Source organism: Plecotus auritus, assembly GCF_963455305.1.
Source record: "Plecotus auritus genome assembly, chromosome: 3".
NCBI lineage: Eukaryota > Metazoa > Chordata > Mammalia > Chiroptera > Vespertilionidae > Plecotus > Plecotus auritus.
In genome coordinates this window covers 133,507,244-133,578,780 of record NC_137772.1, presented here as the reverse complement: position 1 = coordinate 133,578,780, position 71,537 = coordinate 133,507,244, and the positions used below count along the sequence as shown (strand labels likewise).

At 47.0% G+C, this 71,537-nt stretch overlaps 1 protein-coding gene across 1 annotated transcript; it reads right to left on the bottom strand.

The window, feature by feature from the left end:
- Positions 1-15,768: 15,768 nt before the first annotated feature.
- Positions 15,769-43,229, bottom strand: CCND2 (cyclin D2). Its single transcript, XM_080660654.1, has 5 exons — positions 42,763-43,229; positions 40,745-40,960; positions 37,890-38,049; positions 29,892-30,040; positions 15,769-21,093 (listed from the first exon to the last, which is right to left on the bottom strand). Exons 1-5 carry the CDS (start codon positions 42,955-42,957, stop codon positions 20,944-20,946), a joined length of 870 nt encoding a protein of 289 aa, XP_080516780.1. The 5' UTR covers positions 42,958-43,229; the 3' UTR covers positions 15,769-20,943.
- Positions 43,230-71,537: the final 28,308 nt, after the last annotated feature.

Here is a 71,537-nt window from a genome sequence, read left to right as displayed (position 1 = left end):
ACTGCTAAGGTGATAGGCAATGTGGGAGAACACATGAATGTTCAGTGAGTGCACAACACTGCTCATGTTGGAATATCCCAAGATTCTGCTCTTGGCCCTCTTCTCTCCTTGATCACTCAGGCTCCTAAAGTGATTTTACCCAGTGTATAGATTTTATTTATATCTGCAGCCTGCAACTTCCCCCCAACCTCCTCATTCATTTATTTAGTTACCTACTCAGTTTCTTCACTTGGATCTCTCGTAGGCATCTCAACTAACTTTGTCCCCACAGAAACTTTGATTTTTTACCTCCAAAGATTGCTTACTCCTCTTCATGTCTTTCTTATTTCAGTGAATGGCAAAACCATCTACCTATTTGCTCATGTAATCCTTGATTCTTCACCTTAACCTAACTCTTCCCATCAAATTCATCACAGATTCTGTAGGCTCCATAATACAGTGAGTGCTGTATTAAGTAAATATTTAATTATAGTCTTCACTGAAAATGAGCCAAGTGTGAAAATACTTGATCTATTTGGAATGTGGGATTAGGGAGGAGAGCATGGGTTGGCATCAGTTCACCAGGCCTTTAAATACTTTCAACAATAGCATTAAGGGTGAAATTAATTACATTGTGACCAAATGCTGGCCTGTTGGTTAATCAATCAGTGAAATTTCTATTCTTCTTGTTTATGATTTTTTTAACTGAAAGTCTTCTTCTTATTCTGAAAGTAAGACTAAATTAGTTAAAGGCTTAAATCTCCAAGACTTCGAGGAGCTTTAAAGATATACAACTCTGAAATTTGTGAAGACTTCTTTATGAACTAGTCCATGGTCATTTTGTATAACTGCTTCATGTGTGCTTGGGAAGAATGTGATTCGTTCATTGGGTACAGAGTCTATATCTGAATTATTTATCGTAGTGTGAAAATCTTCATAAATAAATACATTTAAAGCTAAAAAGAAAGTTTCTGTGGTCTTTATTACCAATGATGTCTTTTTTAAAATATTTTTTAATTGATTTCAGAGAAGGAAGGGAGAGGGAGAGATAGAAACATCAATGATGAGAGAGAATAATTGATCGGCTGCCTCCTGCATGCCCCCTATTGGGGATCGAGCCTGAAACCTGGGGATGTGCTCTTGACGGGAATCTGGAACCCTCCCTTTAGTCCACAGCCCAACGCTCTATCCACTGAGCCAAACTGGCGAGGGCACCAAATGATGTCCTGAGTCCACTCCTCCTCCTGTGACCTTACTATTCCTGCGCTAAGCCTCCATCATCTCTCGTCTGGACAACTGTGACAGCCTGTTAACCAGCTCCACAGGCCGTGAATATTCCTATCTCAGGGCCTTTGAATTCACTGTCCTGTTCCTTTTGTTTACAGAGCTCTTTCCTAAGAAATTTGCATGGTTACCTATTCCTGCTCAGCCTCTAGACCTTAACTCAAAAGTCACCTCCTCAAGAGGTCTGCCGTTAAGCAAAGTAGCCTACACACTCACTATTATCCTATTTTATAGCAATTAGATTTCAAATTACTTTGTTTCTTTCCGCTAAAATGTAAGTTCCTTAAGGGTAGGGACTCTCTTGTTCTTTTTTATGTCTCCAGCGCCTAGAGTAGTGCCAGATACATTGTAAGAGTCCCGTCAATATTTCTCATTATTAGAAATCATGTTCCTAAATAATATTTAATGATATGATAACATTCCCCTGCTATGTGATTAAATGGGAAGAAAAGGTAGGATAGAAAACTATTCACTATGAGCCTGATTTTTTAAAAGATTTTTTAAATTGATTTTTACAGAGAGAGGGAGAGAGAGAGAGAGAGAGAGAGAGAGAGATCAGAATGAAACATTGATCAGCTGCCTCCTGCATGCCCCCTACCGGGGATGGAGCCTGAAACCGGAGCATGTGCCCTACTGGGAATGGAAATGGCAACCTTTAGGTGCACAGGACGATGCCCAACCAACTGAGCCACACTGGCCAGGGCACTCTGAGTCCGATTTTATAAGAAAAAATATATGCATTAAAAAAAAAAAAAAACAAAACAGGAAGAAAGAAACATGTCATTTGTGTGAAGGGTTTCTTTAGATAATATTTATAATGTTAAAAATGTGTGTGCTACAAGAGCATAGATGCCAGAGGGCAGAGGCTCTCAGGAATCATTTTAGATGCTATCTATCACATTTATTTATATATTTATGTACACATAATTGTTCATCATTTTTTAAAAATGTCAGCATCTCTCCCTAAAGCTGCATGCATAACTTCTCAGAATACATATGCTTCATTTTGTTGTTAAAAAAAAATAATTATGTGGGCAAACTGGTCACCTAATAAATGTTAGCTAAAGTTTAAAAAAATGCTTGTGCTAGTTTATTACTAAAGCATTTTTTCCCAGCGATATCCTATATAATAAAGAGCTAATATGCTAATTAGACCAGACAGTGGAACGATCTTCCAGAACGACCAGTGGGCAGGGGGTGGGGGCAGCGGGCCTGCACTGCCAGGCCAGCCATGGCAGTCCCAGTGCACCCCCTTCCACAGAGGCAGTGGGAGAGGGGGTGGCCAGTCTTGGAGCCTCCTCAGAGGCATGACAGGGCACGACTGTGGTACCTCAACCTCCCAGAGCCCCTCCCCCGGCAGGCCCGGCCCCTGATCGCCCCCCAACACATACACCAGTGGGTGGGGGGCGGCCAGCTCTAAGGATCAGCAAGCCCAACTTCTGGTTGAACAGCACTTCCCCCTGCTCAGCCAGAAGCTGGGCTCACAGCTGGCAAGTGCAGCCGCAGTGGTGGGAGCCTCTCCCACCTCCACGGCAGGTGGGTAGTAAGGAGCGAGGGGTCCTGGACTGCGAGAGCCCCAGACTGTGAGAGGGATGTCTGAGTGCCGGCTTACGCCCAATCTCTGGGGGGATCAGGCCTAAGCCCACAGGTGGACATCCCCCAAGGGGTCCCAAATTGTGAGAGGGTGCAGGCCAGGCTGAGGGACCCTCCCCACCCAGTGCATGAATTTCATGCACCAGGCCTCTAGTATGCATATAATTAAGCAAGATGTGTTTCACAAAGAAAATTATCCAGAGGGTGGATAGGTAAGAAGGAATATATTGTTCTATGTACTATGTGGCCACTCATACATACTAAGGCAAGCCAAATTAGTATTATTACCATTTAATAGAATACAACTCTGAATATTCAGAAAATCTTAGTTGATGGGTATATATGTTCTTGGTATTTGTTCTGCTTACTTCTGATTATGTTATTTTATGATTCTGAAATAAAATTCTTTAAGACTCGTAAGAATAGAGACAAAAAGATTTTAAGTTTAAGACTAAAAATCAACTGACATCATATATTAGTTTAGACCGAAAGTCTTTGGAACCAACTGAGAATTGTGGTTTTGCAATTACCCAAGTTATTCCCAACACCACTACTTTGCTTCTTTTCTTCCGCGGCTTTTAAGTTGGAAATTGTAGTGGTTTATGCAAATTTAGTAAAAGAGAAAGTCTTGGACTTATACTGGCAGGGATATTCTTGCACCACCCACTGTCATAATTGATTACATGCTGTACCCTGATGGAAGAACAGCATTTCTCGGCCAACAGAAAATCACAAATATGTGGTAAACCATCTGCTTTGTCCAGCAACTGAAAAATAATAATGTGACAATGATCCAAGAGAGAAGGGGCTGCCAGGCCAACTGTGCCCAGATTTCTATCCACTTGATGTCTGAAGGTGGGAGATTTGTTTTGACAGCTGCCTTGCCAACATCTGGCATCTGTCACCCATAGTTCCCCATTATTGCTGGTTTCAAAAATCAAATCTGCCAGTCAAACAGCTTTTCTGCTGATGGACAGTCGAAAGATGCCTTGTAGGCCTGATATGCTTCTGGGGAATTCCCCTTTATTTTAATACATGCATCCACTAATCCCTTTTCATGCTTTGCCTTTTGGCCTGTAACTTAGTCGGAAAAAGATTTCTCCCCAGGCCCAAGTTCATTGCTCTTTGGAAGAACGGCTGAAGCGCGGAAGGGGATACTAGGAAAATTGCAAGTGCTTGTGGTTTTACTCCTATTGGATCAAGAGTAGTTTCCTCCTTCAGGATCTACAGAAAAACAATATCCCCTCCATCTCTGCCTTTTTGGGAAGTTAACATTTGCCTATATAACTCCTTTAAAAATCATGAACACGGTACTTGGTGTGTTTGCATATATTCTTGTTGAAGCGTACTATGTATTAGGCACTTTACATAGACTACCTCGCTTGATGCTCTAGTAATACAGTGAGGTTTCTTTTCATAAAAGAATAAGCAGCCAGGCCAGTAGTTGAGCATCAACCTATGAACCAGGAGGTCACAGATCAATTCCAGATAAGGCACATGACTGGTTTGAGGGCTCGATCCCCAGTGTGGGGAATGCAGAAGGCAGCCCAGCAATGATTCTCTATCATCATTGATGTTTCTATCTCTCTCTCTTTCTCTCCCTTCCCCTCTGCAATCAGTAAAAATATTTAAAAAATAAAAGAACAAGTAGAGCTCAGAGCTCTTACAGCTAGTACGTGGCAGCTCTGGGATTCAAACCCAGATCTTCTTGCTTAAGTGAAACTCTCTTCCCACACAGCATCCTGACCCTCCCTATCACAATCTGCATGACAATTTGTGTGTAATATATAAATATCCGATGGAGTCAGCAATATTCCAGGCAGGTAGCAAGAACTGGGCGTATTACTTGAGAAGGCCAAAGCACTTGCTTTTGCCACAGCTCTCTGACAGAATGTTAAGGAAAAGAGAAGACTTTTAGGGCCCTAAAATCCTGATCCCCCAGCCCAAGTTCTAGAAAGATTTAAGGTATAAAGCAAGTAAGGTGGTAGGAAGTGCCGTATCAAAGCAAATTTTCCCTAGTCCCTTCATGCTGCTTTCACAGAGACGTGGGGAATATGAATGAGTGCTATTAAAACACCTGCAGCATGGAGACTTCCCAGGAAAGTATTAGCCAGGGTGCCCAGAGCTCACTGCCTGAGCCATGCATGGGAACCTGCAGAAGCTAGGAGTTCTCTCATCACTTTTATACCTCCATGGCTGGGTGATTCTAAATTGAGAAAGGCAAGAACCCTCGCAGGGCCTCAGATGTATCCACTGTAGAATAATATTTTTTGAAATAGTAATCAGTGTTTCTCCTCCAGTATTCCCCCCTGCATTTTTTGGCCCTTATCCTGTGTCCCCTTTTTCAAGCAATGGAAGGTGACAAAGGAGCCAAGGAAAAGAATCTCTCTCCCTGGAAGATAATGGAAAGAATATTGATGTAAGCAAGGGCTTCAGAGAATGTGATGAGAAGAGCAAATCTTTCCTGGCCTAGAAAGATACTGTGGGCTGATTGTGTGTGTGTGGGGAAGGGGCATGGGGGAGGGGGGTAGGGGCATTTGTTGGAGGAGAATAGGTACGAGCAAAAATGTTGATGGGTCCCTGAGCAGTGGGGACACACTAGAAATGTGATTTTTAAAAATATATATTTTATTGATTTCCGAGAGGAAGGAAGAGAGAGAGAGATAGAAACATCAATGATGAGAGAGAATCATTGATGGGCTGCCTCTTGCACGCCCCTACTGGGGATCGAGCCTGCAACCCAGGTATATGTCCTTGACCAGAATCAAACACAGGACCCTTTAGTCTACAGGCCAATGCTCTATCCACTGAGCCAAACCAGCTAGGGTGAAATGTGATTCTTTTTAAATGACACACGTTGTTGTTTGAGAGGAAATCAGAGCCCATGCTCCTTCCCACATGGAGTTCCCCTGAGGTGCAGGATCCCAGAGAAGAAGTGGCTGTGCAACATTTTAGACAGGGTCTTAGACAACCTTTTGGCCCCACCCCCCCAGCATGGTGTGGGAGCAGCACAATCTGTCTTTTACATCCAAGAGCAGGAAAGCCACAGTTACAATGTTTGTGATTTTCTTTTAACTATTTCAGAATATGCAGCTAAGTGGGTGACTTAGATAAGCTATACCCCAGATGCTACAAGTATTGTGGTAGTCAGCTCAGGCCGCTATAATAGAAAACCATAGACTGGCTGTTTTGAACAACAAACATTTGTCACACTTCTGGAGGCTGGAAATCAAGGTTGGGTTGCCAGCATGGTTGAGTTCTGGTGAGAGCCCTCTTCCGGGTTGCAGAAAGAGTAAGCTAGCTCTCTGGCTTCTTCTTCTTCTCCCCCCCCCCACCCCCCACCACTCCCCTCCAGCTTCTTACAAGGGCACTAATCCTATTTGTGAGGGCTTCATCCTCATGACCTAATGACCTCCCAAAGGCCTCACCTCCAAAACCATCTCATTGGGATTCGGTTTCAACACATGAATTTGGCGGGGAGGGGTCACAAAAACTCAGTCCATAACATATTCTAGTCAAGAATGTACAATCTAAGGATATTCCACTATTGTCCTAATCAGGAGAAGCATAGTTCACAAGAACTTCTGTATCTTACTTTTGTTGTTGTTAATCCTCACCCAAGGGTACTTTTTCCATTGATTTTTAGAGAAAGTGGAAGGGAGGGCAGAAGGGAGGAAGAGAGAGAGAGAGAGAGAGAGAGAGAGAGAGAGAGAGAGAGAGAGAGAGAGAGAGAAACATTGATGTATGAGAAAGACACATCAATTGGTTGCCTCCCGCTCATGCCCCAACTGGGGTGGGGATTGAACCTGCAACCCAGGTATGTGCCCTGACGGGAATTGAACCAGTGATGATCTAACCACTGAGCCACTGGCCAGGGCTGTATCTTGCTTGATGATGCATGCTTTACTAATTAGTATCCTAAATTTCACAAGTGGAATTATATTGGTGAAAATAGCAGCCTGTCTACTATCATGATGCAAGCTAGACACAGGCCTCACTGAAAGCAAGGCAGGTGTATTGGCTTCCTTAGACATTGTGGAGACACTCCTCACCCTGAATGAACAAGGTACAGAGCCTAGGCAGACTGGCCTGCAGCCTTGCTGAGCCTATCTCTTTAATAGCCTTTCCTCCAGGATCAGGGGCCTTCTGCTTGCTTGTTGCAGATTCTAAAGGTAAGAGAACCCTACCTGTAAAACATCTGCCTGGAGGAGTGATTCTTTCATGCAAGGTGGTTGTGGAGACAGAGCCCTGGGTGTCACAGCACTAGGGGCCAGAAGACGCGGACTGTTTAGGACCTGCCCCTTGGTCTGCTAACATGTGGATGTTCAGCAAAGTTGTGAGGGAGAGGCCAATGCTCACCCACTTTAACTTTTTTAGTGACTGTCAGCATGCAAAAGTTGTTGATCCTGAAGAGGCTCTGCAGGCTTAAACAGGAGGCGCACCCCAGGCCCTCTGTCCCATCCTGAGTGCTGTGGCTAGGTGACCCCAAACTAGAATGCAAACCTGGGGAGGAGGGAGAACACATGGTGAATGACCTGAGAGTCAGAGTCTTCCTGTCAAAACAAGCTTTAGAGGAAGACAGTTACATTCTGGAACATGTGAGTTCTGAGCTGAGAAGCTTAGTGGCTATGCATTCATAAGCCACATGTCCTGGGAGAAACCGGGACAGAATTACTGTGAATAACCAAGAAGCAAGGCAAAAATGCCTCAAAAGAAAATGCTATTTCCAGACTATAAATCCCCCGACAAACTTCTTCGATTGTAAGGCCCTTTTCTTTCTTCTTGGACTTTGTCAACATTGAAGATGACAGTCCATCTTCCGATGATTTCAACAGTGATATCACCAACCAATTCTCCCCACCTCAACTGAACAGCTCACTCCTTCAGCTCAATCCTCAGTGAGCAAGACAGAAACAAAGCAAGCAGCCCTGTGTGGGGAAGGTGTGTAATATTTAAGTCAGCTACATCCAGTCCCAGCCTGACTCCTTACTGCGAGCTGTGTGACCCTCCGTTTACTCAGCTACACAATGAGGTATCCACTTCTCAGGGGGCTGAGAGGCTTACTGAAATGCTTATGTAAAGTTTCCCTCATCTCAGTGCCTAAGTTGGCAGTACTGAGTAGGCAAAAAATTGGTCCCTGTCTGTAAAATGAACTTTTAAAAAGACTGAATTGGATCCTAGCCGGTTTGGCTCAGTGGATAGAGCATAGGCCTGTGGACCGAAGGGTTCCAGGTTGGATTCCGGTCAAGGGCATGTACCTTGGTTTCAGACTCTTCCCCAGCCTGGGCCCTGGTTGGGACATGTGCAGGAGGACATGTTTCTCTCACATTGCTGTTTCTCTCTGTCTTTCCCTCTCCCACTCTCCCTAAAAATCAGTGGAAAAATATCCTCGAGAGAGGATTAACAACAACAAAAAGACTGACTGGGGCCTCTCTGGCAGTTTGCTTTAGCCTTGAAGACATAACATTTACCAAGCTCCCACTACGTGCCAGGTACCATGGAAGTGCTAAGATGAAGGAGCCCAGGAGGTACTGTTAAGTCATCTATTTCACAAATGAAGAAAACCAGTTATAGAGGGGCTAAGTGATGTGCTTAGGATTCCAGGGCAGGCAGTCGAGGGAGGCCCTTGTGTTCTTTTTTGTTTTTTGTTTTTATTAATCCTCACCCAAGGATATTTTTCCATTGATCTTTAGAGAGTGGAAGGAAGGGGGGAGAGAGAGAGAGAGAGAGAGAGAGAGAGAAAGAGAGAGAGAGAGAGAGAGAGAGAGAGAGAGAGAGAGAGAGAGAGAGAGAGAGAAACACATCGATGTGAAAAAGACACATCTATTGGTTGCCTCCCACATGCGCTCTAACCATGTGCTCCGACCAGGGCCAGGGATCGTGCCTGCAACCAACATACGTGCCCTTGACGAGAATCAAACCCAGGTCCCTTCAGTCCTAGGACCGATGATCTATCCACTGAGCCAAACTGGCTAGGGCAGTCCTAGCCAGAATTTCAAAAATCTGGCCCATCACTATGTTAAGTAAGTCGTCTGTGACTTCTTGTCTGTTTCTGCCATTAGCCACTGAGATCAAGGAGTGCCTGGAAAAGCAGGAGCCAAAGAACCATTTGTGTTTTTTGTTTTGTTTTGTTTTAAAATCTTTATTGCTCAGATTATTACAGTTGTTCCTCTTTTTTCCCCCCATAGCTCCCCTCCACCCGGTTCCCACCCCACCCCATGCCCTTACCCACCCCCACCCCCGCCACTGTCCTCATCCATAGGTGTATGATTTTTGTCCAGTCTCTTCCCGCACCCCCCACACCCCTTTCTCCTCAAGGATTGTCAGTCCACTCCCTTTCTATACCCCTGATTCTATTATATTCACCAGATTATTCTGTTCATCAGATTTTTTATTCACTTGATTTTTAGATTCACTTGTTGCTAGATATGTATTTGTTGTTCATAATTTTTATCTTTACTTTTTTCTTCTTCTTCCTCTTCTTAAAGAATACCTTTCAGCATTTCATATAATACTGCTTTGGTGGTGATGAACTCCTTTAGCTTTTTCTTATCTGTGAAGCTCTTTATCTGACCTTCAATTCTGAATGATAGCTTTGCTGGGTAGAGTAATCTTCATTGTAGGTTCTTGCTATTCATCACATTGAAAATTTCTTGCTACTTCCGTCTGGCCTGCATAGTTTCTGTTGAGAAATCAGCTGACAGTTGTATGGGTGCTCCCTTGTAGGTAATTAACTGTTTTTCTCTTGCTGCTTTTAATATTCTCTCTGTCTTTTGCTCTTGGCATTTTAATTATGATGTGTCTTGGTGTGGTCCTCTTTGGATTCCTTTTGTTTGGGGTTCTGTGGGCTTCCTGGACTTGTAAGTCTATTTCACCAGGTGGGGGAAGTTTTCTGTCATTATTTCTTCAAATAGGTTTTCAGTATCTTGCTCTCTCTCTTCTTCTGGCACCCCCATAATTCTGATGTTGGTACGCTTGAAGTTGTCCCAGAGTCTTCTTACATTATCTTCAACTTTTTGGATTTTTTTTTTTGCTTTTTGCTTTTTCGGTTGAGTGTTTTTTGCTTCTTTGTATTTCAATTCTTTGACTTGATTCTTGTGTTCCTCTAGTCTGTTTTTGGGTCTCTGTATAATATTTTTTATTTCAGTCAGTGTATGTTTAATTTCTAGTTGGTCCTTTTTCATATCTTCGAGGGTCTCGTTATATTTATCGGCCTTTTCTAGGATATTCTTGAAAAGCCTTATAACCGTGGTTTTGAATTCTATATCCAGTCGTTTGTTTTCCTCCGTTTCTTTCATTTGTGATCTGTTTCTTTGACGCCGCATTTTCATTGCTTCCCTAAGTTGGTAGGGTGGATTTGTGTGCTAGGTTTCCTATATGGCCCAGTGGGTCGGCCCCCCCCCCCCCCCCCCAGTTTACCTGAGGTGGATACTCTTGGTACACCCCTTTGTGGACTGTGTGTACAGCCTTGTTGTAGTTAAGTCTTGATTGTTGTTGGTATCACTGGGAGGAATTGACCTCCAGGCCAGTTGGCTGTAAGGATCAGCTGTGTCTATGCTGGGAGAAGTTCGGTGCTGGAGACAGCCTTATAGGATTAGACTTGCCAAACTGCAATAGCCTCTGTGCTCAGCTTGGATGGGGTGGAGTCTCAGGGCAAAGCAGACAGTCTTGGCTTCCCGTCAGCCTTGCCCTTGCGCGCACATGCGTGCCTTCAGACCTCTGCCTTCCCCGGCTCCCGAGTCTCAACCCGAGAGTCCAGATTCCCCCCCACAAGAGCGTGGGTCCCCAGGGGCTCGCCTGGAACTGGGGTTCAGTGCAGTCAGAACTGGGGTTCAGTGCGGTCGGGGGCTTCCTTCCCCCTTCCTCCAGAGAAAGTCAGCCAGGCTCTCAGCCGCCCTTCCCTCTGCGCGCACAAAGACCCTTTGCTGTACCTCCAATTCTCTGTGAGCTTTTCTCTTTCCTTCTAGTTGTAGAATTTTCACTCAGCCAGCTTTCCTGTGGTTCTGGATGGTGTCCGTTCTGTCTTTTAGTTGTAGTTTTGAAATTGTTGTGCGAGGCAGCAGTTTAGGTGCTTTACCTATGCCGCCATCTTGGTTTCTCTCCTTGTCTCCACATTTTGGCTACTTCCCTGAGTTGATAGAGTGGCTTTGTGTGCTAGGTGTCCTATAGGGCCCAGTGGCTCAGCCTCCCTAGTTACCTGAGGTGGACACTCTTGGTGCACCCCTTTGTGGGTTGTATGCACAGTCTTGTTGTAGTTAAGCCTTGATTGTTGTTGGTATCACTGGGAGGAATTGACCTCCAGGCCAATTGGCTTTGAGGATCAGCTGTGTCTCCGATGGGAGAACTTCTGTGCTGGAGACACCCTTATGGGGCAAGACTTGCTTCAGTGGGGGTTTGGTGCTCACTGAGTCTGCCCCCTGAGTGTGTCCCTTATGGATCTGAGTTGTAATCTGGATGGTCCTACTCTGACCCCTGGGTACACTGGCTCTTGGATCTCCAAGGAGGTGCAAATTTAGTCTCTGCTTGAGGCCACCCAGCAGGAGCTACAGAGAGATCTGCAGATTCCTCTTCTTTGTTTGGGTTTTGGAGGTGCCCAGATGAGGCCCAGCTGTGAAGCAATGCAAGCTGCTGTGGGACCTTTGGCCTTCTTTTGGATGTTCTGGGTCTTTCTGACTCAGCTGCAGTTTGTTAGGTAAGTTTAGATTTCAAAGGACCAGGCCATTCATATGCAAAAGCCTCTGTGCACAGCTTGGATTGGGTGGAGTCTCAGGGCAGAGCAAACAGCAATGGCTTCCCATCAGCCCTGCCCTAAGAGGCCCCCGGGTCTCAGTGTCCCTCAGTAATCGCTGCAAGCATCTCTGAGAGAAAGCCACCCTCGGGTTTCGCCTGTTGCCAGACAGTCCAGTTTCTCCCCGTATGAGTATGGATCCCCAGAGTCTTGCCCGGAACTGGAGTTCAGAGCAGTCAGGAGCTTGTGTCTCCCTGCGGATTGAAAAAGCCAGCTGCATACTCAGTTGCCAGCCCTCTCCGTGTGCGTGCGTGCGCCTCCGTACCTCTGCACTTTACTTCCGCACCTCCTCTGAGTCTCAGTGTGCTTTTCTCTTCCCTTCTAGTTGTAGAATTTCCACTTAGCCAGCCTTCCTGTGGTTCTGGATGATGTCCGTTTTGTCTTTTAGTTGTAGTTTTGAAGTGGTTGTGTGCGGCAGCAAGTTCAGGTGTTTACCTATGCCGCCATCTTGGTTTCTCTCCAAAGAACCATTTGTTGAATGAGGTGTTGGGTGCAGAGTGCCTGGCACACAACCATCCCTCCTCTGCCGAATGAAGAGCAGGGCCCAGGAGCCCCACGTGGGAAAGGGGTGATGAAAAGTCATCCTTACTGATGGATGGGATCATTGAAGCGTAGCTGTGGCATTTGTACTTTTTCAGCAGATGCAAGTATCTCAAAGCTTTGTCTTCTCATGGGCTCATTAAGGTTCCAGAGAAGTAAAAACAAATGACGGCAAAAACAAACAGCAGAGAAAAAACACTGATCTTTAACCCAGCCCACCTGGCGACCTCAGAGAGGGCTGACAACTCACCTGGTCTCAAAGGAATTTCAAAAAGCTGGCCCAGCCCCAACTTAAAACCTATAAAGAGAGAAAGGGGATTAGAAGCCTAATGGGGAGTGCAGGTATTTTTTATTTGGGGTAGGAAAGTGGAGGGAGGGTCTCAGGCCTTTTTGCTCTACCTGAGGCTTACAGGAGTCCTACTTCAAATCAGAAATGTGAGACAGGCACAGTTTAGGCTCCAGAGCTGCAAACTCATTAGGGCACAGGCAGGTGGCATCAATGACCAAAGGTGGGTGTGAAAAGAACAATGGGGGGGCTTTCAACCTAGTTCAGTATCTATTAAAACTGTAGTCTTACTTCCCCACTCTGATTGAACTTGGGCGGAGCTGCAGAGCATAACCCCAAGGCACCACCACAGCTGACTTGGGTGGAGCTGCGGGGACCCTCAGGGGCCCACCACAGGAGAAGATATATAGGTCAGAGTCTCCCCACAAGTTCAGTTCAGGCGTTGGATCTGGAATTCCCCTGGACTGGCAGATCTGTGAGCTGATCATTCTCCCGTGCATTCTGCCACAACAGGTGGGTGCTGGGGGTGGCGGGGAACAGGGTCCTCAGCTGCAGCAACTACTGCCTCTCAGGCCTGTTGTTGCTAGAAGGTAGATTTCCTGGGTAGTTAAAATCCTGACCTGTATGTGAAACTCTCATCCTATATTAGCAAGAAAGTCCAAGGCAATTGAAAACAAGGTGGGAGTCAAACTAAATACATCTGCAAGTAGCAGTTGGTCTGTAGGCTGCCAGTATGCCATCTCAGGAATCATGAATCGCACCAACCACTCCCCGGTGGTCAGACGGTGGTGGTGCTGTGGGAAGCTGGTGAGGGAACTGCTGGTCCTGCTGGGGAGAGGTTTGGTTCTGGGCATCCCACACCTGGCTGCACTGGTTCATTTTGTTCCGTCGTGGCATTGGTGCCACCTAGTGGCTTTTCCAGGGAGCGCCCTATGTTTAGATCTCCAAGTTGAGTCCTACAGAGGTCTGAAGGTGGTGGGGGAACATGCTGACAAGTAAAAACCGGTGCTAAGCAAATCACAAGCGGAATGGAAGTGTGTTTTGGGTAAACATCGACTTAAAGCTGAGTGGGATACCGAGGCAGGGCCAGAGGGAAATCAGTGGGGTTTTGTTTTGCTGTTTCCTTAGGCTGCCCAGTCCTGCTTGACCAAGCCTGTGGTCTGAGCTGATAGATTCTGCCCCTCCATTCCAAGGGAGGCGCCCAGAGCCCAGAGTGGGAAATAGGGAAGTCATGACTGAAGTCATCATGTTAAGGCTGCAGGTTTTATCTCTGTAGCCTCATGGAAATCAGGTAGGTGGGAATCCCCAATCCATGTCTGGGGCTCAGTTTAACCTGTTTCAGGAGGGTAACACCTGTGCTTACAGTGTTAAAATCCCCTATTTCGTGTGTGTTTGTCAAGCTATTTTACTATATTCCCTTCAACTTTAAGATCACTTCTCACCCCTTTATTTTTGGAAAAGGACAACCTTTTGTTTCTACTGTTTACACACCATGCTGCATCTTACCAAGTGTTTTCCTAAAACCCATTTGCTTGAGGACACCTGCCTCAGCTCCTCAGAAAGCACCCCTCCCACGTTGGGGCATCACCTTACCCCACGGGCATTAGCACTTGCGGTTGCACCTCTGTGCAGCCTCCTGGGCCTGGGTTTTGTCTCCTGTGGAACGTTGCTCAATGCATGGGGCTTGGGTTTTGTTGTCGGTTTTTCCTTGAAGGCCCGATGTAGCCCTACACACACGGCTTGACTATGGACGCTCAGCTTTCCTTTCCTTACCACTCTGAACCTTCCTGCCCAGCCACCAGCATTTTTGTACCATTGTTACCACTGTATGAGCAGGGGGCAGTCATCCCTGGGGTGATCGTCAGCTTTGAATACTGGCTTCATGACAGTATGTTGAGGCTATTACGAAGCCAAATGAAACATTGTGTTTTGGTGTTAGCTCTGTGTGCTGAATGAACGTTCCAGATCGCTGGAAAATTGTTAGAAATACAAACACACTCACTAAAGCACAAACAAAAGGTCTTGGGTTTCTAGGTCTTCATTCCATCCCTAATTTCCACTTTCAGAGGGGGCACTTTTGTCTCAAATTTGAGCTTTTCTAATTGTAAGATGAAACAGGCCTGACAGTGCGTAGAGGGACCATTAGCTGTGTCACAAGCCCACTGTGGGGAGTGGAGCACATGCTTTGTCTGCTCTTCCCATCTTCAGACATCCACAGCTCTGAGTGGGAGACACCATGTCTGGATGCATTTGGAAGGAGTGGAGTTTTAGTGTTACTAACAGACACTGCCCCATTATTGCAGGGTAAGCCGATGGGGAAGGGTGGGAGGTCATGCAGAGGGAATTTGGAAGATGGGCAAGAGGGACAACCTGGGAAACACCCAGGGGGCCCAGCAGACTCCGCTAGGCAGAAACCCAAGAAAAACGTTATCACTGCTTGTCTGCAAGAACTGTGATGTCAGTCGAGGATGGAGACAAAGGGGAATTTCTAGAGTCTTTGTAGGATTAAAAATCCTACTAGGTGTGGTTACTTGAGATGAACAGGGACTGTCTTAACCTGGATGTAGCCAATGAGCAGCATTAATCTTACTGCAGACAGCTTCAGCCTCTATTAAACTGGAAAAGGGCCTTCAAAACTGAGAGTGAAGTATAGAGAAAAGCTTTTATAGTAACATCAAAATGGCTATGAAGCCACTCTGCCTTTTGCATTACCCGTCACTCCTGGAAAGGAAGCTGATCTGAGCAGCTGAGGGCCTGGCGCTGCTGGGACCAGGGCCTGGCAATTCACGTGTGTTGACTCTCCCACCCCTTTCCCAGGCTCTGCCTCACCACCTCTCCACCAAGGGCAGTTGTGGCCCAGTCCTCACAGGAGGGATACAGAGGTCAGGAGTCAGATGAGAGCCAGGAATGCTGCAGGGGTAGGGCTCTCAGAGACCCTCTATGTGGAGATGGCACCTTCCATGCCTGGAGAAGCTCACTCACAGCCAAAAGGGAGCAGCTGGCAATAACTGGGGCCAGCATCTGAGGCCTTATCCTGACAGCAATTGCTTTCACACCTTATGAAGGTGGGCTGAAGCTTCTAGTTTATATGGTGGTAGCGTGGGTGACCCAAAGGGGGAAAAATGTCATCAATTACTTGCATTGTGATAGCCTGGATGCACCTGTAGGTTACCTTCTGGGTTAGGATTGGCATTTTACACCACTACCAGATGTTGCCAATAGAGTTCTGACACGAGAAAGAGATATTCCTTTGTGCGAAGTTCTGGTCTATAAATAAGTCAAAGTGGCCAGAGAATTTAGGTCAAGGTGAGTTTATTGTCCACATAGCATTACCTAATCGCGTCCAAAACCATTTCCAAACCCATCTTTAAGCTAGTCAGAATAACAGGTAATTATTTTAAGATCACTTAACACTGAACAGATAGGACCTCCTCAAAGGCAACTGACTATACCATGCCACCATCATAGCCAATAAAACATTTCCCCAAACTTCCTAAAAACCTTTTCATATTGATCATGCTACTTCAGCACTTGCTAGCATCCCGACCAAATAAACACCCACACCTCTTATAGAGTACATTGTGAGAGAATTACATTGACTCGAAATGGCATCACACTCGTTTAAAGCAAAGGAAAAAAAATTATAATAATAATAAAAGAAGTCCAAGACGAGAAACTGTAACTGAGAGAAAGAGATCTGAGGTACATGGTACAAGGGTAATGAACATAATGGAAAAAATCCAATGGCCCGGTGGTTTGCTGGGGATTTAAGAGGTGGCTAGCTATAAGAACTGAAACCCATTAACAACAAAACACCACCTTGCTTTTAAAGGACAGGCACCTGTTAAAATACATTGAATACTATAATGGCTACACTCAGTAAGGCACTTTTTTTCCCCAACCTAGGCTGCAGGCGAAGGAATAAATGATGCGGCTACAGCGTGCATGGATACATTTGCTGATGGCTTCTTGAAACCTGAGCCAAGAATCAGGTCTGATAGCTCAGCCACGTCTAAAGCAGAGGCACACCAATACAGGAGAATAGTTCTGAAAAATGTAGGCTGAATGATGTTCTGGGGTTTAGAGTCTCGAATCATGAAAAACCATGTGGCGTGAGGAAGTCATAAACATCCTCTGAGTCTCCCTCCCCTATTTTGTACAAATGGACAGTGGCATGAGCAGCTCTTGAGAACTGGTCCAAGCCCATAGCAGTGGAAGCCTGCACTTTCCATAGCTGGTTTGTTGGCTTAAGGGGACTTGACTGTCTCAGCATTGATTTCCCTTTTAAAGCTATTCTCAGGGTTGGACTGGCTCAAAGATAAACAAAGAGGAATCCTTTTGGCTTAGAAGCCAACTGGCTTACTCAGACTTCCTCCCATCCCTACCTTCCATTCCCATACTACCAATATCATCTTCTTGAACTAGAAAATCATTATTTACATGATATAAGGTGCAAGTCTATTTCTTCTCCCAGGCCTACCCGCTTTGGCCCATGGAGAGAAAATTCCCCTGCCCTCTTTGAGAAGTCATCCAATCCTGCCTAATGTCCTTATTAACCCCGGCCCCAGAGTCCCCAGGGCCATGTGGAGAGGCCCTGAAGGGGCCAGACTGCAGGAAAGCTGCGGCTCCCTCTGAGAGAAGCCCACCCTGCTAGCGAGGGAATGAGGCTGATGCAGTCAGAGTTGCTTCCTCCCCCAGCCTTGTCACTTAAGGCCCTGCTGGTCTCCGAGCCATGTGTGCCCCTGGCAGGATGACAGAGGCAGAACAGAGCCTCTGGAACAAAGCGTGTAGACCGAGGAGGACCTGGCTGTCAGGCGTGATGAGCCCTCAGCTGTCCTGGGGCAGTCCCAGCCCAGGCTCCTCTAAGAGCAGCCGTTCTGAGGGGCTGTCCTCTCAGCAGCAGGGACTCTCTGCTGGGGGATCTGTCCCCTGCTTCCACCTGCAGGCTTCGTGGCTGATATGAACCAGCATGGAATTAAATTATGCTTAGCATTTATTTTTGGCATACTAGGATTTTCCCCACCTAGGATTTGGCCAAAACAGGGAAAGGAACAAAATTTGGCAAGCTTGGGGAACAACTTAGCCCCCACTGATGGAGAAAAACAAAAACACAGAGAGGAGGAAGTAAAGAAGAGATTTTTTTTGTTTAAAGGTAGAAAAAGATCAGAACAGGTTTGAAAGATCAGAACCCCTTTAAGTAGGAAGTAAAAAAAAAAAAGTAAAACCACGAAACGGAGCTTCTCTGAGACAAAGTCTCCTACCAAGGAAACCAAGATCCAAGGAGAGGGTATCAGCCACTTAAAACAAGGAGCTCCTTCTTTTGTTTAAAGGAGGGGACAGGCAGGAAAACCAGACAACCTAGCACCTTCCCCATCAGCAACCCCACACCTAGCACCTGGGCCCTGAGGACAGGAAGTAGGAAAGGCTACAAGGCCCTGGGGGCATCTGTGCCTGCAGGAAAAGCGGGAAGTTCTAGGCTGCAGGAAGTCTGTTTCCTTCCTCCTCAGGTTCTTTTATTTGCTGCTGCTTCCGTCTGTGCTTCAGGGCTGGTCACTATGGAGTAAGTTTGTACCTCATCTTGTCTTTAGGCTCCCAGATACTCCAGAACTCTAGGACCACGCCTCTCTCAGGGCCCAGCAGTGTCCTGTGCAAAGTGGGCTCTTAATAAAAGACCACCTGCACAGCTTTCCTCTCCAGAACTTCAGAACTCACCACTCACTAGCCCACCAGAAACTCCCTAGAATTTAGGGTTATGCTAACTCACCGAGTCCTGAACCTTCTAAACACCCTGTGAGAACCTCCCGCATCAGGACTTGCATCTCTGTAAGGAAGCAGCCTCACCATCCCCCTTCAACTACCAACCAGTCATCATCTGACCTATTTTCCCAATCAAGCCAATTCAATGTGATTTACACCTAAAAACATGTACTGCTGCTTAGCAGAGGACCTGGCCTTGCGCAGCACTTGCTGCCCCGTTGGAGACCAGTGGGGGAGGAATCCCCACAACACGGCGAGCTATAGATTCAGACCTAGAAAAACCTGTGATCACTGTCAGCTGGGGATGCCTGTGTCAGGGAAGGAGAGGGAGGGAAGGGTCCCTGCAAGATGAGAGGACCCTAGCGATAAAAGCCCTGCTTTCGGAAGGGCTGCAAGATGAGGGTCTCCAAGCAGCCTGCTGAATGCTTCAGCCTGTCTCCTGATACCTAAGTGCAAAGCATGACTTCCTCATCCACTGCCTAAATGTCTGTGCTGAATGTCTGCGTGGGGGGAAGGGAAATCCCTTGGTTCAATTGTATTTTTTCCATCATGATGAGGATACCAGAGTCAAAATGGAAGCCTGATGACCTTCACTACTGAAAATGTCCCTGGGTGTGAGGCCCTGGGCCAAACCCACCCTGCTGCCCACAGCCTCTTCCCGCCTTCTTCTCTCCACACTCATGGGCTCCCAAGCAGAAACTGTACGGTTGTGAGGTATTATGAAAACAAAAATGTGAATTGTTTTCTGTTGTAGCTATTGATTTTTGTCCAGTAAACCTGAGGTAAAGAATACTCTGTCTTTGAAGAATGTGATCAGAGAGGAAAAAAAATCCAAAAGGAAAAAAACAAAAAACACCAACTGTGAATATGCTACCAGAAGAAAAACTATGGAAGGGCTTTTCCAGTACAAAGAACTCATATATCAACCATCTACTTCAGGACTTGGAATTTAAGCAGTAAAATAATATATTATAAAAATGTTTATAAAATAGCAGCACACTCTGTGAAAAACATTACAGCTAGGTACTGTTAATGTGAATAAGGATGAATTAGCTTCTTAGCAGCGCAAAAAAAAAGTAATAAAAAAAACTGAACATAATAAAATGAAAATAAGAGACCCTTAGGTTTTTCTCCATCTTCAACCCTCATACTATGAAACAAGGCAGAATCTGTGTACAAAATAATTCTTCAAAGGAGCCCTGTTCTGATTTTCCTTTTTTGCTTAAAAAAAAAAAGGCAAATATTTTAACAAATAGCTTCATTACCTGTCAATTATAATTGTGCAAAAAAAAAAAAAAAGTTGTTGCTCCAACCTCTTGGCTAACTGAATGTGTTTAAGAAGTGGAGAGGAAAAAATTCAAGTACACTGAACAACTTTGCAACTAATTAACAAAAAGTGTAAAAGGGAACAAAATGCCACACTGCTGTTCAGCTGTCTCTGCACCAGCAATAACTTTTCTTTCCATGTCCAAAGGGGAAGTATATAGGTGGGAATTAAGATCCTTACATGCCATCAAAATGATAACAGATCTTTGTTTTTAGGCTTTTCTGAGGAATGTTGTGATGGGAATGTCAGCGGAGAGGGTTGTCTCTCCAGTCCTAGCAGGGACACCAGAACTATGTACCAGAGAATGTCAGATACCAGAAGCGAATAGTACCAGGTGGGAAGGGGCGGGGCACCGGAGAAGAAGGGAGGAGTCTACTCAGTATAATTTGCATAAACCATCCCATCTATCCCTCTGGAACAATTTTTCAAAGTGCTTTTCGAATGGAATGGTTTATAACAACGCTAAAGTGTGGACCAGACATGCCAATCAGCACCAAAAATTAGTTTTCTTCTAATAAGGAATGCCAGGGTCACATTACTCTCTTTAGACGTTAAAAGATTCCATTCCAGATCCCACCCTTGGTCTCCATTTGCCTCTGTTTCATGTGAGGTTTGGTAATGGCCCAGAGCTACATTGCCCCTTTAGACAAAATATGGTGGTATACGCAATGAACCATGTTTGGAAGAAGAAGCAAGATGTCAAAAAACATGAACCCAGGTCCCAATCACCTGTGTCCAACTGGGAAGTAAAACATCTGTTTTAGGTAGCAGCTACTGTAGACAGCAAGAGTTCCTAACTAGAGATCCAGCAATGCTCCTGACTTAGTCATAGGTGGTCAAGACCAAAGATGCTTCTACATCCAAAATGGTTCAGTCACGTTGAGAGATTGTTTCATCCTCCCTCCCCACTGTGTCCATCCTTGTTTCCAATTCCTTCTCAAGTTCATGGCTTAGCAATCTAATGCCATAAAATGTATATGCAGTTCTTGGAAATTATCCTAGTAGGGGTGTATACGTGCTAGTTCATAACATGAAAAAAAAGTCTCCTCTAATTTCTTCCCATAATGCAGGCGTACATTTTCTCTAGCTACTCTGCAGTATACCTGTAAGCATTTTACTATGACTTTTAACATAATCAAGCAATAACTGTTCGAATACACAAGGAATTCCCTTCTACTGTACTTCAAATAGGCACCAAATGCTTTTAATTATTCTGGCTTTATAGGACCCTTTTCTCTCACTTCTAAAAGACCTTTCAATATGATCTAGGTGGGGGTAGAATTTTGTTGTTTTTTTTTAATTTTACCCTAAAACATAAAGAACAAAACAACCAGAGAGAAGGAGAGAGCAGATTTGAACACATCTCTCCCATGCGGCCCGACTGACATCTCACAGGTCAATATCACGCACGTCTGTAGGGGTGCTGGCTTGGTCCACCACTTCCTCCTCCTCCTTGGATCCATCCCCCTGCTCCTGAAACTGCTGCAGGTTGCTGAGCAGCACCTCCTCAATCTGCTCCTGGCAGGCTTTGAGGCAATCCTAGGAGGAGAATGGTCCAGACCAGAGAACTGTTAGCAACATTAACAGGGCATAGAGCATTTGATAAAGAAAATACACACAAATATACACACATATACACACACAGTTCAAGCTGCCTATCATTCCATACTAGTTTTGCAGTAGAAATAAATGTGAAGTAAAGGAGATGTGTTTTTGATGTGCCATGGAACCTCATTACTCCAAGTCCATGTTTCGCCGTCACCTGGGAGCGTGTTAGAAATGCAGAATCTCAGGTGATTCATGTGCATAGGAGAATCTGAGAAGCTCTGGCCTAGATGGTGAGCCACGGATGGGCACGCAGTGTCCGGTAGTAATCTAAGGGCCACAAGACACTTCCTGCTTGGGGAAGTTGGAGGTGATGGAGAAAAGGGGCAGACAGTGCTGTAGTAGACAAGGGGTAAGAGAAGAACGGGCTGAACTGCACCAGCTCTCACTACACTGTGAAAGTGCTTAAAAACAAAAATTCTGTTTTTCTGCTTATTTACCAATCCCTTAACTCTAGAAAAATACAAGATAGAATGCTTACCAAATTCTGGACACTTTGTGCTGTCCAATTTGGGTATAAGCAAAGATGTGCAGGATTGCTCTGATATTAGTGTATTGGTAGGGAAAATGCCAAGTGTCTGCCCAAGGCAGAAGCCTCTGGTAGCTGGCTGATGTGGAATGCAATAGCAAGTCATGGTGTCACTAGGGAGAGACTATGGCTCCTACTAACAAGCAGGGCGTGAGCTGAACCACTTGCTCAGTGGGTGTTCCAACCTCTGTCCTCTGCAAGGCTGCTTTTCTACACTCTCTTCAGCAGCACCTACACATGGAAAATATGCTCAGCTGAATCTGCCTGGTTCTTTCCATTTGTCTGTTTCACTGTGCAGTTGTCAATGAACAGAGGTGACTGTTTGCCAAGCACAGAGGGGTCATCTTTATATCCCAAAAATCTAAAATAAAGTTGGAGTTAACTACTCGGGAACAGAGTTTCCAGTCCCCTATCTCTCATTCAGTCCACATTTCAAACTATAGCTTTTTATGAAAATTAAGAATAGGAACAACTGCTGACGAGTGCTATATCCCCCAGAATGTAAGAAGAATAAAAAGAGGAAGGGCAAGGGAAGGCAAGGGAGAGTTTGGGGGTGGGGGGTTAAAAAAATAAAAGAGGAAGGGTTGGTGTTTGCTGACCTCCCACCATACTTACAAGCAGCAGCTAAGTTAATTTCAGGGATCTGAAAGAATTCTTTAGACTTCTTTTTTTCAAATATTTTTTTATATCTTTTGCTTGATTTCAGAGAGGAGGGGAGAGGGAGATATAGAAACATCAATGATGAGAGAGAATCATTGATCAGCTGTCTCCTGCACGCCCCCTATTGGGGAAAAAGCACGCAACCTGGGCATGTGCCCTGACCGGGAATCAAACCATGACCTCCTGGTTCATCGGTCAACGCTCAACCACTGAGCAACACCAGCCGGACTCTTTAGACTTCTTAAAATGAGGGATGCATTAGCATTTGCTCAAGATAGGTGAAGGGCACTGTGACTGGCACTGCGAACTGAATGTCAACCAAGACAGACATAACTCAGCTGCAGAGGTCCCCATGCCACCCCGAAGAAGCTGAGTTGAGGGCTGGCAACCAAGAGACCTATTGACATCTCTTAGCTTTCCTGTGGCTTTTCCTGGTCATACACTCTACCCTGCTAGCCCCCTCAGCAGCGATTAGGAAGCTGGTGGGCCTCTCCTGCCCCCCTTGCTCAGATCTTCCCCTTGCTCCCTCTCCAAGGCCATACAACAGCACCGGGGCTCCTGAGTTACTCACCACTTGTCAAAAGCTCTAGGCCAGAGGTTCTTAACCTTTCTAATGCCGCGACCCTTTAATACAGCTCCTCATGTTGTGGTGACCCCCAACCATAAAATTATTTTCGTTGCTACTTCGTAACTGTAATTTTGCTGTTAATGAATCGTAATGTAAACATCTGTGTTTTCCAATGGTCTTAGGCAACCCTGCTAGCGGTTCTCAACCTGTGGGTCGCGACACACAGGTTGAGAACCGCTGCTGTAGAGCCTAAGACCATCGGAAAACACAGATATTTACATTACGATTCATTAACAGCAAAATTACAGTTATGAAGTAGCAACGAAAATAATTTTATGGTTGGGGGTCACCACAACATGAGGAGCTGTATTAAAGGGTCGCGGCATTAGAAGGGTTGAGAACCACTGCTCTAGGCGGTGAAGGCTAAAGGCATCATGTTTATAAGGACACTGGCCTTTTAGTAGGAGACATTTGAAAACCTTAAAGCCTTACGATCTAAAAAAATAATCATCTAAAAGTCGAAGTGAATGTGGGGTTAACATACAAAGCAAACATGACATGGTAAGACAAAGTTAGTCTTGACTATCCCTTCGGAAGGTCCTACAGAGATGGACAGTGAATCCAACTCTGTTGGTTTTTCTTCTTAAGCTGGATGGACAGCTCGTGCTCCGTTTGAGCACCATCTGAAGGAGCTGACTTGTTCTTGGGGCCATGTGGTGGGCACACATCCACCTTCAAATGCTGGGATCCTCATGGCCCACCGATGTTCCCCAGGAAGAGGGAGCAAGACTCAACAGCAGCACTCCTGGCATTCCTCACTGAGAAATTTAAGTTAATATTATCTCTCTCTCTTTCTTTTTCTTGCAGAGAATAAGGAATTGAATCCAGGCAGTGACTGTGCAATGCCCCGTCCACTGCAGAGGTGCCTCAGGAGCTACTGAGGGTATGTTTAAACTTGTGTTTCTCAGAGGCAGGGGGAAGGAGTCAGAACCCTTCTAAACCACGGAGAGAGTAACTATGGCCTCCATGAAAGACAAATCCTATCCAAAGCGCCCAGCCTGAGAGGGTGTGTTATCTACAAAGGATGCAGGATTCTCCGCTGACTGAGAGATGATGTGTGCACGCAGGCACCCGCATGCATGTCGGGCAGAGGGACAGACAGAAGCTCTGAACCATTAAATTTAAAAAGGAGCTCCTGTTAGGTGTCAGCAATGAGACCTCAATCAGCTGAGAATCCCCTTCCTGAGACAGAGCTCACTCCTGCATATTCACGCCCTGGTTTAGCATTTAGGCCCCTCCTTGGGCTTCCCAGGAGAGTGTGAATCTTCTGGGAGCTGGTGGAAAGCGAAGAGGAGTGGTGGAGCCATTACCTGCAACCAGTATGCCAACTGCACAAAGTCCCCTTCCTGCCCAAGGAGCACCTAGCTCCCCAGGCCTCAGCGCGTGCTGGGGCTGGTGGGGCAGGTAGTGACCTGAGGAGAGGCGCCTGCCTCCAGTCCAGCAGGGCTGCTTGTGCTAGGAGGTCACGCTGAGGGAAGGAAATAGAAGGGGAGGCCAGTTGAAGAGCTGAAGTGGAGAGGAGGCCAAGCTGAGAAGCGTGGGATAAAGTATTTCCAAAGGGCAGAATTATAAGATGACATACGCAGGTAATTACAGAACCTGAGAATTTGGGGGTCCAAAGGACTTTTGGACATTAAACAGCAAAATACTCTCATTTTACAGCTAGACCCTAAAGCCTGGCTTGTCCCCCGGATACTGGTTAAAAGCTAAGACTGGGTTTAAGAAGATAAGCCGCCAGTTTCAGAACTCTTTTCCCTATGTTCCTCTTTTTCTTCCCAGCTCCAAGGAGAGACTTACAGGCCCGAGATTCTCCAAGGAAAGGAGATCTAGCCCGAGGAGCACCCCCACTGGAAAGATGCTATGTGCATGTCAAGTGTAGCGCCCGCGACCTCCACCTCCGCCAGCCTCCGCAAGCACCAGCACTGTGGTACGATGCCCCAAATTAAGCTGAGTCAACGGGGAGCCATAATGCTCGTCTGTCAGCTTGGACAGGTGGCACTCCACAGCGCCGGAGGTCGGGAAAGCCTCCAACTCCCGTGATTCCGGCCCCTCCTTGCCCACGCCCCCAGCCTCGGCGCCTGACAGCGTGTTTGTGACCTCCAGCTCGTCGCACGGCCCCGACTTCCTCCATTGGCTGGCTCCAGCCCGAGCCCTGCACCCTCCTCTGCCTCCATGAATGGGCCGACGACGGAACTCCTACCATTAGCCCTCAGTGTAACTGCATCACTCCATTGTCGCCACACACGCACTGCACTCAACGGGGGACAAAGGGCTGAATGAGCCCCAGACCCTCGCCAACTCAGGCAGAGACAACTTAGGAAACTGCCTCATTCTTCCTTTCTTCACAGGCTGTTTGGAGTATTTCCTTGCATCCCAATGAGGCCCACAGAAAAATATGGCAAGAGAGGGAAGCCTCAACCTCCAATGCTATTCCCCACCTCCGACCCCAGCTTCCTTTCCAGCACCTCTTCATGTGGGTCTTGTGAGACTGGCCTTAGATAAGGTGTGCCGGCAGGCCTAGGAGGACCAAGACAATGTGAGGGACCCTGTGAATAACGCTGTCAAAATAGACTTCTTTCACTTCGCTGCTAACTTTTTAAATAGCTCACTGACCATCAGGATCATGACATGCCAGGATGACCCTAAAGAAGGGTCATCTCGAAACCTTCTCTGGGCGATATTTTAAAATGTGACAGTTTTGATGTTTTGATGCAACCTAAGTAGAAGAGGATAAATGTAATGGCCAGATCACTAGAGTCTATGTCTGTTCTATTAAATATCTTCCAATAACTTCACAACATCATCATAGCCTGCCAGTCTCAATTCTACTTTTTCATTAGCGAATTAATGAAGCTGTGTCGTGTGAAATTGAAGCGACTCGCCCTAAGATAAGATCAAGTAAGACTTTCTGAGGACCCTGTCATATAATTGATATTGAGAAATAGAAAGCTTTTGAAGAGCCCTGGAGAGACCAGAGGATTAGAAATGCACTTGAGACGCATGTGCCCAGCCTTTGTCCTCTGTTCCTTCCTTCCTCCTCCCTTCCTTGTCTTCAGCATCACTCGCAGTGACTCTGCTAGGGGCTCCGGAGAAAGAGCTGAGTAAAAGCTGGGTCTTGTTCAAGAGGTTCTATAGACAAGTGAGCAGTGAGATCAACGCTGGCACAGAGCACGAGCAGAGTGCCCAGGGGACGGAAGAGGAACCCCAATCCTGCCTGGAGAAGCAGGGAAAGGTTCACGGGGAACCAGAACAGCCCATCCTGCCTCTCAAACTTACCCTTGGCAACGGAAGCCGGTACAGGTTCCCCCAAAAGCTAGCACTGCCTCTCTGGCTGGTGTCTGTTTTTAGCAACACTTATGAGTGGAAGGAAAAAGTACTTAAAATATACCACCCTCCGAGACTTTTATTCCCTGTAAAACTGTCAGGCTTCTCACTCAGCTTTCTGTTTGGAATGAAGCGTTCCGGTTTATTTTGGCAACCAGAGGGAGCAACAAAGACCAACTTTCTCAGAACCGCATGGGTCCCTCCTATCAAAGCTTTCTACTGCCGGCCAGGGAGCCAGAGGAGCTTGTCCGGCTGTCTCCCACCAATCAAGGGGACCCCCTTTTCAGCAGTTTGATCCCTGACAATCCCTGCACAGTGAACATTGTAAGCTTCAAGAGACCACAAGTAACAAGGTGCACAGGGCAGGCCCAGCCTGCAGGGACTCCAGGGTAAGATGTTGGCTCCTCCCGATTCCCACTCAGTGCCGAGAGCCGGGGGGGGGGGGGGGGGCACAAATGCAGTACTGTGTGCTTGACTTCCTTGTGGGAGAGCTCACAAAAACCTTTGGGCATTTCGGTGTGGCCCAAGGACACTATATGTATGTATATGTGTACATGTATGTTTTATGTGACAAGATATGGGTAACATAAAATTGACCATCTTAATCGTGTTTAAGTATGCAGTGGCTTTAAGTACATTCAGTTTGTTGTGCTCCCATCACCACTCTCCATCTCCAGAACTTTTTCATCAGCCCACACTGAAAGACCATAACCATTAAATAGTCACTCCCCATTCCCTCCACTCCCGAGGCCCTGGTATCCTCTAGTCCACTTTCTGTTTCTATGAACTTGACTATTCTAGGTATCTCACATAAGTAGAACTATAAAATATTTATCTTTTTGTGTCTGGTTTATTTCACTTAGCATGTTTTCAAGGCTCATCCATGTTGTAGCATGTATCAGAACTCCATTTATCTTTAAAACTGAGTAATATTCCACTGCATGTACATACCACATTTTATTTCTCCATTCCAACGACATTTTCAGTCATCAGGGTTACTCTGCTGGGAGGCCTGCATTTGACTTGAGGCCTGGTGAGCACCTTCATCTGAGTGATTTCCTATTGCATTTATAGCTCCTAACACATGACTTGTCATTCATTTGTGACCTGCTTTTGCGAGGGTTTACCTACCTTACTCTTGATTCTCCACACCGCTGCTAAAGTTCCTTGAAGGAAGGAACCTCATCTTTTATTTTCCATGCACGACCCACACCCCCAACTTCTACCTTGGTGCCTTGGGTCTATTCCTTGCTCATAATGCAAGGGTCTGGGACAAATGGGCCTTCAATAAACACTTCCACAAGTGATGGAGAGTAAGTGCTTGGGTGAAATATACCACTTCTCAACCCAAGAAATGGTAAACAGAGCTCAGGAAGCAAAACTCACCTCCCTCCAAGAGCTGGTGCATCCTAAATTCTAGTCCTTATATTTCACTTCACTCTGTGTTTCAGCTCTTCAGAGAACGCGGGCTGACGGGTGGGAGGAGACTTAGCACTTGGAAGTTAAGCACACAGACAGCCTGGCCCAATGATGCTCAAGCCTTTCCATTAAGAACTTTCCTAGCAAGAGGGTGAGCAAGCCCTCTGGGGACTAGGGGTAAGCTTGAAACTTACTGAGGTTACCTGAAAAGTGGTGTAATTTCAAATTCTAAATTTCTGCTTCGTTTTTAATATTAAAATGTTTAACCGCAAGCTCTGTGAGAAGGAGGCATGTCCACACTTCTCGACATTTTCAGTCATCAGGGTTACTCTGATGATTTATAGAACTCGGAGGGAGTTTGTATCCATGTAACCCAGTCTGACAGCTGACTTGAATGGACTGGCTACATTCTATCTGAAAGGGCAAGCAGTTTCTCCAGCATGAAATGAGAGTGGTTTGCAGTCTTGAAAAGCAAAGCAGCCTGAGAGCCTTGGTGGTGCCCCAGAAATGACCTCTATCCATTTGAAACCAGCAAGGGATGATAAAGAGAGATGGGAGAAGGATGGAGACCCACCAGTGGGGCAATTAGCCAACTGGAGCAGGTCTCTAAGTACCTGAGAGATGTTACAACGCCTGGGGGTCAAACTCTTGTCACTGACATTTTTGTTTCTGGGGGGTCAAAGAAGGGCTTGTCTTAAGCTGGTTGGGAGTCCTTGTTGAAAGGCAGCCTTAATAGGAGGCATTACTCAGAAAAGGGAGGAAGTGAGTCATTTCTATAAATGTTAAGTCCTGTCTCTAGAGGATTCAAAAAGCATTCCTCACCTGGAGCTGCCCTGGAGGGGTCGTTTCAATCTATATTTTGGAAACCATGTTTCAAAAGCCTATGCTTTGGAGCCAGCATTTTAAAAGCATATCTAAGAACTGTTTCAGAGGAGGCCGGGTTGGTTCTATCACACCGTCAACACCTCCCTGTGTCATTTCCTGGAGATGGTCATGAGCGGCAAGGTGAGTGGGTGAGGAAGCCAGCAAGCGGCTGGTTTAACCTTCTGCTCAGTGTCCCCGGGGAAGGCACAGGCCACAGGCCTGTCAACCACATCATCCCTTAACTCAATATATTCCCACGGCACGACATTCAGGAACCCCCCCCCTCCCTGCCAGAACACCCAGAGGGGCCATCATAAAGTCCCCCGGCATTCCTGAGTCTCTCCATGGTGACTCACAAGGGCCTCAGAACTAACACGCGCTCCAGTTGCCTTTACACCAAAGGCCTTTTTCAAACAAAAAGATCCCAGGGCTGCAGCAAGGGTGGAGAGCAAAGTTCCCAGGCCACATCAGAGCTCCCAGGTTCTAATCCCAGCTCTGCCACTGCCCTCCCCGCAGGCTGGCTACCCCCCACCCCCTCCGTGCCTTCCCGGTCTCTCAGAACTCCTTGGCTCAGACCTTCTAAGGGCTGCAATCTTCTACCAGCTGACTAGGAGGCTCACTTAACCCTGGTCTGTCGTCTCAAAACCTTTCTCCTTGTAAGGAGCTTCAAATTCTGACAACCAGCATTACGGCCTCTGGGCCTTCCACAGGGCGCAGCATGGGAAAACCCACGTCTAATAACAGTTCCTTCCGTTGGTGTGGCCCTTCATTCTTCTCAAAGTGCCTTGTAACCTATTACCACACTGAACAAAAGGGAAGTGAGAGGCAGAGGAGGCGGAGGGGCTTGCCAAGGCCGACACCACTCTCATGTGGGGACCTCTTGCACGGCCACTCCCTCCAGGACAGCAGGTCCTTGCTCTGGTCCTCCCTTCTCTGTGCCTTCCAGCCCTGGCGTGAGCAGACACGAAAGCTCGACCAAAGGGGGAGGAGGCAGGCTGACGTGTATATAAATGGAAAGGAAGCGAGTTCACATCCACTGGGTAGCCCATGCCATAAAGCCAAATTAGTAAGCAGCCTGCCCTCCCCCTTGCACCTGCTTGCTAAGTGCTTTTCTCTGTTTTAAGGCTTTTGAAACCTTAAGAGGAGGCCTTCCCTGCTGGATTTTGTACTTCCTTGGTTGTTGATCTTAGAAAACAGAAACCACCACCAACAAAAGTACCTGACACATCATCATCAAACCAGCTACCTCTTTCCCTGAGCCGAGAAAGGAGGTGTCTGGTCTTAAACGAGAAGGTGGGGGCCACCTACCACATCAGTGTTGGTGATCTTGGCCAGCAGCTCCACCAGGGCATCAGCGGTGAGCGAGCTCACTTCCTCATCCTGCTGCAGCCCGCAGACGGCAGCTCCCACACTTCCAGTCGCAATCATCGATGGTGGGTACATGGCGAACTTAAAGTCTGTGAAAACGAGGCATAAGGTCAGGGCACAGGAAGGAATGAGATCCAGGAGCTCCCCAGCCTGAAGATACTCAGAAACAGACCCCGACCCTACAGACCCAACCTGTAGGGTTGGGTGGAGGGTGTAGAGGGAAGACATGGGTTGCACTTCAACTTGAACTTTCAAAAACAGTTCAACCTTGTATTTCCCTTTCTTCCTCTACAATGAACACAATTACAACAGTCTACGGAAGCACTTTTATCAGTGACCCCATTGTCCAGCGCCAAGTCAGTAGTGTTCCTAGAAACACTGCTGCTCACTGAACCATGGTCAGACCTCCCTCCCAGCTCGGCCAACCCCATGGACGCAGCAGGCCTGGCCATCTGACGGTCTGTCTGGCTTTCTTTCCTTAGCCCTCTCACCATGTCTGCCTCTTGAGGGACATCTATGATGATGACCTGCCCAAAGCCTGCTGTCCACTAGCTCCTCCAGTGCCGTCTCCATCCCCATGGACACTAACAAAGCCAACCTCCCTGCCTCCTGCTCTGCTGTAGGTCTCTTCCCCAGGGGGTCACAGGAGTGTTTCTCTGCCCAATAACCTCATTAGCTTCCCCCTGTGGCATTCATAATGCAGAGGAGTAAGCCAGCCCATGGCCCTGGGCCCACGAAAGCCTGGGTGGGAGCATCTGGCAGGGAAGGGCAGGAGGATATCCTTGAACTCTCCTCCCTCTATTCAGTTCTCAGACCAAGAAGCACACCTCACACATGACTATCTTGGTTGTCCCTCTGCATGCAAAAGCAACTTCTATTTTTAGCAAATTAACTTCTGGAAGCCAGGAGGTATATATAGGTGGTCCTGGGTGCAGCAGGCACTAGTTACCCAGGACTCTATCTCTGTTTTGCTAGGAAAACACTGAGGGGAAGTCCTGGGGACACTGTTCCCTCTCCCCAGAACTGGGGAGCACCGTGTGCATGAACACAGCTGCCTCTCAACAGGTCAGAGCAGCACAGGCTGGGCCTAGCACCCCCATGGTGAGGAGCTGCTGGTAACCAGGCTGGCCACTGCTCCATGCCACCCTCTTTGGCAGCAGACTGGCGTCCTCTAGAGCCAGGAGCAGCTGCCCAGCTCGCCTGCTTAGTCAGAAAGGAGGCGGCCTTAGCACTAAGAAGCCTGGTCTAGGTGATGGGACCTTGAACGAGTCACTTCCTCCCACAGCCCTTGGAATCCCATTAAGATCGGTGTTTTTCTAACCTCCAGTTGCAGTTCATTAATGGGTCATGAAATTCATCAGTGGGGCATGACCAGCATTTTTAGTTGTTTAATGGAACAGAAGAGGATAGAAAGTATCGGGAAGCAGTGCAGGTAGTAAGAGTAAATACCATTTTGAGAAACTTTTGTATCAGTTTGATGTATTTATGTGTCTCCTGAGTTGTGTTATATAGTGTATTTCTTCCTTCAAGGTTTAGGTCAAAAAGTTTAAAGACCTCAGGCTAGCTAATCTCCCAGATGCCCTCCAGCTCTAATTTGCTTTTACTCAAATATCTGGAATAAGAGACTCGCCCTGGCTGGGTGGCTCAGTTGGTTGGAGCGTCGTCCCATACACCAAAAGGTTGCGGGTTCAATTCCTGGTCAGAGCACATACCTAGGTTGTGGTTCAATCACCATATGTGTGGGAGGTGACTAATGCTTCTTTCACAATGTTTCTCTCTCTCTAGAAATCAATTAAAAACATCCTCAGGTGAGGGCTAAAAAAAAAGAACAACTCCCTAGGAAAAAAGCAAGGAAGAGACAGCAGAATATAGCACGGCTTCCATCACCCAGCAGTCACAAGGCATCTCGTCCTGCATGGCATCAGGTGCGGCCCCAGGACCACCTCAGGGACACGCCCTCTGCTGGTAGGGAAACAGCAGCGAGAAAAACACTAGAATGAAACATCTGAAGGGTCATGAACTTGCACTGGCTCTAGTCAGCCAACCCTCCCTCCCACCCCCCGACCCCCCATCCATGGAACATTCTACCAACCCATTTAGCCATTCCTGGAAACTTAAAACTTTGGCTATGTGATCGGATTGAGAAATGCCCATGATATCACTTGGGGGTGGGGAAAGGACAGAAAAGCATGCATAGGTACTAATTTTACAACCTCTCATCAATATGTAAATATATATATACACACACACATAGGGATGAACTAGGAGCATACATAGAAAATGTATACAAATTTTAAAATTTAAAATTTGGTTGGGGAAATAAATTTTTGTAAATTTTCTTTTAGTATTATTTTACTTTAGCAAATAAAACCAAGTGAAAAATCTCTAAGTCTCTTGGTCAAAAGTTCTAAGAAGCTGTATCTGGGTGCAGAAGGCACATTCAGGGTCAGGTTCTCTTTCCACCCTCGCTGCCCACAGAAAGGTGAGATGTTTGTGACTTCCTGAGACTCCTTCTCCTGAAGTATAATGAGAAGCGATGGATTGGCCAGTGATCCGTTCTGAGGGATGGCTCCCCCAGAATGTGAAACTCAGTCAGATGGTACAGCCTGGTGCGTTCCCATGACTGGTGTACACACGGGTAACTTCTAAAGAAACTTCTCAAAGAAAGGAGGTGCTTAAGCGGACAGAAGCCTTGGAGACACTTAGGAGGACACCAAGGAGATGGGTAGGATTTGGGCAGTCGAGCCAAGAAGCTCCAAGAATTGGAAGGTGGAATGCACGGAGGCTGATGTCCCACCATCTATAGCTGTGTGAAAATGGGCACGTTACCTGACCTCTCTGCGCCTATTTTCTCACCTGCAAATAAGGAAAATTATACCCACCTCATAGGGTTGTTCTGAAGATTAACTAAAATAATCCATGTAAAAGCACAGTGCCTGGCTCACGGTAAGGAATCTGTCAGCTGCCACCACCACCATCACTGTCATCACCACCACTGTTCTTGCCCCTGGAAACTCATGTGGGACTGTGATGGGCAGTTCTGACAGCTGGAATCTGCTCAGCAGAGGTGAGGAGAAAGGTACCCAGCATCCCTGGTCTGCAGGCAGATGCTGAGTAAGAGCAGGCCAAGCATGCCAAGGGTGGGAGGAAAGAGGGCTCTGTGCGACCCGGAGAATCTTTCACTGTAAGTTGTGGGTGTGTCCCAGCAATGACCTCATCAGGTCCCCAAAGTCTCCCGATGGTTTGTCAGGAGCGGGAGAAACCGAGGCCCCACAGGAGAACCCAAAGAGGTCACAAGCACACAAGGAAGATGTAAGGTGGCAACTCTCCTCCTAGGGCACTCCATATTCATTCAGGTGTCATTCACCCAGAGCCAAGGAGCTAGAAGCCTCTGGCACAGCCTCCCCTCTCCTGGAGAGGTGGTGGGGGAAGGGGCAGACTTGAGGGGAATCCACGGGTACACACAGGCAGCTCTGCTGCTGTCTGCTTGCTCATCCATGTGGTAGGGATAGTGAGGAATTAATAACAGTGTACAAGTCATCTATTCTGAAACATTTCCTTTACCAATGAAGCAATGAAGTCTCAAGAAGTTAAATGACTTGTCTGATGTCTAATACTAGGCCTGGGGTTAAGATCAAGACTTTTGGACTCTGGATCCAGTGCTCTATATAACTTACCAGAAGGTGTCTACTCCTCAAGATCACCTCCGACATCCCACTAAGGAATACAGGGTCCTCCTTCCTAGCAGAAGTGGAAGAAAAGCCCAGAAGAAAGAGCCCTGGCTCAAGGGTCAAAGAGATGGGTGCTAGTCCCAGCCATGGCCCGGGCGTGCTGTGTGACCTGCACAAGCCACCCAAGGACACCACAGGACCGCCCCGGCCCTGCGGGGATCCTTCGTCTGAGCAAGGGCAGTGAGAGGTGCTCCTATTTGTCAGGTTGGTATTTGTGCTTCTCGGTAAGATTACACTGAAGAAAGAGTTATGAGCTAACCAGGTTTAAAAGCACTGATTCCATGGCCTTGTGGGTAAATTTAGCACAGATCGTTTTGGCTCTGGTGACCAAGGCCTTGAAGTACAAGAGAAACTGCTTTACTTTTGCTCACCACTAGGGGGCAAGAGACCCTTGGCCTGTAGCTATGGAGAAACAGAAATAACCCAACCTGGCCTTTTCCTATCTCTCCCCCTCCTCCAACCTGCAGTCAGGTGGGATTTTAAAAGGCCAATGAATGACGTTGGTAGCACACACCTCACCTGCCACGCCCAGAAGAGGTTCAGCACACCCTGTCCTTGTGGGGCAGGACTGCCATGGCAAGCTAATGCCAACTTCACTCCTCAGGCCTCGGTGGGAGGAACAGGGGAAGGCTGGAGAATGGTGAGCAGCCTGGCCCTCATTCACCTGACAGCCAGATGGGAAGTGAGATGTCACACTGCCTGTCCCCACAGGCGCACTTACAGAACTGAGACTCCTGGTTCTTCCCAGTTCAACTGGCCGCTTCCCCTCAGCCTCATGACCTTTCAGCTGTGGAGGCAGCTAGAGACTCACAGCTGGAAAGGTGGTTTCAATTCTTCCTTCTGGGCAACCATGAAGGTAAACCTCCCCTCTCTGGGTCAGGGGCCAAGTCATTGGCCCTCTCTGGGCCTCCACGCTCCCTGGTGACACAAAGTCATGACACACCCTTTTGGTAAAGCCAGGAGGGCTGGGCGGGCACATGGTTCTCACCATCACCTGGGCTCAGGGCTTGGGACTCTCCTGTGCGTGGCACCAATAGCAAAGTAGAGCATCTTGAGGTGGGGCTCCCAGGCTCGGGGATGTGGGGCGCCATGGATAGGGAGGATAAGCACCTCCTCCCCCACCGCCACTCCCACTTCAAACTCAATGCCACCCTCTTCTAGAGTCTACTGGAATCTTCTGCTGTGCATGGTTTCAGGTGTCAAGAATCTCCCAACACAGGAGTGCAAGGCCGAGTCATCTGAAATGGATTACTTTCCTTGTTTGCAGACCTGGGGGGTTCTGAGGCTCGGTTCTGCCCTCCCAGGGTCAAAGCTCTAGGAAAGGGAATACCAGGAGTAGTTATGACGATGGCCTCACCCTCACCCCAATGCCTCCACTGAGCAGGTCGGCTGGGAGAGGAATACCAGGCAGTTGGAGGCAATCTCTTCCAGAAGCCACTGGGGCTGCGCAGGGAAGGGAGGAGGGCACCTCTCTGTCCTGCCACCATCTTACCCTTCAGCCCTGAACAGGAAGGCTGACCCCGCTCCCCTTCTCGCAGCCCCTCGGTGCTCTCCGCTCTCTCTTCCCCTTTCACACACACATACGCTCTCCAGACTGCACACCCTGCCAGCTCTTTCACAACCAGCTTTCCCCACGAACGCGCTGGCTACCAGCTCCTCCGGACCCCACGGGCCCTCCAGGCCTTGGCCGCAGGTGCTTCTTCAGCTCCGTGACCGAAGGCCCAGGATTGGGGGGAGGGAACGAGACCTGAGGTGGAAGCGCAAGGCTGGAGGGGCCATTACCCTGGGCCTGCTACTTACCAGACAGGCCTAGGCTCTCTCCCGTCTGTCAGTCTGGCCCCAGGATGTGGAATCTCATCTAATAGCGGGTGTTTTCTCCAAGAAAGGCAGCCCTTAACTTTTATACGGTCTGTGCCACCACGTAAACCTGTATCCAGTGGATTTCTGTAGGGCTCAGTCCTGCATACCTCTCCAGGACAGATCAGGGAAAGAGACAGGAACATCCTTTCTCAACCCAGGACACTTCTGAGAACCTCCCTCTGCTCTGACAGTCCACACTGGAGGCTTAGTACTTAGCACGTGGTTTTTCATTTGGTGAGAGGTGTTCTTTCTCCTCTGTCCCCAGACTCTGCCCCAAACCAGCTCAAAGTTCCCAAAGGCAGTCTTTATAACTTCCTCTGCCTCCCCTCAGACCTCTGTCCTCAGTCCCTGAATCCCAGGCTCCCTACTCTGGCCCCAGAGTTGGCAGCTACCCCAAGGATCTGGGTAAGAAGGCCAGGAGTGGGGGATGGAATCCCCAATTTTAGAGAATAGGCCTCTGCAGAATCTGGGGATCTGCCCACGCCTGGGTTATTCCACTCACCAGCCCTACCCCAATCAGCAATCAGAGAGGAGAAATGAGTGGAAAGACCCCAAAAGATCTGTCAGTCAAGGGACAAGGTCAAAGCAGAACTCTGGCTATCAACAGCTGGGCAACAGGGGAGCTTAGGGTTGCGGTCAGCTATCCTAGGGCCATAGAAAAAAGGACTGGTCTTCCCCCGCCCCCCCTCTCAGTGAATACTGACAAGGGAGCGGAAAGAAACAGCCAGGCCTGGGAGACAAAGTGGCAAGTCAATGAGGCCTGACCTCTAGGGCCCAGGCTAGACAGCAGAAGGGAGGAAGCAAAAGAATGGCTACTGTCTAAAAGCAGCAAGAACCCAGGGGGCTCTGAAGAATGGCCCCCCACGGCTGCAGGAAGGGGGCTAACTCTCCCACAAAGGGGCACAGGGCACACACACACCAGGAGGCCTGGTCCAGACCTGGAAGGGAAGGACCAAAGAAAACCAGCGAAAGGAACCCTGAGCCCTGGAATCAAATGTGGGTGGCATGGGCACAGGTTCTCTCCGGGACTGGATGAGGTCAGCTAGAGAAGCAATCACACCCATCTCGGCTGGAGCAGTGAGCACTGGAGACAGTGGCACTTTCAGTTGGTGCCGTGGCACGTTGTCCTACACATTCCTTGGTTTACAAATTACTTCCTTGCATATCCGCTTTCTGATTTTCATTTTCCTAACCACCCTGAAAAGGCTGTAGAATCATGTATCTATAGGCGGGTTTTGCACATGAAGAAGCTGAGGTTTAGAGAGGTTAAGCAGCCTGTCCAAGGTCTCCTCAATGGTAAGTGGCAAAGCCTGACCTTTTGACTGTGAACATCAAGCATATACACTATTACATATTATAGGATCATCTGTACCCACTTACAAATAACATGTAATAAGATTTTTAAAAGTTAACCCCCTGGAGTCCCACCCATACAATCCATACTACTCTTGGCAAACTTGAGCTAAACTCCCCTCCTGGAAAAAGATCTTTACCTAACATTTCTGAATGTGAAAATATAAATTCCTGAAACCTTTCCCCTGCACAATGAAAGTTCAGGTTCTCTCTCGCCCGTGGCCACTTCAAGGGAAGAAAATGGTAGAGACTGGCCAGAGTTCCATTTAATGAGACAGTATCAAACCACACTGCCTTTCGTTTATTCGGAAAATGCAAAGCAAATGGGGCAAGCACTATGTATCAACTGTGGGACCAACATAATGGGTGGAAGGATTTGAACATGAAACAGCCAGTTGAGGTTGCTATATTTAGTCTGCAACTGAAGTCAAAACAGCAGCACATGGAGGACATCAGAACCCAGCGCAGAAAGTGAGTCCTTGCTGAAAGCCAACCAGGTTCACTCCCCGACCCAGCAAGGGAACAGCAAGGAGGCAACAAATGCCCTCCAGTAAAAAGAATTCCTTTGGCCTCCCTCACCACTTATCAGTGCAGGCCGAGTATTTATCTTGACAGCGTTCCTTTCACCTGTATTTGCTCCCACCCCCAAATTTCCTCTTGGGCTTATCTCCAAGCCATCCTTTTCCTCAAAAGATTAAAGATTTAAACACAACCAGTGAACAGTATATGTAATCTTCAAAGAGCACTTTAGACATCATAAAGAATATTTTAACAGGCACTATTTTTCTTCCTTACCACACCTGTCCTCATAAACCATTTATGAGTTCAGTAGAGAAAGAGAATGTGGCAGCTCACATAAAGGAGAAACCTTGGACTCTAGATTACTCAAGACCACCCCTCCCCTAAACCCCAAACCCAGTCTGCCTCCCCTTGACCATTCCCCAAAGGACTAACAGGGCTCTCCAGTACCCGGCCACCCCCAGCCTGCTCCTACCAGTGGCACACAGAGCAATGAAGGTCTGGGCATGCTTGCGGATCAGAGGCAACTTCTCATTGTCCTGGGGCAGCCTGCGCAGGATGGGCTCGATGAAGTCATGAGGAGTGACCGCAGCCAGGTTCCACTTCAATTTCCCCAGCACCACCAGCTCCCACTCCTGGTGGAGAAGGGAGAAGAGTATAAAACCCACAGGCGACCTGGTGTTGCTGGGGCTGGGGGGGTTGGGGTCCAGAAAGTTTTAATGATGCTCATTAGGACGCTGCTAGGTTGTAAGGCTGCCCATTTGTTAAAGTGCTCCTCAAGCTTTGAAGTTGCTGAAGGCTCCTCTTATGCTTCAAATGTCAGGCTCCACTGAAAATAATGAGAGCCCAGGTAGCGGCTGCCAAGATTCTACTTTCTTCTATTTCTTTTCCTCTCCAGCTCCCCACCCCCACGCCACTCTGACTTCCATGCAATGCTATTGCCTGCCCACCCAGAACACTGAACCTACAGTAAGCTGCTGCCAAGGTCACGGTGGGCCTTTGGTAGTAATTTATTGTATATGTCTCCATCACTGAAGTCTTCTTAATCCTCACGGAAAAACGATGCACAGATAAAGCTCAAAAGAAGGTTCCTTGGCCCAAATCCTTGGCAACCAATTAGCTTGCTTATAATTGGTGCCAAAAATTGCCATTTCTCTGTTAAAACTTTCCCCTCAACACATAATGTAGAAATCTTGGGGCAATGATACACAGCCAGAGCACCCTTTCATAGGCCTTTGCCATCGAAACTGAACGACCAAGATGGTCATTAGCAACCCCATTGTGCACCTGGGAGGTGATTCAGGGTCAGGTGAAGGTGCTTGTCCAGGGTCACAGAATCTCTTAGTGCGAATGCTGAAGGGGGACAATACAACCTTGTCTCTTTTAGGCCTTTCGCCAGCAGCCCACCTAGTAAAAAAGCCTTGCTTTTCTCCCTTATTGAGATACTTCTGGGGAATTGCGTTCAAAGGGAAACAGGCCAAAAAAAAAAAAAAAAAAACACCTTAAGAATGTGTAGTTGAAGGGGACATGGGCCTATCAATTGATCTTCAGGAGCACCTATCCTGTCATGTACCCTGCTCTCCCTGTCCCTGAGAACAGCTGATCGGACTCCCTTCCATCTGCTAGGGAGCAACCGGAGCCAGCCCTGCTTCCGCAGCGCTGACTGCCTGTTGGCCTGGGCTCCCTCCCTTCCCGGACTCAGCTTTCTCAGATGTAAAATACTAAGACTCCTCAAGAGCCCAACTTCTGGGATCAAGAGATGAGGAATGGAAAAGGAGTATTTGTTTGGAGCAATATAAATTAGCCTGGTTTGTCCTGGAAAAATTGGGGTGTCCTAAACAACACCTCAGTCTACCATCATGTTGAAACATGAACCATATGGAAGATAAGTGTTCCTGCCCCCCCCCCTTGAGGAAAACAAACTGGTTGCCAATTCGAACAATTTTTTCTTTACAAACTGTAAAGACTATTGAAGTAGAACAAAATCCCTGATAAGACGACTAAACCACCCGTGTCTTCTGAGAGGTCTTGAAATTCCAGCCCTTCCTTCTCACAGGGGAATGTGAGTATAAATCTCTCATCTTGTACCATTATTAAAGGAAGCAGATCTCCCAGAAGAAAGCACCTTTCTGGGCCTCTCCGGACCAACCCAGAAGCAGCTGAAATCTGGCAGTGGTTCAAAGGTGAAGTCATTCAGGCCCCTCTACATTCTCGGCAATTCCTCCCCCACCCTTGCACATGTCTGCCACTAGATGGCAGCACAGCTCCAGAAAGGAAGGCCTCTCACAAAGAGCTCAGTCCTAGCAGCCAGTCAGTTCTGTGGACTTTGTGCAGGCCTTGCCAGTAAGGGAAAGGGCGGTAGGAGGGGGCCCTTTTCCTAAACAGTGTAGAGAAAGGTGTGCAGACATGAAGGTGGGAGGCTCTACCATTCCACTGCTGCAACATGGACGTCTTAAGCGTGAAGCTGCAGGGAAAAAGAGTTAGATTAGGTGGGAAAAGGTTTGCTGGTTTTCTGAAGACAGGACCCATGTGGTTGTAGAGGTCACAGCCCCACTGGAGGCAGGAGCTCATGTCTGAGATTCCTCCAATGGGGGCCACATTTTTACTTTTCTCAAATGTCAGTGAACTCGTATTTATTGAACAGCTACTATGTGCAGGTATCTTGAGACTTTATAGCAACATAGACACTACTTTTGAACTTCAAGTTCTTAGGGGACACACCACCACACATTCCAATCATGCAGACACACTCCTATCATGTGCGTAGCCAGACTGTTTTCTCAGAATTTAGTGATTGAATTTTATTAAAATATTATCATGGGGTTCCATGCCTCCCCTACACACACACACAACTGCAAATTAATCTCACCAATACAAATCTCCATGAAGACCTTATCTGTGGATGTAGCCTCAGTAGTTCATGGGAACGCACACCAAAAAAAATCTTATTAAAAGAAATATGTCCCATTATTCTCCTATCATGTGTGTAGCCAGACTATTTTCTCGGAATACGGTGATTGAATTTTATTGAAATATTACCATGGTGTTTCATGCATCTCCTAGAGTAGACACACACACACACACACACACACACCTGCAAATGAATCTCACCAATACAAATCTCCATGAGGATCTTCTCTGTGGACGTAGCCTCAGTCGTTCGTGAGAACACACACAAAAAAATCTTATTAAAAGAAATATTTCCTGTAAGTGTGAACATTCCAGTGGTGGGTAATTCTGCATCCTAAGAATTTATTTGGAGACCAGGAGAGTGCTAGGAGAGAGCTGGAAGTGGGACACGAAGGGAGGGAGGAAGGGGACAGTCATTACCAGCAGTTCCTGGGGCTTGATGGAGTTGTCGGTATAAATGCACAGCTTTTCTGCCGTCAGGGGTATGGTCTCTTTGAGCTTGGAGGCCAGGAACATGCAAACAGCACCCAGGAGCTGAAGGTGGGTCTTAGGAGTCGGAACCCCAGCCAAGAAGCGGTCCAGGTAATTCATGGCCAAAGGGAAGACCTCCTCCTCACACTTCTGCTCCTCACAGACCTACAATGTGGGAAAGAGTTGGAGGGAGGAAGGGGGGAGAAAATACCAGGAAAAGAGAGAGAAAAAAAGAAAAAGCATAATTTATAGAAATTACAAAAATATTTAATTTTTTGTGGATGGGGGAGGGGAGTAGAATGTGATAAGAATAAAAATGAGGAAATTGGGGTAAATCTAAATAGCCCATCCGTGCTGGGGGATTCTCCAGAAACCTTAAAAAAACAAACAAACAAAAAAAGGTGAAACTAAAGATCCAAAACGGGGGGTGAATGAGGGAGGGAGTCAAAGAAATTCGCAGCGCCGCCCGCAGCTTCACGCCGCTCCATTTGGCTATTCACTTCTTCCCTCACTCTAACTCACTCACTCTCTTTTTTGGATTTCGTCATCTTTTCAAAAAATCAATAAAAATATTCTGGAGGCTCCGGGGGTCTTCTTCTTGGTCTCATCCGAACCCCCAGACTCTACTCTATCATTCCCGACAATTGGAAAAATTGTCCCGGGGGGTCCCCGCGGTCCAGGCGCCACTATTGGGGGGGTGGGTGGGGAGAGGTGGGGAAGGGAGGGGGAGGGCAGCGAGGAGGAAGAGCGCCGCAGCCGAGGCCGCAGGAGTCGGAGCAAAGGGGGGGACGGTTTCAAAAAATAATTAAAAATCGAGGAAATACCCTAGAAAAGCCCTTTTGGCGTGAAAACCCCAAAGAGGATCCAGGCTTCCCAAAACGGAGGTTTCGGGTGCCGGAAAGGTCCGTTTCTCGAACCCTGGGGCTTTGGATCCCGAGGGGAAACTTGGAGGGGTGAGAGCCGCGGCGGGAGTGTCCGGCTGCGGCCCACAAGGGCAGAAACTGGGGGACGTGGTGAGGAGCTGGGGGAACGAGAGGACCCGGGAGCCGCCGGAGAGGCACGGGGACTCCGATCTCTTCTTTAGGGGTGCCCCAATATCCCCCCCTGCACACACCTCCCCCCTTCCCACCCCACCCAAATCTCCGCACCGAGGAAACTGGAAAGCTAAACTGTAAGTAACCACTGTGAACTGCGGGCTGGGGGAGAGGGCACCGGGAGAAGTGGGGCGGCCGCGATAATGGGGTGCGAGGGGGAGCGGGCGACGTTTTCCAGCCTTTCCAACCCGAGTTTTGCAAAGCAACATGGCGAAACCACGGCAGGTCCAGAGCTGTGCATACGTGGGCACACGGCTTGCTCTCGGCAAAGATTTGGAGCAAGGATAAAGAAATGGTTCTTTTGGTCTCCCCTAAAACACACGTTTCTTCAATGTGACTTCCGGCTCCTAAATTCCCCGTTCCTCTCCTTCCTCCTCCCTCCCCCTCGCGCTCCCCCTCCCCCCGTGAGTGCCAACGCGGAGTCGCGACCACATGCGGGGACCAGGGGCTAGGGCGAATTTGCTCTAGCCTTGGGGGAGGGGGGCTGCTTTTTTAAAACTTCTAGGTCCCGATTCTATCGTCCTAGTCTCGTCTTAACTGCACCGAGAGCAGTCGGGGCTTCGCAAAGGGCAGGTCAGAATGGGGGTGGGAAGAAGCAGCCACATGCATGCACACGCGCGCGGATGCTCCCCCACCCCCACTCCAAGACAGCCTCGTTTCTCCCAGATTTTCCTCCCCTCCCCTCCCCCAATTAATCTTGCATCTTGCAAGGAACTGAAATAAAGCCACGCGTCTCGCCAAAGGGCGCGGGGTAACCTCGAACACAGGAGCGGGGTGGCGGGAGCAGGGGCTATCCTCTTCCAGTTTTAGGGCCCCTACGTGGGTGCGGGGAGAATACGGGTGGGGACATGCGGAACGTGTCCGCAGACCTACCTCCAGCATCCAGGTGGCCACCATCCTGCGCATGAAGGGCTGGATGTCCTTCTGCACGCATTTGAAGTAGGAGCACTGGGGAAGGTAGCGCTCCTCGATGGTGAGCAAGTTCTGCAAAACGCGCTCATCGTGGAGCAGGTTGCCGTCGGGCACGGCCCTGCGGACCCGGTCCATCTCGCAGCACAGCAGCTCCATGGCCAGCTGGGTGCCCGCTCGGTCTCCTGCTTTCTCCGGACTGGAAAAGTTTTTTGAAGGGGGGAGGGGAAAGGGTTCCCCTTACCTCCTAGCTTTGGCTAATTGGGGTTGTCGGGGTAATATTAAGGGCAGAGAGGGAAGCCGAGGGAGAAGAGAGGAAAGGGATGGGTGGTGGAGAGGAGAGCCGCGGGGTCTGCCGACTCTGCCTCTCCTCCCCTCCAAATTGTCTCGCTCTCCCCAGCTCGCTCTCCTCTTCAGCTCTGCGAGGCAGTGACGCAAACTGGCTGGGCAGTTCTCCTCCCTCTCGCCGCGCTCCCCTCTCTGGTTCCTCCTCCCCTTCCCTCCCCTCCTGTCCCTCCCCTCCTCCTTTCAATCTCTCCCTCCCTCGCTCCTTTCCCCTCTTGTTATTAAGGAGAACAGCAGCTGGCCCGACCTAACTTCAAACGCGGTCCCCCGCCCTCCCCCTTAGCTCTTCGAGGCGCTCTCCCTCCATCCAGCCCCGCATGCCAGGGGCCCCGGATAGGGGAACCCACAAAAAGCACCGATTCTTATTTATCCCCTTTAATTTCGCACACGCTGTAGATGTATCATACCAAAATACGACCCTCCAACTTTGGCTTCTTCAAAACTCATCCTATCACTCCTGCCCATGTATGGAAGATCCAGGAATGAGGGGTAGATTACTTGAAGACGGGCGAACTCGGACAATTTAGAAATAGATCCCTTAAGTAAAAAATAAAGAGTGCGATTTCAGAAAATTGCTACCTCACATACCCAGAGATACAGGTTATATCCCTGAAATTTAAGTTCCTGATCATTTCGAAGGTGTTTCAAAAGCCCACTAAACGGGACCAGAAAAACGTCCTCTCTGCATCACCCCCCCTCCCCCGCCTCCACACGCACACCGAGTGTGTGGCGAGGAAGAAGCGGGGGGGGGGGGGGGTGATAGGAGGGAGGAGGCAGCTTCTCCGACGTGGTAGAATGTGACCCTGAGCTGAAACCGTCCTGTTCTTGGGGGCGCTATTGGGAGACAAGGCGAGGCGCCCAGAGCCGCTGCAGGCGGGGACGGGGCTGCCACGGGTCCTCCGTGGCCAGCGGCCACGCAGGAAAAACCCGCTTCCGCGCCCCTGCATCTGCTGACAAGCCGACCGAGGTGTCTGCGCCGAGCGTGGCCACACTGATACAGCTTTCTAGGAAATAGCCGGGAGGGGGAGGGGAGGGGTTAGGTTGAGCTCACCCTCTCTACCCCTGTGCAAATGCCACCCTTTTCTTTCCTCGGAGGCCCCTGACTTCCACCCCTGGTCCTTCGTCCGCATCCTCGCAGACCCCTCGAGTTCACGCCTCGCTCGCCAGCCAGGCTTCCTCCCTGGTAGCGGTACTGCGGCGGAGACGCTGCCCGCACAGTCGGCTGTGACACGTGCTCATATGCATCCTTGGGTCCGGCTGCTTTCACAAGGGACATGGTGGCGTTTCCTCACCTCCTTCCTCTCGCCACCCCTACCCTGCCTTTCAGTGTTACTTCACTTTGGGAGGAAGGGGAGTGAGTCCAGCACCCTAGTGTGTTAGCCGACCTGGCACGTGCAGTGAGCTTGGCGTGGGTCGGGGTTCTGGACATACCGAGGGCTGCTTTTACCCAGGGCCGCCTTTACCGAGAACTGGGGCCCCGAACCGGGGTGTGGAGAGCAAGTGTGTGTGTCGCGGGGGGTGGGGGGGGAGGCTGGGTGAGCAACTAACTCGTTCCCTGAAAGGAGGGGGTGGAGGGGGTGGTAGAATAGAGGTGGCAGAGACTGAATAAAACCAGAGGTGCTAGCGATTAACTCAGGCCCGGGGCCAGCCCCTAAACGAGGGTGGGGCGGAAGGGGTAGGGGGAGGGGATATCGCTTTAAAAGGGTGTGTAAGAGTTTGGGGCGCCGTCTCCCCTCCCTCTATTTGCATAGCCAATGGCTCTGGGGCTCCTGCTACTGCGCGCTGATTGTTACCGGGCAGATTACTTTTTTTTCTTTTCTTTTTCTTTTCTTTTCTTTTTTTTTTTTTTTTTTCTTTTCTTTTTTTTTTTTTTTTTTGGTAGGAAGAGTTCCTCGCTACATCAAAAAGAAGCCAAGGCTGGGCGGAGGGAGAGCGGGGACCGGCGGGCGAGGCTGGGGAGAGGCTGGGCGCCTTCGTCCTTATCAATAGCTGCGGGAATTAGTGTTCAATCTACTGTATAGAGAGAAAGGGGTGGGGAGGGGCGGGCGAGGAAAATGACTAATTGCTGTGGAAGCCATTAGTTTTAGGGAAGAAAAAAAAAGCGTACTTAAAAACCCGAGTAGCAAATTCAAAATGAAACAGTCGAGGATGACAAACTCAAAGCGATGACACTCGGGCGGAGTACTTGTTCCTCGGAATAGAGTCGGTCCCTAACAATCACCTATTGATTTTGCTCAACTTGGACTTCCCGACTCAAACTTTGAGTCACTCCGGGTAAATACATTAACTTACATTTGAAGACCCCCATAAAGGAAATACTCAAACTTAGCCGACTTTGAACGGATCAAAGAAAGCTGCGGGGGGGGGGGGGGGGTTGCTGAGAGAGGTATTTTTAAAGTATAAATCTACCCGACAGGCAAGGACAGAAGCCAGGGAGGGCTTCCAGCCTCTTGACATCACGATCGAGAGGGGTTCTCTCTCCACCCCCCTCCACCCCCCCACCCCCGGCAGAGAAGGCGTCCCCAGCCATGGGTCCCTAGGAGGGGGCGGGGAAGAGGCAGGGTGGTCTACCTCCGGGCCTCGCCCACCCTGAGGAGAAACCACGGGTGGCGAACCCTCAAGTCTCTGGCCATCTCGCCCCTTCCCTCCGCCCTACTCCTACCCCTACCCCATTCTGGCTTTGGAGAGAAATTCCAGCGGGAAGCGGGTGGGGGCTGAGGTAGTTGCGATGGGGCGGGGTGAGAGTGGAGTCCCCCCTTCTCAATTCACTGGGACCCGCAGGTTCGCACGCTTCCCGCGCAGCAGTCTCGCCTTTGCAAGTTCCCCCATTTACTTCCCCTTCCTATTACGGACTGCTCCTGAACGTCAACTTCGCAGCGAATCAGCCCCCCCCCCCCCGCCCCGCCACTCTCCAGTCCCGTTTCAGTCTCCCCAACTCGTGGGGTGGGGCGCGAGAGGGTGCGGAGGTTGGCAGGAATGTCTCGGAGAGCCTTGGACTAGAAACCGAGTTTTCCCTTTGGTCGCCACTCAGACCACGTGTTAAAATCTTACTTTTGCTGGGTAAAAAGCACTCCACCTAGCACGTGGGGGGAAAGCATGTTGCCTCCTGGGCAAAAGTGCGCGTTTTCTTTAAGTGTAGACTTACTCTTAGAGAAAAATCAAGCGCCTGTGCTGAGGCTTCGAAGTAAAAACTGGGCACTTGGGGAGGGGGTGGTAGGAAAAAGAAAGAAAAAAAAAGTTGGTTCTTCCTTACACCTTTTCACCCTTCAAGGGGGGAAAAAAACCCTGTCCTTTGTAGGATCAATGATAAACTTGAGCAAATGCAAGTTTTAAAAGTCTTTTTAGTCCCTCCCTTGCGGGCTCCCCACTTCCTACTCTTAGCGTTTTGGAGTTTCGGTTGGAAAGTGTACAAAACCCTGTAGGTGCAGGGTGCAGCCGGGTGTTGGGTGTTTATAGGCACATTTCTGCAGGAACTTGCAACGCTGAACACCCATACTCCCAAGCTAACCTGGCGGATGCCCGCCCTCCAGGTGATCCCGTAGCCTCCGAGCTTCGGAGTCCCGAGAGTTCGAGCCCTGCTGCCTCCGCGTCGGGGCTGTCAGTCCGGGCTGGAGGAAGGGAGTGAGTTCAGGCTCAGGAATGGGGGCCATCGCCCTCCCCTGCCTTCCCCGAAGGGTAGAACGGTCTGTGTGGTTCTCCTTTGAGGGATGCATGGTCAGACAACCAAAACCGAAAACCCGACGGTTACTTAAAAGTAGATGGCAATAAGTCCCAGTTCCAGCTTCGGGCCTCGGGAATACCGGGAAGGAACGGGAGGAAGTATAGAAAGATAAATTTGGGGGTGGGGGAGAGAATAAGAAGAGAGTAAGAACAAACCAGAAAAAAAAATGTGTGAAAGTAAAAGAGGGAAAGGTCGGCAACTGGAGAGCAAGGGGCAAGGTGGGTGAGTGGTTCGGAACGAGCTGACGGGAGTCTCCCCGAAACCTGGGCAAGGCAATTCCAGGTGTGAATAGGCTTCCGGGGGCCCTCTCGCCGCCGCCCCCGCACCCGCCACGTCCCCGGGCGCTTGGGGTCCTGCGGGGGGCACAGTGGGGCGGCCTGCGCCCTGGCGGCGCTGCAGCTCGGACCAGGGCTGCGCGCCTGGGCGGCATATGCCATAGGCGTGGGTGACGCAGGGTTGCGCCTGCCGTCTGTTCGCCCACCTCGCATCTTTCTCCCCTCTCTTAGAAAAAAAAAAGTAAAAAGACCCGAACTTCCCCCTCTTCCTGTCTGATTCAGCTGTAGGACACGCCTCACATGGCCGAAAATAGCTCTGGAAACGCATTAGCTTCATAAAAGTGAATTTCCCAATACGATTTGGGGCGGAGGGCGTCTGGCGCGCGGCGTCGGCAGGGCCCTGCCTCCGGGGAGGAAAAGGAACGGCCCTTCCCGGCCCCTCGCCTCCCCAGGCGCCCCGGGAGGGGGCCGCTGGGCGGCGGAATCGCGCCTCCGCTCGCGGAGCCACCACGCGGCTTTTTCGCGGAATTTTTACGTCACCCACACGTGGGGGAAGGGGCTGGGAGAGCGAGAGGAAGCGGCGGGGGAGGGGGCCGGCGGCGGGGAGGGCGCGGGGCGGTGGCTGCGTGTCCGGCTCCGCGCGGTGGGCGCGAGCCCCGCGGGCACCGCAGTGCTGCCCGCCCCACCAACCCGCGGCAGGGCGAAGGCTGTGCTAGTTTGCCCGCAAGCCGCAGGGCCACCCTCCTCAGACCCTCCCGCCCCCGCCATCTTCCACAGCTCCCCCTCCATCCTCCACCCCCAAAGAGGTTTTTTGTGGTGGTTGTTTTTTGTTTGTGTTTTTTTTGTTTGTTTGTTTTGTGTGTGTGATAGTTTTTGTTTTGTTTTGTTTTGTTTTTGTTTTGTTTTGTTTTAAACCAGGAGCAACTCTTGACTCCGGAAAAGGCTTATTTCTTTGGCTTGTGGTCCAGTTCCGCTCGATACTGACATCTGCCCGAACATCCCGATTGCTGGTCGCAACACCGCGTCACTTAGCTTTCTACATTCTCTCCAACGAGGAGGACGTGAACGTATTTTTCTGTCCTTCGGAGCATGAGTTCTGCATTTACTTTTATGCCAGGAGTGTTCCACGCGAGACCTATTCCTTCCTGCTGCCCGCCCCATTCACTATTTAAATACTATGAGTTGCTTGATACTATGGTAATTACGTGTAAGATATATATCTACTGATGATGGATGTGAGCAAAATTGGACCCATTTTGTTGTTAGGAGCAAATTCGTCTAGATTGAAGCATGCTTGTCAAAAACAAATAGATGGGCATACGTGCAGGGGGCTCCCCTTGCACTCGGCGGGGCGCCCCTGTGGTACTCTCCTCGCGGGGAACCCAGACTGCAGGGCTGAAAGCTGCGGCGGCACAGTGAGCCCACGCACCTTCATTTCCCTTAAACTTGGGCAACATCTTTTTAATCTTTCAATCAAGGGGGTGAGATCTGAAATATGTCATTTCCAAACCCACGGTGACAATTCTGAGATTTTGCTGAAATTTACAAGGAGCTTCAGTGGGAATGTTTGGGAGAAAAACAGTAAATATGAACTGGCTTCTACCTCAATGAGGTAAAGAAATGGTGGCAGGAATCAGATGCAGAAAGCTGGGGGCTTCTTCGAAAATGTGGATTTGAGATGAAATTATTTGTTTCTAATGTAAAGGAGAAGCTTTCTGTTAGACTCAGATTTCAAGTGTGAAAATTCTTTTAAGATGACAGAATTTGGTTATGAGCAGTACTTTCTTGATTTTATCACAGTCCTTCTATTTTAAACTTATTATTTCTTTTTCGTTTAATGGTTGCTGATCTGACCCAAGTGACTTTGTTTTGTTGCTTCTGGAAAAAAAGGTTAAAATTAATAAAAATGTCAATATTTGCTGGGGATGCTCAGCATGAGTGAACTGTATTTGAGGGCTTGCTTTTTTGGTGCCTGATTTGATGGACACTTGATTTGTGTACAAAGGTAGAAAAATAGGATAAATTATTGAAGAGGAAAAAAAAGGGAAGGAGCCAAAAGAAGTATTTAAAAAAACCAAAAAGATAACTGCCCTTTAAATTTTGCTCCTGCTTAATTTCAGACATCTACGTGATGGGAGGTCAAGTTAGGCACTTTGTAGATCTAAATTCTTATTAAAATGTCAAAGACTATTCCCACCAGATTTTTTTTTTTTTGAGCAATAGTCATTTTTATTTGTTTTCTAAATTCTTTAATTTGGTCAAAGTTCAAACATTCATTTCCCTTAAAAATGTCCACTTTCTCAGTATGATTGAATATTCTTTCGATTTCATGAATTTATTCAGCTTAAATGGCAACCAAATTGAAGCAATATAAAATATTTCTAATTAATATTCCTTATTCATATTTTATTTTCCAATCTCTAAACACAAGGATTGCCAGCATCTGTTAGTGCCGTTTGTAACATAATTCTACGACATGCTGAATTCATATTCTCCAAACTTTTAAAAACTAATTAACAAAAACTGGAGAAATAGTTTTCTTGTTGAGGCTTTTTTCTTTCTTTTTTTCTCCCGGTGGTAAATATCAGGAGGCAGATTGAAAATTTTTCTAAAATTATTTTCATGGTGGTCTTTTGTTGGCATTAAAAGGAATGAGCTTTGAAGTGTGAAGCAGGTTGTTTTTAAAGTTTTATAATCTTCAAAATGTGCACCTCTGGAGAGAGATGTTGTTTCTATTTTAGGATTAACCTGAAAGCAGGCAGTTTGTGTAAGTATGCTAGACACTCCAAACTAGGTTGGATTTAGACTCTTCGGAGGAATGCATTTCCTCTTTGCTCAGCCTGAAGAAAGGGCATCTGCTCTTACATGAACTTGAAACAAAGTGTGCGCCTATGCATTATCTAAACAACTTAGAAAAGCACAAATCCAGAGCTGAGGGGTTTATGTGGAAGGTGAAATTAGAACAAAAATTCTATTTTATTTCTGCTGTTAGCAATCTCAAATCATACTTTCACTGTGGTCCTAGCAACTATAAACCAAATCATTCTTGTGATGTGTAAAGGTGTTCCTCCAAGCCCTGTTTAATAATGATGATGATGATGATTCCGCTATCTCTTCTTTTATCAATGAGCGTATGTGTAAGCCTTCACTTTATTTTTCTTTAAAAAATGTCATCAAATTGTAAAAAAATTATGGATGTTAAAGTTGGTTTTTGTCCTGGAAAATAATACCAAAGCACTCAATTTTGCACTTTTGAAAATAAAAAGTCACCAAAATTTAATATACCTATTGCTAAGGTGAAGAAAAAATACACAGGATTCAAAAAGAACAAGAGAATTTCTGTGCCTAACTTCCAAATTCTTTCCTTCATCGTGCCCACATATGTTTCCGTTTTTGAGAGCAGCTAGTCCATCAAGCAAATGCAAACCCAGGACCAAAACTCTCTCCTGGTGTCAAGGAAAACGTCTGAAACAAATGGTTTGGCTTAGTTTACATGAGGTTTCAGGTGAAATGCCTTACATGTGGCATCCTATGGACATCAGTTCTTTTAGGATTGTGAAACGTTATTTTTTAAAAATATTTTGAGAGAGGGGAGTCTAGATCAGAGGTAAGATGTGTGCAGAACCTTTTGTGTGTGGGTCTTCCTGAGATCACCTGGTCTCAGGAAATTTCGTTGTATCCAGGAGCAGCCCCGGAGGTCTCTGTTGCGTGATTCCAATTAACTGGTAAATAGCAAGTTTTTCTAACCCCTACTTCTAAAGATTACTCTTCTAATGTTTCTCTTTTTAAATAAGATGGTATGTCTATTGTAATATTTCCCTAATAGAAAATTGAATAAAGCTTCAATTTACTTGCCTTTGTACAAGAAAAGTTAATAAAATTACTCTTTATAGTGTAATTACCAGCAATTTCATGTCATCTAGCAAATGATTTACGTCAGTCTGTAATGGAATGCCAATGAAATTTGCTACACTTGGGATGAAAACCAAACTTACCTTAAGAAATCAAAGTCTGACCTTTCGTTTACACATGTAAGACTTTACCTAGGCTGCCTGTAAGTTTTGCTGAGTGGAAATCTTCCAGATTTAGGAAAGCCTTGTTCTCTACCATAGATTAGATGCAGTCATGTTTGGAAACAAGGGAATAGACGGTAGAACCTCATGACATTTTGGCCAGTCATAGAATATGCCTCCTGTGTCTGGGAGTCTAAGATTGAAATTCTATATAGTATTCATCAAGGTTATTCATGCTGAGCGATCACATGTGTTACACTGATAACATCACAGCTCTGTGCACAGATACATCAGAGCATGTGGGGGTATGCTTCAGATTTGTAAGGTACACTTTAAATAGTTTTAATGGAGAATTTAAGTACCCTGAGATTTCTGTGCTTTGCAAATGCCTTTGGTTTTTGTGATTTATTCATTCATTTATTTGATAAAAATTGAGACCTTAACATGTGCCAATAGTGTGCTAGGCATTGGGGATGTAGAGGGCACATAGTTAGACACTCAATGAATGTTTTAAAAGGCAGGCAGGAAGGAAAAAGAGTTGAATACAGCCCCCACCCCAAAGAAAAAAAGAATACAGTCCCTGTCCGTGAGAAGCACATTGTTTAGTGATTAAGTATGGTAAATAATTAATATCCCATAAGCGGATGCTTTAAAAAATAATAATAAAACCAAAGAACCAAGGGCATAGAATGAGATGCCTTGCTTTAACCCTGTTACACAACCTACCTTAAACCAGGGACATGGAAATTTATCTTCTCTTTAAAACTAGTCTAATCAAGTAATTATTACTTGGATTTCACAGCATTTTTATTATGTTCTTAAATTATGTCCTTAATTTGTTTATAATCTTTAGAAACTACCAGTTGGTTGGATGTCTTGGTCACATTCTGGACTTTGTTTTTCGTCCTTTTAAAGTAGCCAATGATAGAGCAGTTTTCTTAGTCCACCATTCTGAGAGCATTCCTTTCTTTGAGTAGCTGTATTTCCCAGAGCATCTGTTTCTTGTCTGAATGAACCCACCCTGAATCTGACAGGGTATTGATTAGCGTTTCACTCCTTTGATTAGGGAAGCTGATGTCAGAGTAGTTCATTTACTTGTCCTGAATCACTCCGACATGGGCAGAGCAGAATATAGACCACTGATTGTTAGCCTGGATGTCTCCTCAAATGGATGCAGGAAGTAATGTCCTTGTCATTGGCGCCAGGTGGGTGAAATGACACTAGGCTGGAAGTCAGAATACTTGCATTCTGGTTCCTACTTTGCCACAAGCCAGCACTGTGTGACCTGGGGATAGCTTAAATGTTTTCATTTCTGAAGTTCCTCATCTGCACAATTTAGCTAGCTATAGTAAAAGACATGAACTTCCCATTCAACTCTAGATTTATAAAGTTCCCAATGGCTTTATCAAGCATCATCCTAAAAATAGGAATCATATCTTATAGCATCTTGTATATATTTTATGTTTTACATAACGATTCTTAAATTGTGGATTTAGCTATATTCTCACTCCCCAGGTATCTGGGAGATATTAACTCATCAGGGTTGGAACTTTTAAAATTCAATTCCTTCTATAGGTAGACATGAAGTATGTTGTCAGGCGAAGGAGAACGCTGTTTTCCTTATCCTAAGTCAGTAAAATAGAATGGCAATTCTCAAAATTATATGGGATGTAAAAATATATGGAATATATCACTGTTTCAGGGTGCTTCACTCAATCCAGCACATACGTTAAACTGACATACTTATTCCTACAACTCTAACACAGCCCCTAGAGACATCCAGTTTTGAATGGACCCTGATTTGCAGATCCTTCTTTAGGTGACTAAGTGACAGCTCAGAGCCATTGTGGGATTCATTAAATGAGGCTCATCCTGAGCTACATGGAACTCATGGAGCATCAGGTGGTTATTTTGGTAAAAACAGGATAAGGCAAATTTCCTAGAGGTGGTTCCTTTGGTAAAAACAGGGTAACGCAAATTTGCTAGAGTTGCAGCATTAGATAAGACATCTCTGCTTGCTTTCTGGCATGTTCTGATAACTAGGGACAAGCAAGCAAAGCTGTCTGCTGTGCCCCACTTTTCTTCCTCACTTTTCATTACTTTGAATGTGTGAGAAACTTCATGCTTTGGGATCCTTTGTACTCCAATAAAATACCCTTAGCTGTAAATTATTTATTTTAAAAATGTATATGTTTGTAGACATTTTTCTTCTTAAATTGTGACTAATGAAAGAAAACATTTGTAGTAATTAATAAACAATTATATTTGAGATAGGTTCTGGACAGTGTTCCATGTCACTTTTTAAAATGTATGGCATATGGTGTCATGGAGAGAGCACTGGACCTAGGGTCCAGGCGAGTGCGTACTAGTTCCCGCTATGCCACAAGCTGTGAAACAGGGCATGATCTGTATGATAATACAATGTTTTAGGGTTGTAAAGGAACCCCACGGGTCTCTTAGTCCATACCCTTGTCTATCACAGAGGAACCCCTTTAGAACATCCCTAAAAGTGATGTCTTTGCTCAAATATTTCTACTGATAAAGAACTCATGTCTTAACCCCATTGCCTATCATTATCTACTGATAAATGACTTGTGTCATAACCCCATTGTCTATCAATTATAAGTTTATATGTTGCTTTCTTAGGTTGAACAGGATTATTTTTTAAAAAATAATTACTTTTTAAGAAATATTTATTTTTATTGATTTCAGAGAGGAAGGGAGAGGGAGAGAGAGGTAGAAACATCAATGATGAGAGAGAATCATTGATTGGCTGTCTCCTGCATGCCCCCTACTGGGGATCAAGCCCCCAACCCAGGCATATGCCCTTGACCCAGATGGAACTGGGGACCCTTCAGTCCGCAGGCCAATGCTTTATCCACTGAGCCAAACCGGTTAGGGCTGAACAGGATTCTTTATCAGCATCTAAACTCAGCATCACTGGTGTCTACTTACTATTGGTGGGCCTTCAGCTAGGTCCTTTGTCTTAGAGGAGCTTCCCAAGAATCATGTGCCATTGCGATCCTGGAGGACAGGAAGGTTAAATAACTTACTGAAGGTCAGTCAATAAGGGGCCCCAAACTTCCTGCTTCCTGGCCATTTCTGCCCAGAAATGCAGTCTCTGGCCACTGAAACAAGGGAGAATTAACCATCTCCCTTATTTATGCTGACAATTGGTCAGATATTTGAGGATGCCATCTCTTCACCCCTTCCCCCCAGGCTGGACTACACTTTCTCTTCAGCTATTCATTTGGATACTAGCAGGCCAGTCTCCTCTGGATCTCAAATAATTCACTGATACTCATCTTAAAGTGTGGTTTCCTTAATGTTAGGCTAATAGGAAAGCAACTTGGAGCCACTTAGAAACCTTCAGACAATCAATGTGGATACAGCAAAACACACTAGGCCAATGGATCTTCCCTCACCCCATTTTTCCAGAGCAAGCATCCCCCAGGACCATTGAGGACTTACCTACCTAGAAAGGAAATATAAAATGGTTATCCCATCTTCTGGAAGCTGCTTTTATTAATAAAACCCCAAATTTTACTTCATTTTCTCACCTATACATTGGGTGAATTAAATTATGGATAATCATACCTTATCTGTGTTCTCTGGCTCCAGAGGACAAAACCAGTGTCTCTGATAAAACATTAGGAGACATATTTCTGTTCATATAATGAGCTTTTTCTGCCATCCATCCTAACATGGCAAGAGGTACCATCAGCGATCAAATAAAGGACCAGGTAATTCACTAGGGATGTTGTGAGGGGATTGATAAGTCCTTTTTTTTCTCTGAGCCTTGGTTTCCTTATAAATCAGATGGGAATAATATCTACCTAGTAAAGTGGTTGTAAGGAGTAAATGTTTGTAGTGTATTTAGCACAGTGCCCTAGCATACAGTAAGCATTGAAAGAAAGCTAAGTGAGGTTTATTATGGAATTATTAATGTATTTTATATCCTCTGTGAAAGTGTTGACATTTCTGTACAAGATCTCAGTGCTGGGTGTCTGTACGCACTGTTTACCACCAACATGGGCCAGTTACTCAGGGATGCTGCCAACATGGTTTACTCTCAAACAAATCCATTCTAAACTCCAGATTACCTTGTCCTCAGAAAGACATGTATTAAGAGATAATCTGAGTAGAAGGGTCAGGGGAAAACCCATCCACACAATCCTAGAGGTTGATTAAATGTGTAACTTTAAGTCAGTTATTTCAAATATAAAGATGTTCAAAGCACTAAAGGAAACTATCTGTAAAGAATTAAAATATAAGAAATAGAATATATCAATCAAGAAACAAATTATTAAAAAAGCAAGTGTAAATTCTGGAGTAAAAATGTATAATAAGTAAAATGAAAATTCCACTAGAAGGTTTCAATAGAAGATTTGAGCTAGCAGAAGAAAAAATCAGCTAACTTGAATATAAGTTGAGATTATTCAGTCTTAGGAACAAAAGAAAAGAGAGTGAAGAAAAGTGAGCAATCTCAGAGTCCTCTGGAACACCATAAAGCATACCAACATACATGTAATGGGAGTCCCAGAAAGAGAGGAGAGAGAGCAAGAGGCAGAAAGAATATTTGAAGAAATAATGGCTGAAAAATTTCCAAATTTATTTTAGAATCTATACATTCAAAAAGCTCAACAAACTCTAAGTAGAATAAACTCAAGGACAGTCACAAATACACATGTTATAGTCAAACTTTCAAAACACAAAGAGAGCCTGACTGGTGTGGCTCAGTGGTTGAGCATCAATCTGTGAACCAAGAGCTCGCAGGATCAATTCCTGGTTATGGCACATGCCCAGCTCAATCCCCAGTAGGGAGCGTGTGGGAGGTGGCCAATCAATGTTCCTCACATTGATGTTTCTATCTCTCTATCCCTGTCCCTTCCTTGTTCTCTAAATAAAAAGATTTTTTTAAAATAAATCTTTATTGTTCAGTTTATTACAGGTGTTCCTCTTTTTTTTCCCCTAGCTCCCCTCCACCTGATTCCCCACCCCACCCCATGCCCTTACCCCCCGCCACTGTCTTCATCCATAGATGTAAGCTTTTTGTCCAATCTCTTCCCACACCCCTCACCCCCCCCTTCCCCCTGAGAATTGTCAGTCCACTCCCTTTCTATGTCCCTGATTCTATTATATTCACCAGTCCATTCTGTTCTGCAGATTTTTTATTCACTTGATTTTTAGATTCACTTGTTGGTATGTATTTGATGTCATTTTGTTGTTCATAATTTTTATCTTTACCTTTTTCTTCTTCTTCCTCTTCTTAAAGAATACCCTTCAGCATTTCATGTAATCCTGGTTTGGTGGTGATGAACTCCTTTAGCTTTTTCTTGTCTGTGAAGCTCTTTATCTGACCTTCAACTCTGAATGATAGCTTTGCTGGGTAGAGTAATCTTGGTTGTAGGTTCTTGCTGTTCATCACTTTGAATATTTCTTGCCACTCCCTTCTGGCCTGCATAGTTTCTGCCGAGAAATCAGCTGACAGTCGTATGGGTGCTCCCTTGTAGGTAACTAACCGTTTTTCTCTTGCTGCTTTCAAGATTCTCTCTTTGTCTTTTGCCCTTGGCATTTTAATTATGATGTGTCTTGGTGTGGTCCTCTTTGGATTCCTCTTGTATGGGGTTCTGTGTGCTTCCTGAACTTGTAAGTCTATTTCTTTCACCAGGTAGGGAAAGTTTCTGTCATTATTTCTTCTAATAGGTTTTCAATATTTTGCTCTTTCTCTTCTTCTGGCACCCCAAAAATTCGGATGTTGGTACGCTTAAAGTAGTCCCAGAGGCTCCTTACACTATCTTCATATTTTTGGATTTTTTCTTTTTGTTTTTCTGGTTGGGTGTTTTTTGTTTCCTCATATTTCAGATCTTTGGTTTGATTCTTGGGGTATGTTGATCTACAGTTGAATTTCTGTATATTCTTTATTTCAGACAGTGTATGCTTAATTTCTGACTGGTCCTTTTCCATTTTTTTGGCATTCTCATTAAGGTCCTTGAAGGTCTCACTAAGCTCCTCGGAGGTCTCATCAAGTTTCTCGGCGGTTTTTAGAAGATTCTTGAGTAACCTTATAAATGTGGTTCTGAACTCTATGTCGTCCATTAGTTTGCTTTCCTCCATTTCTCTCATTCGTGACATGTTTCTTTGTCTCCGCATTTTGCTGCTTCTTTGTGTTGATGGAGTGGCTTTGTGTGGTAGGTGACCTATAGGGGCCAGTAGCTCAGCCTCCCCAATCACCTGAGGTGGACGCCTTTGGTACACCCCCTTGTGGGCTGAGTGCAAAGTCTTGGTGTAGTTAAGCCTTGATTGCTGTTGGTACACTGGGAGGAACTGACCTCCAGGCCAATTGGCTGTGAGGACCCGCTGTGTCTATAATGGAAGAACTGCTGCGCTGGATACACGCTTATGGTGCAGGACTTGTTTCAGTGGGGCTTTGGTGCTCACTGAGTCTGCCTCTTGAATGTATCACTTATGGATGTGAGGAGTTGAAATCTGGTGTCTCACACTGACCACTAGGTACACTGGCTTCTGGATCTCCAATGGGGTGCAGGTCAGCTACTGTCTGAAGCCACCCAGCAGGCACTACAGCAAGAACTACAGTTTTCTCCTCTTTGCTTGGGGTTTGGAGGTTTTGGAGCTGTCTGACCCGGGCTGCAAGTTTGCTAGGTTAAGCTGCGATAGGGCAGGCCATTCATATGCTAAAGCCGCTGCTTGGAGCTTGGGTGGGTTCGTAGATTGTGCAGGGCGGGGTCTCAGGGTGTGACTAAGCTAGGGCATGGCAAACAGCGATGGCTGCCAGTAAGCCGGCTCTTTGGCTCTGCGTCTCCGACCATGTCCCTGCGTCCTGCACCCCAGCACAATAAACAATTGTTCCTGCGTGCAGCCCTGCAAGCAAGCCTCCCTCACTTTCCGACCCCATGGCAGACAGTCCAGCTTCTCCCCTAGGAGTTTGGGTCCCCCGCGTCTCCCCAGAACCGAGTTCGGAGTAATCGGGAGCTTATCTCCCTTCGGGTTGAAAACAGCAGCGCTACCAGTCACCCATCGCCAGCCGATTCGCGCGTCTCCGTACCTCAGCTTTTCAGCGCTTGTGCACCCCTCAATGCTGTTTGCTCTTTCCTTCTAGTTGTAGAACTTCCACTCAGCCAGCTTGCCTGTGGTGCTGGGTGATAGACATTTTGTCTTTTAGTTGTAGTTTTGAAATTGTTTTGCGAGGCAGCAGTTTAGGTGTTTACCTACGCCGCCATCTTGGATCTCCTCTCTCAACATTCCCTAAAAAGATATTTTTGAAAAGCAATAACTATTTTTTTAAAAAGACAAAGAGAATCTTAAAAACAGCAAGAAATAAAGTAATTTATCATATACCAGGGATCCTCAATAAGTTTAATAGCTGACTTCTCATCAGAAACCATGGAGGCCAGAGGCAGTGGAATTACATCTTCAAAGTGCTGAAGGAAAAAGACTATCAACCAATAATTTGATATCTGCCAAAATTATCCTTCAAAAATGAAGGCATAATTAGGACATAGTTCATGTTTATCCTCTTCTTTCTTATTTCCCAGCTGGCAAGGTTGGTAAGGTTGCTGTAGAATTGCTCTAGACTTGTCACTTAGTGAGGCCATGTGGCTTCCTACTCTCTACCCTCCCAAGGCCTTTCCATGTTCATAGGATTTGGCTGACTTACTGGTCCCATTCAGAGTTTCCAGGATTGCATTCTCTGCCCTTTTCTCTCTTTAGAGTCTCCCCATGCACCTTTGATTCATTCTGATGGCTTCTTATTTCATCTGTGGGCTCAGAGAAGTCAAATAACTTGGAAAAGGCCAATCAGCTTATATGTAAGTGGCAGACTTGGCAGCTCTCTGACCCCACTGTATTTGTTATTTCTGCTATAAAGTGATTCCTATGTCTGAAGGTTCACTTAATCTAATTTTCCCATACTTGCATAAGACCTACCACAAGCCCTGCCTTCTCATCACTTCAGCCTGGCCAAGTTCTCTTCTCTCTCATCACCAGCCAGTGTCATCTGCAATACACATCAGGCACCCGCTTGGGACTGATGTCTTGATTGATTCTGTGGCTTAGTGGTTATGAATGTGGGGTCTGGAGTCAGAGGGCCAAAGTATGAATCTGGCTGTATTACTTATTAGCTGTGTAACCTTGGGAAAATTGTTAACCTCTCTGGGCCTCACTTTCCTCAACTACAAACTAGAGATGCTAGTAGCACTTACCTCATGTGTAAAGCCAGGTAGCACAGTGCCTGACTCATGCAAGAAGCATTCAATAAATTGACTCCACCACCAGATCTAGGGGTAAGCCCCAACAGACCCAACCTGATCAACATAATTCCATTCATCTTGCCAGAGTCATTGAGTTAGAAATAAGTACATGAATTTGACTAGTTCAGAGTGGCTTTCAAGACTGCAGTTTGATGATGTGGTCTCAGATGTGAGTCCTGGAATTGCTATATATATATATATATATATATATATATATATATATATATATATTACTAGCAGGAAGCCAGCTTGAGAACAAAGCTGACACATGCAGTAAGGCAGAGCTGAGAAATCAAAGAGAACTAGAAGCACAGGGCTGATCTAGTATCTTCCTGAAGTTACCCTAACCTCTGGAATTTTCCATGGCTTGAGCCAATTGAAAAATGTAGCATTAAGCTACTTTGTTGTTGTTGTTTTTTATTTGCAACTGAAAATATTGTAATTGATACTCTATATTGTCATCTTTATCTTCCCATGTACTAGTATATTCAACCTTTGCCATTAGATTGTAATAGCCTTCAGAGCAGAAACTAACTTAATGAGCTCTGTGCTGCCGTGCACCCTGGTCCAGTTCTGTCACACAGTAGGTTCTCATTCACCTAAACTTCAGGCCATAGCACTTATTTCTCCCTGCCATTCATGGACTTTGAGCATCTATCTTGGAGACAGAAAGAGAAGGTGGCCAGAGTGTTGTGTAGGGTGGTTCTTGGCTGCTTCATCTTCCTGCTATGGTATAGTAACCTACACTAATAAAAGAGAAACATGCAAATTGACCATCACTCCGCTACACCCACAGCCAATCAGGAGCGAGTATGCAAATTAGCCAAACCAAGATGGCAGTGGCGGCCACAGAGCTGGAGCGAGCAGGAGGCTTGGTTGCCCCCAGCAATGGAGGAAGCCAAGCTTCCCACCTGCCCTGGTCGGCCCTGGCCTCCGCTCAAGGCTACAAAGTTTCAATTGTAGAAGATAAATAAATCCCAGATACCTGCTTCCAGCCAGCCCTGGCCTTCACTCAAGGAGGCACTGAAAGAAAAGAAAGAAAAGAAAAAAAGGAGGGGCTGGGAGCCTGGATCACCAGGGAGCATGGCCAGCCTGAAAACAGCCCTCAGCTCCTCTCCCAGGCTGGCCACACTCCCATGGGGTGAGGGTCCCTGCTGAGGGGCTTGGCCAGCCTACAAACAGCCATCAGCCCCTCACCCAGGCTGGCCAGGCACCCCAATGGGGACCCCCACCCTGAAGGGGGTGGGGCCAGCCTGAAAACAGCCCTCAGTCTCTCACCACGTCAGTGGGGGTCAGTTGGAGGTGATCAGGACAGTGGGGGGGGGGAGTTTGGAGTGAGCAGGCCAGCAGGGGGGCAGTTGGAGGTGAGCAGGCTGGCAAGGGAGGCAGTTGGGGGCAAGCACACTGGCACGGGGGCAGTTGAGGGTGATCAGGCTGGCTGGGGGGCACATTTGGGGGTGAGCAGGCCAGCAGGCAGAGTGGTTAGGGGCAATCAGGCAGGCAGGTGAGCGGTTAAGAGCCAGCAGTCCCGGATTTCGAGAGCGATGTCCGACTGCCGGTTTAGGCCCGATTCCTCTAAACCAGCAGTAGGACATCCTTTGAGGGGTCCCAGATGCCCTGTGTTACACATGAGAAACTGATGCTCAAAGAGGTTATTTAAGTTGCATAGGTCACACCACTTATACATATCGTTAATTTGGAATCCTGAATTCAAATGACTGTATCCCTGTCTTTAAGTTCTCATTCCACTTTACAGAAAATATAACTAGAACACTTAACCAGTGCGTTATGGGTGTGACTACACATAAAAGGTGGTACAGAACTCTAATCACCAGACGTGTGCTTAAAAATAGGTTTTGGAAAACATAAAAAAATGGTAAATAAATGTATGTTAACTTCAAAGAAATGTTTAAGGTATATATGATTTTTAAAATGATTTCTCACTTTCCCAACATTTTTAGATAACTCATCACCTTCCGAAGCATACCAGTGAGATCTTAAAAAAAAAAAAAAAAGTTTAAAAACCTGAACAGGATCATGCCAAACATATTGTTTATAACTTGATTTTTTTTTTCAATTAAACAATAATTATTTGGAGTTTTTCTCTGCTGGTACATATAGCTCTATTTCATTCATTATATGTGCAGAATGTTTCTCAAAAGTATCCTAATTTAACAATTTCCTACAGTTAATAGACATTTGGGTGCCCTCTCTCACCAATTTTTTGCTTTTGGAAATATGTTCCATCAAGCATCATAATACTTTGCTTCTTTGCACATTTGAGTGTCCATATGGGGGAGGAAAATATTAAGGTCTTGATTCTATAAATTGGGTGGGCCAAGATAGAAAATGAATGTCTGAGGTTTCTGTCTTCTACAGCCTTACAGGGTATAAGGGAACAGGCACATACACACATAGCTTTCACTGTAATATAAGAGATGGGTGAGGATAAGGATTACCACAATGGGAATGCAGAAAAGGGAAATGGGTTCAGCTGAGTGGATGATTGAGAAGAATGCCTGGAGGGGGTGGTACTTGAGTCCGAGCTTGGAGGATGGTAAGGCTCTGATGCTTTGTCCGCTCATCCTTCCATCATTGCCTGGCAATATGCCTATTATTTGGTTGGACTCTGTTAGACCATTTGGTTGGATGCATAGTGGCAGAGAAGGAAAGGAAGGAAGCTCTGGGCAATGGAGACAAAGCTCAGGAACAAAAGTGGAAAGTGCACAGTATGCTCAGAGGCCCAGGAACTGGCTGGTGTGGCTTGAGTATCTGGAGCATGGGTCACCTGGGAAGGGGGAGGGAGAAGAGATGTCAGGGGCATGGGCTAAAAAAGCACCCAAGAGGATTCAGATTTGCCTGGAAAAGGATTTTTCTTTAGAGTGTGTGATCAAGGTTGGGTAGAGGATTTAAGGACAGGGTAGACAGCTCTATGATTGGGATGATATGAGTCAGATAGATGGATCCCTGTTCTTTGCAGGTGCCTAATAGCCCCAGGTTTTACTGAATCTGTTACTATGGCAGACTCTATGCTTCACTTTTGGGGGTTGTTTCTGCTTTGAGTTCAAGTGAAACAGCCATGTGGAAGAAACACTACAAAGTTTTAGGGGGAAAAAATCCCAACCTACTTTTAGCTGCCACTCTGTCTACATCCATAAAAATTCTTTCCATGCCCCATGAAATTCAACATGCAGTTTATCTTGTTTGTCCCATAAAACATCAGATGCGTCTTTAATGGCCTAACCCCAAAAAGATAACTTGACAGACATCAAACATTCAGCAGCATTCCAAATAACCTTTTGCTGGAGCCTGCCTTCTACGGGGCCATGTGGATGTCAGCCACACACAACTCGAGTCACGCTGACATAGCTGGCATGCCTGCATTGCGATGGAATCTCGGGGGTACCAATCACAGGCCAGAGAGAAGCCATTGGCCACAAGAAACAATGTGAGAGTGTTCACATCTCTGTAAAGGAGGAGTGTTGGTGGTGACGGGAATGACAATGCAGCCAGAGGACGCTGACCCCAAAGCAGGATGGGCACATATCAGTAACGCTGGGCCACTGGGCAGGAGCATGCCAGGGGCTCAGGCCATGGCCACACCCTTCTTCTCCTGACCCCCAACCAGAAAAATTAGTCAGATATTACCAGCTTTTCCCTAGAACCACTTCCTGAACAAAATGTCCTGCTGTCCTCGGGGGTTCGACAAATCCAGAATGGATAATAGTGGCTGAAATTTTTTAAGCACTTTGATCTACCAGACACTGTGCTAGGCTCCTTCCAAAGAATTCGTTTAATACTCACAACTCCACGGTGAGGTAATTTTCACAATTTCCATTTTATGAAGGAGGAAATTGAGGCTAGCACTCACCTGAACCCCATCGCCAGAAACTGGCAGAATCAGGACTTGAACCACTGTCTTTCAAAAGCTAAAACCTGGGCTCCTGACTGCTGCACTCAGAGTCATGTGACTGCTGCATGGGAACTGTGCCACCCACAGCAGCTACCCTCCCAGGAGGTGGAACTCTGGGCTAAAAGGGATTCTTTTTACTCTCCTGGTTTCCTGGGGGTCGGGTAGGCATGTTTAAGCATACTGTTCATTTGCCCTGGCCGGGTAGCTCAGTTGGTTTGAGCATCATTGTGATATGCCAAGGTTGTGGGTTCAATCCCAGTCACGGCATACAAGAATCAACCAATGAGTGTGCAAATAAATGGAACAACAAATAGATGTGTATGTTTTTTTCTCTCCTTTCATCTCTCTCTAAAATCAACAAATAAATAATAAATAAATAATGAAATAAACATGCTGTTCATTCAACTCTGGTTTAGCTCAGTGATTGTGTGGTGCAAGACTCCTAGCGAGGCAGGCGAGGGAAGGTGAGGAGCTGGAGGTGGGGCGCTGGAGGGGCTGCAGAGTGCAGGCAAGGGTGCAGCCGCCGGCATGTGGGAGGCTGGGCTGCACGTCTTAGATCTGTAATGAGTTTTCTCCTGACTTTTCTAGCGGGGTTTTTCTTTCTTATTTTTTTTCTAAGATTTTTTTTTCTTACCTTTTTCTAACTTAATGTGTATCAAGTAATTGTGCTCAATCATTAACAACACCCTGAGCATGCAGCATCTCTTTGGTTCTCCAACAATTGAATGAAGTAGGTACTATTATTGTTTCCATTTTAAGAAGATGAAGAAATGAAGCTCAGAGAGGTTAAGTGTGTCTGCTCATTCAGCACCCTGCCCTCTTCACCATGGTAACAACGACAACATGATACCAACGGTGCCCCCGCTCTGTACATGGCACTGCTTCCAGTCCCTGGTATAGGAAGCCCTGTGGTCCTTGCAACGGCACTATGACAGAGACGACTGTCACCTTTGTATAACAGATGGGGAAACTGAGGCACAGAAAAGTTGTTGTTGTTTTGTAATTTGCCCAAGCTTGCCCAGCTGGTAAGTGGCAAAGCTGGGATTATCTTTCACTGCTTATATTTTGTGATAAAATAGAACATTTCTCAGTTTTGTCTTGTTTTTCACTTCAGATCTCCTTTGATGGCCTGGAGTGGGGGTGCCAGGGTCCTGAGAAGAGAGTCTCTGAGTTGAACTGGGAAGAGGTGCCAGCGACCACGTCCCTGCAAGTCTGGAGATGGAGGGGGGTGGAGAGGGTGATGAGATGGCAGCCACAAGCCTGGGACTTTGCCAGGGGAGGCCTCAGAGCGCATCGTGGGTTGGCACCCCTGTGCTGGGCAGTGCACAACGACGAGCCGCGGCTTCTGGGAGACCAGCAGAACATGGTGCTCGGGAAAGAAAACTGGAGGGAAGGGCTGGCATGGCCTAAGCCTTCAGATCTGAGAAGGGCTGTTCTGTGGAACAGGGGGTGTAGGAGGCAGCTCTCCCAAGAGCCAGGCAAGAAAAAGTAGGTTTCTGTTTGGGCAGCAGCAGGGGGGTTTCAGGGAGGAGGACACATTCCCTACAGTGCACAGTGTTCCACCAGGGAGCGGTGGCCGCAGACCTGAGCCCTACAGAGCAGATGGGCCATCCTTAAGCTGACCCCTTCATTGTCTCTGCCCCTAACCTGCTGAGACCCTTGGCTCCAATGCCACCTTCTTCATGAAGCTCTTCCTGACCTGCTATCCCCCAACACCCACAGAACTCACAGTGTCATTGAGGGGACAGAAAGCCTAGGTACTCCGAGGTCCTCCAGGCCAGCCCACATTCATTCGGGCAGGGGTCCCCCGTGGGCTGAGGCTGAGACAGGCACTCTAGTGATGGAAGCCTCAGGCACTCTGGAAGCCAGCCCTGTCAGCCCCGGGACCTCTCCCACATCAGCCCCCTTCTGCTGTTCCCTTGGTCTCCCTGTCGGTGTCAGTCAGCTCTCTGGCATGAAGTCTCCTGTGCTAGCAGCTTCTTGCAGGTATGCATTTCTCAGATGCTCAGACAGCACTTCTTGAGCACTTACCACATACCAAGCACTATCATAACTTGTCCTGGGATTATCCCATTTAACTCTCCCGACAACCCTGTGAATCTATGCTATTATTATCACCATATTACTAAGAAAGAAAGAGAGGCCCAAGTCCGCAGCAACTAAGGAGAAAGCTGGGACTTGAACGTGATGTCTCTGACTTGTCCTCAATAAAAAGAAGCCAGGACCTTCTGTCTCCTTTGCATTTCCTAGAGCTCTTAGCAAGTGGCTCTACACAGTAGTTGTTCAGTAAATGTTGGCTTATTGACTGTCCAAAGACATTTGTTGTCTGCCTTTTCAGTGATCAGTGAGTTGGGGTGCTTTTGAAAGGACGAAATAGTGTTGAATCCTCACTAGACAAGATCATGTACTTTTGGGAAGATGTGACATTTGTAGGCAGTGTCTAAAATGTTTTACTCCAAGTCTTTAGGGTAGCTGTGATATAATAAAAATATCTATTTGTTTTTTGTCCCCTGACACAGAGATCCTAAATCCCTTGGAATTTCCTAGGTGATAGAAGTGACAGGAGGGTCTTTTGTTCTAATGAGGCCACCCTTGGTCCCTAGGGAGCTTTAGGATGCGGGGTGGTTACCAAAAGGACCAGGCATATCTAAAGGGTTGGAATGTTGAGCCCCACCTCCAGCCTCTAGGAGGGGAGAGGGGCTGGAGATTGAGTTAATCACCAATGGCCAATGATTTGATCAGTCATGCCTGGGAGAGCGGTGCATGCCAACTCCACGGGACAGAAGCTCCTTTGCTCAGGATCCTGCCAGACCTCACCCTATGTACTTCTTCATGTGTTTATTTGTACCCTTCATAATATCCTTTAAAATAAACTGATGTTAGTAAGTAAACTGTTCCTGAGTTCAATGAGCCACTCTAGCTCTAGCAAATGATCGAATCTGAGGAGGGTATGTGGGAAATACTGGATTTATGGTCAGTCAGGGCTACGGCTTGCAACACGGGGCTTGTGACTGCATCCAAAGGGGGGGCAGCCTCAGGGATGAGCCCCTAACCTGTGGGCTCTATGCTAACTCCAGATGTTAGTGTCAGAATTGAACTGAATTGCAGGACACCGTGTCCAGAGAGTTGGAGAATTGATTAATGTGGAGAAATGGCCCCTCATTTGGTGTCAAATGTGTTGTGAGTAGAAAGAGTTAATAGAAACAAAGGGAAAAGTGAGAGGAGTTGGGAATGAGGGGTTCAGGGAGACAAGCCATTTCAGTAAAACCTTGATTAATTGACTCAGCCAATAAAAAACACATCATTAATGGCTCTTATTTCTTCTGTCCTCTGCTTGTAGAAGAATATGAGATAAAACCAGCTCTTATGAGGACTGATGTTGAAAATGTACCTTCCAGGAGATGACAAGGCATCCGTATAGACCACTCGATCTCCAACCCCCCTCCATCTACATCTCCAGTCCTGGGACAGTAAGACTTGATGCCCAGTGGTGACCTCAAGCCCCTAACCTAGATCACCAAGAAGGTTGCATCTGTTTCTCTGTGCTGAGATAGGAAAGTAGACTCCAGTTTTTGAGAGATTTCTCTGTAACAAGAATTGAAACATAAAGGATGTTTTTCAGATTAACATTCAGCTCATAAATATGAACTTTGGAAAAACTTCTGCAAATTCTGTGTGTTTTGGTCAATTGACCTTTTACTGTAACAAGTAAATTGGAAGACACACACACAAAAAAAAAAATCGGGGAAGAAGGTATAGACTTCACCAAAAGATTTGTTGCCTGAGCCAGACGCTCTCCCACAGTGCTTCTTTAAATTGAGAGCATGTCTGGTATGTTTTAAATGGTTTCATTCACTTGAAAGTGAGATTTATATATTCCATTCAGAAAATATGCAAAGTGTACTTGATTTTGAAATCCTTAAAAAAATCGTATGTTAAGACTGAAAGAGGCATTTGAGTCTCACCTCCTCACTTTAAAATCGAGGAAACAGAAGGGACTCGGTCACATCACAGGCGTTGTCTGTGGCAGGCTGTCTGGTTTCCAGCCTTCTCCCATCACTCTGCCTCTTGCTGTAGCCAACATATCTGACCGTCCCTCCTTAGGACTCTCTACCTGGTCCTCAGCTGCCGTCACGGATAGTTAATCATCAGTCTCCTTTTGGATATTTTTGCTATTATTTTTCCCTTTTATTATGGAAAACTTCCAAACATAAAGGTAGAGAATAGAATCTAAATAACTCCCATGTGCTCCTCTCTCAGCTTCTACAATTATTAACATATGGCCACCTTCTTTTATCCATACCTACCCCTAGCCACCCCTCCCACCCAGATGATTTTAAAGCAATCCAAACATCATGTAATTTCCTCTATAAATGCTCCATGTGTAACCATGTAAGAACCCATATATATATACTAGAGGCCCGGTGCATGAAATTCGTGCACAGAGGACGGGATGTGTGTGTGTCCCTCAGCCCAGCCTGCACCCTCTCCAATCTGGGACCCCTCGAGGGATATATGACTGCCTGTTTAGGCCCGATCCTGGATCAGGCCTAAATGGGCAGTCGGACATCCCTCTCACAATCCAGGACGGCTGGCTCCCAACTGCTCGCCTGCCTGCCTTCCTAATTGCCCCTAACCGCTTCTGCCTACCAGCCTGATCACCCTCTAACCACTCCCCTGCCAGCCTGATTGATGCTTAACTGCTCCCCTGCCCGCCTGTTTGCCCCTAACTGCCCTCCCCTGCAGGCCTGGTCACCCCTAACTGCCCTCCCCTACAGGCCTGGTCTCCCGCAACTGCTCTCCCCTTCAGGCCCGGTCGCCCCCAACTTCCCTCCTCTGCCGGTCTGGTCACCCCTAACTGCCCTCCCCTGCAGGCTTGATCACCCCCAACTGCCCTCCCTTACAGGCCTGGTCCCTCCCAACTGCCCTCCCCTGCTGGCCTGATTGCCCACAACTGCCCTCCCTTGCAGACCTAGTCCCTCCCAATTGCCCTCCCCTGCTGGCCATCTTGTGGCGGCCATCCTGTGTCCACATGGGGGCAGCCATCTTGTGTGTTGGAGTGATGGTCAATTTGCATATTACTCTTTTATTAGCTAGGATAGAGGCCTGGTGCAAGGGTGGGGACCAGCTGGTTTGCCCTGAAGGGTGTCCTGGATCAGGGTGGGGGTTTCCTTGGGGCGTGGGGCGGCCTGGGTGAGGGGCCTGTGGTGGTTTGCAGGCCGGCCACCCAAGTGGAGGCCCTAGTATCTGGGATTTATTTATCTTCTATAATTGAAATTTTGTAGCCTTGAGTGGAGTCCAGGGCTGGCCAGGGTGTGCAGGAAGCTTGGCTTCCTCCATTGCTGGGGAAACCCAAGCCTCCTGCTCGCTCCGTGGCCGCAGCCATCTTGTTTGGGTTAATTTGCATACTCGCTCCTGATTGGCTGGTGGACATGGCTTGTGGGTGTAGTGGAGATAAGGTCAATTTGCATATTACTCTAGATAGGATAGGATATACTAGTACATATAGATATGTAATGTGATTATCACAAATAACAAAAGTTGGTAATACCTTAATATCATCAAATTTCCCTGATTGTCAGTCTGTCTCTCTTGCAATTGATCTGTTAGAATCAGGATCCAAACAAAGTGGGAGACCAGATCTCTAGTGTCACGTAGAATGACTGGCTGATCATTCAAAATTCTTGCATTAGGATGTTTGCTGAACATAGGGAAATAGCATAATAAGGATACTTTATAGTAATAATAGATCACATTTATATATGTCTACATTTTATGTGCTTCTTGGACCCACTACATTCATGTCAGAGCAAGTGCCCAGGCAGTGTTTGCCTCAGACAGGGAAAATCGAGGCCTGGAGGTGTTAGAAGACTCAATTAGTGGTCAAGCTGAGACCACCTCAGTTCCCTTCTTATTACTGCAACAAAATGCATTAAAACCTCCATTTCATTACAACCATAGCTTTTGTTTGGGGTGGGGATGCTCATTAGGTTCCCACTCTCTTCTAAATGCTTTAATATAGTACTAAGGTAACTTTCAGAGCAACCCTGTGAAGTGGGTGCCTTTATTCCCTTTTCACTGATGAGGAAACCCAGGCACAGAGGGTTGAAACATTTTCTCAAGTTCATGCAGTACCAGCATTTAAATCCAGGTCTTTCTGATTCCTGAGCCCATACTCATCACCTCTGCAATGTATTAGTGTTGGATTACCAGGCAACTGTAGTTTGGGGGGTTGGAAATATACCTCCATTGACTTACCTTTTTTACCTTATAGCATTTGGCTTTAAACATGAACTGGAATTACATTTAAACAGTTTCTACTCTTCAGACTTTTCATAAATGAGGACATGGTTTTCCTCTGTTCACACAGCCCATAAACATTGATGTGGTTTTCCTTTATCTGAATTTGTGAAGGTCTACATAGCTCCCGACCCAATAATTAAGAGCTGTCAATAAACCCTATACTCCCGGACCTGTGTGCCCCAACCTCACACAGCCAATGGCTAGCGTCACTCGGTCCCCGCCTTGGCCTGGCCCTGCTCACTCTGTGTTGTGCTTTCAGGAGCAATCAAAGCCCTTTTAGAAAATATTTCCTGGTCTTCTGTGGCCTTGGATGGACAGAGTTTTCCACTAGCTTTTTTTCCCCAGCCACACTGGCCCTTAAGAAGATATTACTCAGGGCTCCACACCTACTTCAAACATTTTTTAGGGGCCCTGGTAGGGCCTCCTGTGTGATTGCCAGGAACCCTACAGAGAGGAGGAGCCCAGTTCTGGGGGTTGCTTTGGTCACAGTGTTTACTGAGAGTTTGGAGGCCCACTGTCCATGCGGCAGCGAAGCTGTTTCTCACACTTCTCCAAACAGCATATTCTTGTTAGGCAGCTGTTGCTCAAGAGGCCCTCTCTCTAGCCCCCCTTCCCCCAAGGTTGCTTTTCCCATGTTTGTATCCCTGGTGGGGTTTTCCCCTTCCTTGTTTTAAGGGCTTTCTCCCTAAGTCTCTCTGTTGTGGAACAGCTGTGCTCTGATATTAGATAGAATGTTTTCTGTGCTCACCACAAGCTTATGAACAAAAGGGTTTTAAGAACCCTGATAAATGAACAAGGTCTCTGGGAAGATGAAATGTTACCAACATTTCAAACAATTACAATCCTTGTGCATCTCGGAGGCTTTGCCCTTTCAGCGGCGAGCTGGGCGGGTATTTGATTATGGAGCTTGGAGACTGGTTTTTTTTTTTTTTTTTTTCAGTCTCCCAATAGACCTGACATGGGAAAGTTGGTCAGAAGGTGGCCCTTCACTGGCATCAAAGCTTTGAGCTTGCTTTCCCATCGGCTGTTTGTCCTGGGGTGAGGGCCCCTTGCAGAGTTTCGGGGAGTCTGGTCAGCAGGAGAGGCCAAGCAGGGCATCTGGTTCCTGTTATCTTCCAGGTGGTGGTGGTGGGGGCGGGGTTTTCTCCTCATCTGAGAGTGCGGGCAGCCACCCTGGATTCTGCGCGGCTGTGGGCAGTGATGCTGAGCAGGAGAGAGGACCCTGTTCCCTCTGCAGAGTAATCCTGTGAAGTCTGCGTTACCCCCCCCACCCCAACTTCCAAATGAGGAAACTGAGGCTCAAGGAGATGAAGCAAATGGCCCAAAGTCATAGCAAGCAAGGGGGTGGAGCCAGTATTTAAACACAGATTTTGGGGGGTCCAAAGCCTCAGCTTTCTTTGGTAAAAATTGCACTCCTGAGTGTCTGGAGAGCGATGGCTAGGCAGGGGGCTCCGAGGCTATTTTGCTCCTACAGGCATCAGGACCTTCTTCTAACCTGAGGGGCTCTCCTTTCTTTAAGCTCTTCACCCCATCCCGCCTCTCATCCATATCCCCTGAGGTGTGCACCATCGCCCTTAATTCCCTGTTTTATTTTATTTCTTAAAAAATATTTGTATTGATTTCAGAGAGGACAGGAGAGGGAGAGAGATAGAAACATCAATGATGAGAGAGAATCATCAATCGGCTGCCTCTTGCATGCCCCACACTGGGGACTGAGCCCACAACCCGGGAATTGAACGGCGACCTCCTGGTTCATAGGTCGACGCTCAACCACTGAGACACACCAGCCAGGTGCTAACTCCCCATTTTAAAATCACTGAGACCCCTAGCTTTGGTTCATTCCCTGTCCAGTCCATGGTCCCAACCCAGACACTCGCTCCCCAGCCCAAGCTTCTTCCA

Coding starts and splice junctions, on each gene's coding strand:
- CCND2 (XM_080660654.1), bottom strand. CDS start 42,957: ATGGAGCTGCTGTGCTGCGAGATGGACCGGGTCCGCAGGGCCGTGCCC. Junction 38,050..40,744: donor TCAAGCCCCAGGAACTGCTG/GTAATGACTGTC, acceptor CTTCTCCACCAG/GAGTGGGAGCTGGTGGTGCT. Junction 30,041..37,889: donor CATTGCTCTGTGTGCCACTG/GTAGGAGCAGGC, acceptor TCGTTTTCACAG/ACTTTAAGTTCGCCATGTAC.